Source organism: Henckelia pumila, chromosome 3 (genome assembly GCF_033568475.1).
Source record: "Henckelia pumila isolate YLH828 chromosome 3, ASM3356847v2, whole genome shotgun sequence".
In the NCBI taxonomy this organism is placed as follows: Eukaryota; Viridiplantae; Streptophyta; class Magnoliopsida; order Lamiales; family Gesneriaceae; genus Henckelia; species Henckelia pumila.
In genome coordinates this window covers 4,459,279-4,531,367 of record NC_133122.1, presented here as the reverse complement: position 1 = coordinate 4,531,367, position 72,089 = coordinate 4,459,279, and the positions used below count along the sequence as shown (strand labels likewise).

Below are 72,089 nucleotides of genomic sequence, written 5' to 3'. Positions count from 1 at the left end.
GCAAGCCTCGATGTCTGATAAACTCCAGAGGCGATTTGAGGACACCGTGAATGCTGCTGACATTCACGTTCAACTCAAGGAACTTTTTGGGGCTCAATCGAGGGCTGAAAGGTTCGCTACTGTAAAGGAGCTAATGACGTGTCGCATGCGTGAAGGGACTTCGGTCCGTGATCATGGGGTACGAGTGATTTGGCTCATACAGAAGTTGGTAACCCTTGATTTGGTGTTGGAGCATGAACTCAACGTGGACTTACTACTTCTGTCTCTTCCTTCTTCGTTTGACGGATTTGTGGTGAATTTCAATATGAACAAGATAGAGGCCTCCCTTGAAGAGATGGTCAATATGCTTGTGACATATGAATCCACATTAAAGAAGGATAAACCGGCTTTCTTGGTGGGCTCCTCTTCTTCTGCTAAGAAGGGGTCAAGTACAAAGGGTAAGAAACGTTCTGCCCCACCCAAGAAAATCGAACCCGAGAAGAAGTACAAGACAAAGGCTTCAAACATGGAAAAATCCAAGGATGTTTGCCATTACTGCAAGAAGCCCGGTCATTGGAAGCGTAACTGCAAGGAATATCTAGAGCAGTTGCGAACTGCGAAGGGTATGTTCTATATTGAAATAAATGTTTCACTTAATACTACTTCTTGGGTATTGGATACCGGATGTGGATCTCACATTTGCAATGATTTGCAGGTGATGACAAGAAGTCGCAGGCTTAGAATGGGTGAGACCCACTGAGGCTCGGAAATGGTTCCAGAGTTGAAGCTAAAGCCGTGGGAGATGTTTATTTAATTTTGCAGAATGGTTTTAAGTTACTTTTAAGAGATGTTTTATTTGTTCCGGATTTGATTAAAAACATTATTTCTGTTTCTATGCTTGATAGAGATGGTTATTCTTGCAATTTTGTGAATGGGATTTGCAATATTTACAAGAATGAATGTTTGATTGGAAATGGACAACTTGAAAACGATCTATACAACTTAAAACTAAAAGACGTTCCAATAAATTATGTTGATAAACCGGCAACAACAAACAAAAGGAAAATCGATAGCCAAAACCCAGCAAACCTTTGGCACGCTAGGCTAGGTCATATTTCCTCAAGGAGGATGAACAAGCTAGTGGGAGAGGGCATGTTTGATATGTCTGATATTAACTCTCTACCTACTTGTGAATCCTGCCTAAAAGGAAAAATGACTAAATCTCCTTTTAAGGGGAAACCTGAGCGTAGTCAAAATCTGTTGGATTTGATCCATACAGATGTTTGTAGTCCATTTAGAGTTAGTACTCAATATGGCCACACCTACTTCATTACCTTTACTGATGATTATTCTAGATATGGGTATTTATATTTAATGAAATATAAGTCTGAAGCATTTGAAAAGTTCAAAGAATTCAAGGCTGAAGTAGAAAACAAGCTAGGTAAAAGTATTAAAGCACTTCGATCGGATCGAGGTGGAGAATACTTGAGTACCGAGTTTTTGGACTATCTAAAAGAGAATGGGATTCTCTCTCAGTGGACTCCTCCAATGACACCATAGCTTAATGGTGTATCGGAGCGTCGTAATCGAACTTTGTTGGACATGGTTCGGTCCATGATGAGCTTCACTGAGCTTCCACCTTCGTTTTGGGGCTATGCGCTTGAAACGGCGGTATTGTTGTTGAACAACGTCGACACTAAAGCAGTGGACAAAACACCATACGAGTTATGGAATGGCAAAGCTCCTAAGTATTCGTACTTGAGGATTTGGGGATGTCCTGCTTACGTGAAGCGGACAGTGGGAGATAAGTTGGATAGTCGATCCAGCTTATGTTATTTTGTAGGGTATCCGAAGAATTCAATCGGATATTATTTCTATTATCCTGCTGAAACAAAGGTGTTTGTTTCAAGGAATGCCACCTTCTTGGAGAAGGAGTTCTTATTGGATAAGAAATGCGAGATGATGGAACTCGAAGAAATTCGAGAAGAACCTGAAATACAAAATAACAATCATACACCTCAGGAACCATTGCTGGACACGCCTATACCTAGAAGATCCGAGAGGACTTCTAGACCTCCTATTCGATATGGTCTTCTTCTTGAAGGGGATCAAGATGAACCCAATGTTGGATGTGATCCAAGAAACTTCAAGGAAGCAATTTCTGATGCGGATTCAAATTTATGGCTTGAAGCTATGCAGTCGGAAATAGATTCGATGCATACAAACCAATTTTGGTCTTTAGTAGATTCTCCCGATGGAATTGTTCCAATAGGGTGTAAATGGATCTACAAGAGAAAGCTTGGGCCTGATGGTAAGGTATTGACCTACAAGGCGCGATTGGTGGCGAAAGGTTATACTCAAAGACAAGGAGTTGACTATGATGAAACCTTTTCACCAGTTGCAATGTTCAAGTCCATAAGAATTCTTATTGCCATAGCTGCTTGGTATGACTATGAGATATGGCAAATGGATGTGAAGACTGCTTTTCTTAATGGAGACATTAAGGAAGAAATCTATATGAAGCAGTCTGAGGGGTACACATCCATGGGAAGCGAGCATAAGGTATGCAAGCTTCAGAGATCAATTTATGGTCTAAAACAAGCATCAAGAAGTTGGAACCAGAAATTTGATGAAACAATAAAGGATTTTGGTTTCAACAAGAACCCGGAGGAACCATGCGTGTACAAGAAAGTAGTTAAGGATGCTGTGACATTCTTAGTACTTTATGTTGATGACATCCTACTCATTGGGAATGACGTAGGGATGTTGCAGTCAACAAAGATATGGTTATCAGGTAGATTCTCGATGAAGGATTTGGGTGAGGCATCCTATATTCTAGGGATACAGATCTATAGAGATAGATCTAAGAGAATGATAGGACTCACTCAATCAACCTACATCGACACCATATTGAAACGGTTTTCAATGGATGGGTCCAAGAGAGGACATCTACCCATGTGTCATGGAGTTTCTCTATCCAAGTCTATGTGTCCCAAGACGGATGAAGAGATAGAGAAAATGACACATGTACCATATGCGTCAGCCATAGGTAGTATCATGTATGGGATGATATCTACCAGACCGGATGTAGCATTTGCTCTGAGTGTCACGAGCAGATATCAAGCTAATCCCGGTCAAATGCATTGGAAAACCGTGAAGGACATTCTTAAGTACTTACGAAGGACTAAGAATATGTTCATGGTATATGGAGGAAGATAACTAAAATTGGAAGGCTATACCGACTCTAGCTTCCAAAGTGATGTGGATGACTCGAAGTCAACCTCTGGATTTGTGTTCATGCTCAATGGCGGTGCTGTCTCTTGGAAGAGTTCCAAGCAGGACACCACAGCGGATTCCACCACTGAGGCAGAATACATTGCAGCATCAGCTGCTGCTAAAGAGGCCGTTTGGATGAGGAATTTCGTCCAAGAGTTGGGCGTTATTCCAGAAGTTGTTGGTCCAGTCCCGGTGTACTGTGACAACACGGGTGCCGTTGCTCAGGCAAAGGAACCAAGGTCTCATCAAAGATCCAAACACGTACTGAGGAAATACCACATCATCCGGGAGATTGTGGAAAGAGGAGACATCACTGTCGAAAGAGTGGCCTCTGCAGACAATATCGCTGATCCACTTACTAAGCCCTTGCCAGGACCATTATTTGACAAACATCGCGAAGCAATGGGTCTACGTAGTATGACTAGTTGGCTATAGGGCAAGTGGGAGATTGAAAGAGTGGGTGCCCGGTGAGCCAACTTGTGGCTAAGGGCTTTGATGACTCTTTGTATAAACAATCTTTTGTTTAATATAATTTACACTTTTATTAATGGCAATGACTTTATCTTTCTTCATATTGTTATATTGTGATATAATATTGTTGTTTTGATAAAGACCTTGAATATACTATAGTGTATGTAAGATGTGATAGAACATGGAGATGTCTATCATGAAACACATCTTATAGTCACTGTATATTCTAAATTGTTCCTAGTCGATTGAGTCGTCCGATAATAAGGATAAGGATCGCTCGAGTTTGAGACTAGCATTTGCGATGCGGAGTACCACGTTTCATTGGTAAGGAACATAGAGATGTTCGAAGCATGCAAATGGATATTCATATGATGAATGATCGAACTACCCTATCCGGAATTTCCAAGTGGTTATCACTTATCGAGTGGATATAGTCCGCGGTTTTGGTTGTACACCATTAGTCCTTACTACTTGAAACATCATTGAGACTCTATATGCTAGTACTGTGCTTTGACTCGTTTACCGACTCTATTGGGGTCATCAGGTGTCGGGATTGGGTACAGTTACAACACATATAGGAGTCGATGCTTTGTTGTCAAGGATTCACCACATACTTGCGAGTGTGGATATCCTATGCGATCTGAGGAGATATTAGTGTGACGAATCTCTGGCCAGAGTACATAATATGGTTTAAGAAATGGTTTCTTAGTATCACATGCGATGTCACTATTTGATATTCAAGATGTATTGAATAGTTATCGAATCTCGAACGACTCTCGATATACCAATGGTTGTTGATTCGATCGGGATATATGGATGAAGGGACCGTACTGTACGCTAACCAAAATCTATTGGTTCTTGTAGGCACTATCAGTGATACCTAGGGAATCATGGGGCGATGTTGCTAGGCGCTCTTACCATGATTCGATGGGCAAGTCGGAAATTGTTGTTCCGAGTAACAAGGAGTTGTGAGCCCACGGCTAGCTGTATCCCTGAACCATTGAGGGTCACACAGTGTAATGGATTTTTTAATCCCCGTTGAGATAGTTAAATTTAAAGAGTTAAATTTAATTAACAAAGAAGTTGGAGTTCTTAATTATGAGTAGAGGAGTAAGATTTCCTAAAATGACATAGGGATGGACATTTTTGGAAACCACTGAATTCGGATTCAGAAAAATTTATCTTGACTTTAAAAGGTGCAGAAATGGTTTCTGTGCACATTGGTGAAATCGGTTTATCAATCGGAGTCACGATGAATTTTATATTAATTTCTAAACATGCGGGCTTTGCTTGTCGGGCTTGAACTTATTACTAATGGGCCCTAAGCTGTTAGTGGCCTACATTATAAATAAGTTATTGCAGTACAGAAATTACACACAACAAGGTCACAATTTTCGAAAAAACCCTATTTTCTCTCTGAAGTGGCCGACCCCCTATCCCCTCTGCTCGGTAAAATCCAGTCTGTGAATTTTGAATTGCAGTCTGGTTTAACGGATCAAATTCGTTAATCTCTTCGTAGAAACTTCTGATAGATTTTCTAGTGCAATCTATCAGAGGGATTAAATATCCGTTCGTGGACCTGATTGAAGAACAGTTTGTCCATCAGTTCCAAGGATATACAACAAGAGCAGAGCAATCTGTTGGTGTCCAAAATCTCGATTCGAGATTGAGGTAAAAATTTATAATCGTTATTTAATTTTTACACAGTTTGTCCATCAGTTCCAAGGATATACAACAAGAGCAGAGCAATCTGTTGGTGTCCAAAATCTCGATTCGAGATTGAGGTAAAAATTTATAATCGTTATTTAATTTTTACACACACACAATTTAATCGTAAGGTTGATACCTATTATGGAATCGTTCCATACAAAAAAATTTTAAACTTCCGCTGCACCGGGTATCAATCCTAATTGATCTGATCGCCGCGTTCTCCAACAATTTAGAGAGTAAGCGTTCAGTTTTTTTTATTTCATTGTTGAACGCTTTCTTCTCTCAAAATCTCTCTCGCTCAAACGTTGCATCAAGGCTAGGGTTCTTCAGGATTATCGTGGCTAGATCGTCCTATCGCACAGGTTAATTCCAATCGATCGATTCGGGCAAGTTTCCAAACAAGTTTTTCTATTTTGAAACCCATTCAAGAATATATGTAATGTTTTTAAGGTAAAACCCTAGGTATTGGATTGATGATCGATGCATGTTTTCTTGGAAATAATTTACATGTACATTGCTTGATTGTGATACGTGAAGTATTCCTGATGTATTCGGTTTATGGTTATTGAGTTTTGAATGATTTGAAGGCAAGAAATCAGATTTTTGGGTGAAAGTTTGAAGAAAGGTTTTTGCTTTTTTTAAAAAAAATATTTGAGGTTGTTAGGTGTTTTGGTTCGAAATATTTTAAAGTTTTATGGTATTGGATGGTATTTTGATGAGAAAGTGTTCCAAAACATCGAAGAATGTGAAAAGTGCAGAAAAAGTCAATTTTTCCTAAGTGAAGGCGCGACGGCGCGGCCGCACAACTGTAGCAGCGCGGCCGCGCCTTGGCTACGCATTTCTGCGCACAGGCAAGCGCGCCCGCGCTGCAGAGGCAGAGCGGCCGTGCCGCATGTTCGATTTCCCCACCCATTTTTCTTACGAGTTTTCAGTCCTAAAATCATTTTCTCAGTATTTTATTGTATTTTGAGCATCTTTAAGAATGTTCTTGAAGAAGTTTAAAGTTTTCAAGGTACGAGACGGGCGAAATGCCTCACGTAGATCGACCAAGTTATGTATTGCATGATTATATGATTTTCTCTTGAAAGCTAATTTCTCATGAAATGTTTTGAAGGATTTTAAGCATGTTAACATCACAAGAAATTTTCGTGAGCATGATTTATGATGTTACGAGATCTAGGGAAATGACATGTTATGATATGATATGATGAATGTTATGATGTATGAAAACTATTTTCATGATGTTATGCGTCTTGTGGTGATTATATGGGGTATGCACTTCGGAATAAGCTCCGGAGCGGCTATCCAAACATGGATCATGGGACGGTTATATGGGGTATGCACTTCGGGATGAGCTTTGGAGCGGCTATCCAAAGAATGAAAGTTTACGGGCTTAATGTCATATGCTTGTTGATCAACAGGAACCTACGAATGGCTCATTATGACGGTTACCACAATTCGCATACTTCATCACCCCAAATGTTTTATGTCATGATTGTTTTCAGAAGTATTTACACTACGTTCTATGGGAGTTATGAATAAAGTATTTTCCTTTTTTAAGTATCAAGAAAATCTTTTCTATGCTTTTTTTTGCTGAGTCGTTAGACTCACTATACTTGAATTGTGCAGGTAACGATGACGTTGATGCATTCATTGATGACTATGATCTTGGGCATGAGGAGGAGCATTGAGTCGGTCCAGCGGGCGATGCATGAGTGCGATACACGGAATGAAAAGATGTTTTAAACAATTTAATGTTCTGTTGGGAAACATGTTTTGAATTTTAAGTTTATGGCCACGAGTGGCAACATCTTTTGAGTGTTTATTTCGTTATTTTGGTTCATGGATAGACGACGCTTCCGCAATTAAAATTTTTAATTTTTCTCAAGATTTTAAGTATGAATGTATGTTTGAGTAACGTTCCAAGGGAAGTAGTTTAGTTTTTGGGACGTTACAATAATGCAAAATGAACGTATACCAGAAACCTAACCTAGCTGTACAACTGCCTCCAATCCATGCCTGCGTGCAAGATAATACGATATCACTCTTTGCATTCTAAAAGCCTTAACTAGACTACTAGCTACTTCCAGAAGCTAATCAATGTCTAGACTTATACATGCGTCCGTCGTAACCCGTTGAAGTCGACGGCCCTGAGCCAAGCACAGCTCTGCTATAAGCCCTCTAGCGCCTCGCAGTCTCCCGGTCCTCAAAAAGACGAAAACACTATGAATTAAACACTGTCTTGAAAACCACAACTAAAAATCGCACCAACTATGAAAAATTTGGCCTCTATTTATAGGCCACGATCGGGCATTCCGATCGTAAGTTCGGACGTTCTGGTCGTAAGTTCGGAGCTTTTGATCGCTGTCCACCGTACACAGGTATTTTGATTTGACAACACCAGCTCCCGAAAGGAAACGGACCTTCCAATCGTTTCCGATCGTAAGTTCGGACGTTCCAATCGTAAGTTCGGAGCTTTTGATCGTTGTCCATCGTACACAGGTCCTGTGATTTGACAACACCAGCTGCCGAAAGGAATCGGACCTTCCAATCAGGGGTTCGGAGCTTCCGAATTCTTACCAGTTCAATCACAATTTAGAGATCCCATAATTGGCTGTCGGATGGAGTTCGGAGCTTCCGAACTCAACTTCGGAACTTTCGATCGCATCTTCTGAACTGCAACGCACCATCCGAACTAGTTCGGATCTTCCAAACTCTGGATCGTACCTTCCGAACTGTCAAGAGCCACCAACCTTTAATTCTTGCTTTCGAAGGGTTCGGAATCACCGTTCTATTCTTGGTCCAAGCTGGACATTCCGAACTGCTAGGATAATTAAAATCCTACGGACCATTTTCAGTCGTCGTGAATCTTATTTTCAACTTATTAGTCCCAATCGAGGATTCTTTAATCATATTTTGACCATTTAAACATGTTTAGCTACCTTAATTGCTTAAAATGGAATTCGGGCTACTACAACGCATGTGATAAGTGCATTTTGTGCACTTAATTTGTATATGGTTTTACTTGACTTTTGGAATTTATTAGTAGATATTGCGTGAAATTGTAGTTGTTTTTGTGTTTGTAGGAAGTTATGGACTTCGATGTGTTCAAGTGGAAATAAGCTTAAAAGATGAAAGTTTAAAAGGAAATTCAAGAGTTGGAAAAGGCTGAGTTCGAGCTTGAGGGGCGCCCACCCTATCCCTAGGCGTGCCCGCGCTGTTACTGAAGTACTCAAGAAGAAAATTCGAGCTGAGGGCGCGCCCGCGCTGACCCTAGGCGCGCCCGCGCCGTTGAAGAATGTTCAAAAGTTTGTTTTGCGAATTGAGAGCGCGCCCGCCCTGTTTCCTGCGCGCCCGCGCCGTCGTCTGTTTGGAATATTAGAGTCCGACTGTTTATGGAAACTTTGGAGATATCTTTGGTATTATTTTGGATGATTGTTAGGTCATATTTAGGGTATTTTTCTGAGTCAAAAAATCTATCTATCAGCCGCCAATACACACAATATTTTAGAGAGCACTTTTGTGAGTTTTTGGAGTTGAAGAACTGAAGATTGCTTGGAACGAAGACGAAGAATTTTCGACCGAACACGGAAGAAAGACTATGGCTTTGTTTATTCTTTTTATTTTCTTTTGATTGTTGAATTGTGTTTGAGATATTAAACATTATTTGGTTTTTATTGAATTCGAGCATGAACTAAACTTTTCTAGTCTAGAGGTTGACGTAGCTTGGTTGAGACATATTCATGAATCTTTGATTTTAATAAATTGAATTTCTATAGATTAATTGTGTTTCTAGAATTGAATGTCTTCTTAATTTACTGGCCATAAATTGAGTTGTTATATTTACTTAGAATCGTTGCTCGGGAGAGGGGATTTTGAGTAGGATCAATAGGAACTGCACTGTTAATTGTTTATATAGCTCGGGAGAGTATATAGCTTTAATAAAACCTTTAAGGAACATCGTTTTACACATATCACTACATCTAGATTTTTAATAGGGATATTGAAATTGAATTGTAGTTGATACACTCTATTTGTTGCTCGGGAGAGGGGAATAGAATAATCTAAGTGTTCTTGGTTATTAATCGAAGGAAATTCATAAAATAGATTAATTAGGATTGAATATTGTCGAAATCAAAAACTCTGGACTATTTTTCTCTGATTGATAATTTCTCGAAATTTGTGTGTGTGTGAGCTTGATAATTTCTCATTATTTATTTTATTTATTCTGCAAAATTCTCGAAGTTTGATTTTCTAGATAAAATTAAGACTATTTTAATTACAAGTATTGAATATTTTCATTTTACTCCCTGTGGGATCGACACTCTCTCTTTCATTATACTAAAACTTGACACTCGTACGCTTGCGAGGAAATTTCACAACAAGTTTTTGGCGCCGTTGCCGGGGAGTAATTTTGATTATTTTTTAGTCTTGTTACCAATTAGTCAAAGTTTTAATTTAGAGTTTTCTTTATTTTGATTTAAGTACTAATAAATTGCTAATGTTCTTAATTGCAGTTTATGTGAAGATCTCAAAGTGAGAATTCTTTGCTCTTTGATCCAGAGATTGAACGAACTGCAAGATCTTTGAGAAAAGCTAGGAGAGGAGAACAATTAAACATGGCTGAAGAAGATGTCAATGAATTGCCTTTGGTGCCAATTAGAGATCATTTCAGGCCAACGATACAGGCTCACTATTCTGGAATCGCTAGAGGGACAATAAATGTAAGAGTGGGTGCCCAGTGAGCCAACTGTGTGGCTATGGGCTTTGTTGACTCTTTGTATAAACAATCTTTTGTTTAATATTATTTACACTTTTATGGCAATGACTTTATATTACTTCATATTGTTATATTGTGATATACTATTGTTGTTTTGATAAAGACCTTGAATATACTATAGTGTATGTAAGATGTGGTAGAACATGGAGATGTCTATCATGAAATACATCTTATAGTCACTGTATGTTCTAAAACCGTTCCTAGTCGATTGAGCCGTCCGATAATAAGGATAAGGATCGCTCGAGTTTGAGACTAGCATTTGCGATGCGGAGTACCACGTTTCATTGGTAGGGAACATGGAGATGTTCGAAGCATGCAAATGGATATTCATAGGATGAATAGTCGAACTACCCTATCCGGACTTTCCAAGTGGTTATCACTTATCGAGTGGATAAAGTCCGCGGTTTTGGTTGTACACCATTAGTCCTTACGACTTGAAACATCATGGAGACTCTATATGCTAGTACTGTGCTTTGACTCGTTTACCGACTCTGAGGGGGTCATCAGGTGTCGAGATTGGGTACAGTTACGACACATATAGGAGTCAATGCATTGTTGTCAAGGATTCACCACATACTTGCGAGTGTGGATATCCTATGCGATCTGAGGAGATATTAGTGTGACAAATCTCTGGCCAGAGTACTTGATGTGATTTAAGAAATGGTTTCTTAGTAGCACATGCGATGTCACTAATTTGATCTTCAAGATGCATTGCATAGTCATCGAATCTTGAGCGACTCTCGATATACCAATGGTTGTTGATTCGATCGGGATATATGGATGAAGGGACCGTACTGTACGCTAACCAAAATCTACTGGTTCTTGTAGGCACTATCAGTGATACCTAGGGAATCATGGGGCGATGTTGCTAGGCGCTTTACCATGATTCGTTGGGCAAGTCGGAAAGTGTTGTTCCGAGTCACAAGGAGTTGTGAGCCCACGGCTAGCTGTATCCCTGAACCATTGAGGGTCACACAGTGTAATGGAGTTTTAATCCCCGTTGAGATAGTTAAATTTAAAGAGTTAAATTTAATGAACTAAGGAGTTGGACTTCTTAAATAAGAGTAAGGGAGTAGGATTTCCTAAAATGACATAGGGATGGACATTTTTGGAAACCACTGAATTCGGATTCAGGAAAATTTATTTTGACTTTAAAATGTGCAGAAATGGTTTCTGTGCACATTGGTGAAATCAGTTCATCAATCGGAGTCACGATGAATTTTATATTAATTTCTGAACGAGCGGGCTTTGCTTGTCGGGCCCCAGCATATGATTAATGGGCCCTAAGGTGTTAGTGGCCTGCATTATAAATAAGTTATTTCAGTACAGAAATTACACACAACAGCTCATAATTTTGAGAAGCAAAAATCGAACCCTAGCCTCTCAAAATTTCGGCCGTCCCCTCCCTGTCCTCTGCCCGAGAAAATTCCGGTCTGTGATTTTGAATCGCAGTAAGGAATAGCGAATCAGATTCGTTTATTCTCTTCGCAGAAAACTTCTGATAGATTTTCTAGTGCAATCTATCAGAGGGATTTAAAACCTCATTCGTGGACCTGATTGAAGGAGTTCATCGGTTCCAGGGAGAGACAACAAGAGCAGATAAAATCTGTTGGTGTCCAGTAATCTCGTTGCGAGATTGAAGGTAAAATTTAATTAATTGTTATTTGAATTTTACACACACAATAATTTAATCGTTGAATGGTTGATACCCACACCATGGAATTGTTTCATGATAAAAATTTTAAACTTCCGCTGCACCGGGTATCAATCGTGATTGATCTGACCGCCAGTTTTCCAACAGTGGTATCAGAGCCAGGTTGCTCAGATCAAACGATTAAATTAATCAATTGTACAAAATTTTTGAGTCTCGGTTTTTGAAACAAAATAAATATTTTTAAATAAAAAAAAATTTTTCGGGGCAAAACCCGGGCAGCGATTGGATCGCTGCCCGGTGGGGCAGCAATTGTTGCTGCCCCGGGCGGCGCACGGCGCCGCCCAAGGCGGCGACCGTCGCCGCCCAGGGCGGCGCACGGCGCCGCCCAGGGCAGCGCTGTGCGCTGCCCAGCGCAGCGCTGGGCGCTGCGCAGGGCAGCGCTCGGCGCTGCCCAGGGGCGGCGCTCGGCGCCGCCCAGGGCAGCGCACGGCACTGCCCTAAGGGGGCAGCCGGGCTGCCCCCGGCCCGCGCCCCGGGTGCGGGCCGGCCCGGGAGTGTCCCGGGCGGCCCGCGGGAAAAATTATATTTTTATTAATTTTAATATTTAAAATTTTATTTTTGATCCGGTCAAAAATTGTTTTTGATTAGTTCACGAGATTTCGGATCGAATTGTTCGAGTCCGTAAATTTTAAAATTGATTTTGGATAAATTTGAATTTTTGGAAAATTTTAATATTTTATCCGTAAATTGAATTTTGAAATCAATTATTTTGGTACAATTGATGATAAGATATGATCTTATGATATATTAAGTAAAATATGATTTTATTTGTAAAATTGGATTTTATAGATAAAATATGATTTTATTTGATATAGAGATAAAATATGATTTTATATGTGAAATGAGATTTTATATATAAAATATGATTTTATCTTGTTTAAATTTGAATTGCCACAGCATGTTATCCAATAAATTAATTTTGAATTAAATGTTATTGGATAAGGATGATCGATTGCCATGACCAATTTTGTAGGTGTATGTTAGGAATTTACATTTTGTCTTTATTATTGTTGGTTTTATTAATGGGCCTGGTTTATGGCCCGATATGAATGTCATATGTAATAAAAGTGGGCTTGGTTTATAGCCCGTTCCCACCCCCTAAAAATGTATCCCCTACTTGTCATTGTTATTTATTGTAAATACATTAGATTTAGTGGGAGATCAAGATTTGAAGATGGTGGGCCCAGCAGACAATGAAGACTGAAGAAATGTAAATTGGAAGCATATGTAATAGGATTGCATTTGCATACTGCATATTACCTAGGATTGGACTAAGACCCGTGATTGGCAACCACGGGTCAATTAGAAATGGAATCGATCATCCTATATAATATGTGATATTATGATTGTATGCATGTTTAGACATAAATTGCGTGAATCCGGCAATGCATGCAATAAATTAAATATGATGAGACAAATATTTTTATAATTAAAAATCCCTCATTTTAAATATGATTTAAAATTTATATCAAGATAAATAAAGGAAATTTAAATATTGTTTAAATGTTCCTACCTTCCATCAACGGTCAATGTATGTGATGCTACCCGCGGATACGGTCCGGCTCATATTATTGGGGGGGCCCGTCCGTCGGAAAGCTGTACATTGGATCGACAAATGTTGTAAGTTGGGTGGAACTCCCATGGGATCGGCTCATATTATTGGGGGATCCACATGGCGACCGTCCATCACAACTTAATATTGATGGGTCATCTTGACATGTCACTTTAAACGGCGTCATATTATTGGGCCCTTATTGGACATGAGGTAAACACATGGGGGTTGCTTTGGAAGCAATTGGGCTCTACCTTTTGAGAATTATGGTTGGCTGATATTATTCGGGACCATAAGTTTGTCAATTGGACTCCATGTTCTCACTAAGGAAAAAGTTTCCCGTTTTCACTAGAGGGTGGTGAAATCGTTAAAATAGTGGGAGTGAGATTCATAAAATTAAATTCGCCTATTTTATGTCTTAGTAAATTGTTAAACAATCATTGATATATGTCTGTTTTCCTTTTCAGTATTTCATACAATGAATTCGCGAAATCCTTTATTCTCGATCCTCGAACAAAACAAGCTGACTGGCGCCAACTATACGGAATGGTTCCGGAAGTTGAAGATTGTCTTAACTTCGGAGAAAATGCTCTACGTGTTAGAGAAAGCACCTCCGAAGGAAGCACCAGCTGACATAAGTCCGGAGGAATTGGCCAAACTTGATGCATGGTGTGACCATGACATCAAGACCAAATGCTATATGCAAGCCTCGATGTCTGATGAACTCCAGAGGCGATTTGAGGACACGGTGAATGCTGCTGACATTCACGCGCAACTCAAGGAACTTTTTGGGGCTCAGTCGAGGGCTGAAAGGTTCTCTACTGTTAAGGAGTTGATGACGTGCCGCATGCGTGAAGGGACTTCGGTCCGTGATCATGGGGTACGAGTGATTTGGCTCATACAGAAGTTAGCGACCCTTGATTTGGTGTTGGAGCATGAACTCAATGTGGACTTGCTGCTTCTATCTCTTCCTTCTTCATTTGATGGATTCGTGATAAATTTTAATATGAACAAGATAGAGGCCACCCTTGAAGAGATGGTCAATATGCTCGTTACATATGAATCCACACTTAAGAAGGATAAGCCAGCTTTCTTGGTGGGCTCCTCATCTTCTGCTAAGAAGGGGCCAAGTATGAAGGGCAAGAAACGTTCTGCCCCACCCAAGAAAGTGGAACCCGAGAAGAAGCAAAAGACAAAGGCTTCAAACAATGGAAAATCCAAGGATGTTTGCCATTACTGCAAGAAGCCGGGTCATTGGAAGCGCAACTGCAAGGAGTATCTTGAGCAGTTAGGAACTGCAAAGGGTATGTTCTATATCGAAATAAACATGTCACTTAATACAACTTCTTGGGTATTGGATACCGGATGTGGATCTCACATTTGCAATGATTTGCAGGTGATGACAAGAAGTCGCAGGCTTAGAATGGGTGAGACCCAGCTGAGGCTCGGGAATGGTTCCAGAGTTGAAGCTACGGCCATTGGAGATGTTTGTTTGATTTTGCAGAATGGTTTTAAATTATTGTTGAGAGATGTTTTATTTGTGCCAGATTTAATTAAAAACATTATTTCTATTTCTATGCTTGATAGAGATGGTTATTCTTGTAATTTTGTGAATGGGATTTGCAATATTTACAAGAATGAATGTTTAATTGGAAATGAACAACTTGAAAACGATCTATACAATTTAAAACTAAAAGACGTTCCAGTGAATTGTATTGACAAACCGGCGACAACAAACAAAAGGAAAATCGATAGTCAAAACCCGGCAAACCTTTGGCACGCTAGACTAGGTCATATTTCCTCAAGGAGGATGAACAAGCTAGTGGGAGAGGGCATGTTTGATATGTCTGATATTAACTCTCTACCTACTTGTGAATCCTGCCTAAAAGGAAAAATGACTAAATCTCCTTTTAAGGGGAAACCTGAGCGTAGTCAAAATCTGTTGGATTTGATCCATACAGATGTTTGTGGTCCATTTAGAGTAGGGACTCAACATGGCCACACCTACTTCATTACCTTTACTGATGATTATTCAAGGTATGGGTATTTATATTTAATGAAATATAAGTCTGAAGCATTTGAAAAGTTCAAAGAATTCAGGGCTGAAGTAGAAAACAAGCTAGGTAAAAGTATTAAAGCACTTCGATCGGATCGAGGTGGAGAATACTTGAGTACCGAGTTTTTGGACTATCTGAAAGAGAATGGGATTCTCTCTCAGTGGACTCCTCCTATGACACCACAGCTTAATGGTGTATCGGAGCGTCGTAATCGAACTTTGTTGGACATGGTTCGATCTATGATGAGCTTCACTGAGCTTCCACCTTCGTTTTGGGGCTATGCGCTTGAAACGGCGGTATTGTTGTTGAACAACGTCCACACTAAAGCAGTGGACAAAACACCATACGAGTTATGGAATGGCAAAGCTCCTAAGTATTCGTACTTGAGGATTTGGGGATGTCCTGCTTACGTAAAGCGGACAGTGGGAGATAAGTTGGATAGTCGATCCAGCTTATGTTATTTTGTAGGGTATCCGAAGAATTCAATCGGATATTATTTCTATTATCCTGCTGAAACAAAGGTGTTTGTTTCTAGGAATGCCACCTTCTTGGAGAAGGAATTCTTATTGGATAAGAAAGGCGAGATGATGGAACTCGAAGAAGTTCGAGAAGAACCCGAAATACAAAATAACGATCCTACACCTCAGGAACCATTGCTGGACACGCCTGCACCTAGAAGATCCGAAAGGACTTCTAGACCTCCAGTTCGATATGGTCTTCTTCTTGAAGGGGATCAAGATGAACCCGACATTGGATGTGATCCAAGAAACTTCAAGGAAGCAATTTCTGATGCGGATTCGAATTTATGGCTTGAAGCTATGCAGTCAGAATTGGATTCGATGCATACAAACCAAGTTTGGTCTTTAGTAGATCCTCCCGATGGAATTGTTCCGATAGGGTGTAAATGGATCTACAAAAGAAAGCTTGCGCCTGATGGTAAGGTATTGACCTACAAGGCGCGATTGGTGGCTAAAGGTTATACTCAAAGGCAAGGAGTTGACTATGATGAAACCTTTTCACCAGTTGCAATGTTCAAGTCCATAAGAATCCTGATTGCCATAGCTGCATGGTATGACTATGAGATATGGCAAATGGATGTGAAGACTGCTTTTCTTAATGGAGACATTAAGGAAGAAATCTATATGAAGCAGCCTGAGGGGTTCACATCCATGGGAAGCGAGCATAAGGTATGCAAGCTTCAGAGATCAATTTATGGTCTAAAACAAGCATCAAGAAGTTGGAACCAGAAATTTGATGAAACAATAAAAGATTTTGGTTTCATCAAGAACCCGGAGGAACCGTGCGTGTACAAGAAAGTAGTTAAGGATGCGGTGACATTCTTAGTACTTTATGTTGATGACATCCTACTCATTGGGAATGATGTAGGGATGTTGCAGTCAACAAAGATATGGTTATCAGGTAGATTTTCGATGAAGGATTTGGGTGAGGCATCCTACATTCTTGGGATACAAATCTATAGGGATAGATCTAAGAGAATGATAGGACTCACTCAATCAACCTACATCGATACCATATTGAAACGGTTTTCAATGGATGGGTCCAAGAGAGGACATCTACCCATGTGTCATGGAGTTTCTCTATCCAAGTCTATGTGTCCCAAGACTGATGCAGAGATAGAGAATATGACACATGTACCATATGCGTCAGCTATAGGTAGTATCATGTATGGGATGATATCTACCAGACCGGATGTAGCATTTGCTCTGAGTGTCACGAGCAGATATCAGTCTAATCCTGGTCAGATGCATTGGAAAGCCGTGAAGGACATTCTTAAGTACTTGCGAAGGACTAAGAATATGTTCATGGTTTATGGAGGACGAGAACTCAAACTGGAAGGCTATACCGACTCTAGCTTCCAAAGTGATGTGGATGACTCGAAGTCAACCTCTGGATTTGTGTTCATGCTCAATGGCGGTGCTGTCTCTTGGAAGAGTTCCAAGCAGGACACCACAGCGGATTCCACCACTGAGGCTGAATACATTGCAGCATCAGCTGCTGCTAAAGAGGCCGTTTGGATGAGGAATTTCGTCCAAGAGTTGGGCGTCATTCCTGAATTTGTTGGTCCAGTCCCGGTGTACTACGACAACACGGGTGCCGTTGCTCAAGCAAAGGAACCAAGGTCTCAGCAAAGATCCAAACACATACTGAGGAAATACCACATAATCCGGGAGATTGTGGAAAGAGGAGACATCAGTGTCGAACGAGTGGCCTCTGCAGACAATATCACTGATCCACTTACTAAGCCTTTGCCAGGACCATTGTTTGACAAACATCGCGAAGCAATGGGTCTACGTAGTATGACTAGTTGGCTATAGGGAAAGTGGGAGATTGTAAGAGTGGGTGCCCAGTGAGCCAACTGTGTGGCTATGGGCTTTGTTGACTCTTTGTATAAACAATCTTTTGTTTAATATTATTTACACTTTTATGGCAATGACTTTATATTACTTCATATTGTTATATTGTGATATACTATTGTTGTTTTGATAAAGACCTTGAATATACTATAGTGTATGTAAGATGTGGTAGAACATGGAGATGTCTATCATGAAATACATCTTATAGTCACTGTATGTTCTAAAACCGTTCCTAGTCGATTGAGCCGTCCGATAATAAGGATAAGGATCGCTCGAGTTTGAGACTAGCATTTGCGATGCGGAGTACCACGTTTCATTGGTAGGGAACATGGAGATGTTCGAAGCATGCAAATGGATATTCATAGGATGAATAGTCGAACTACCCTATCCAGACTTTCCAAGTGGTTATCACTTATCGAGTGGATAAAGTCCGCGGTTTTGGTTGTACACCATTAGTCCTTACGACTTGAAACATCATGGAGACTCTATATGCTAGTACTGTGCTTTGACTCGTTTACCGACTCTGAGGGGGTCATCAGGTGTCGAGATTGGGTACAGTTACGACACATATAGGAGTCAATGCATTGTTGTCAAGGATTCACCACATACTTGCGAGTGTGGATATCCTATGCGATCTGAGGAGATATTAGTGTGACAAATCTCTGGCCAGAGTACTTGATGTGATTTAAGAAATGGTTTCTTAGTAGCACATGCGATGTCACTAATTTGATCTTCAAGATGCATTGCATAGTCATCGAATCTTGAGCGACTCTCGATATACCAATGGTTGTTGATTCGATCGGGATATATGGATGAAGGGACCGTACTGTACGCTAACCAAAATCTACTGGTTCTTGTAGGCACTATCAGTGATACCTAGGGAATCATGGGGCGATGTTGCTAGGCGCTTTACCATGATTCGTTGGGCAAGTCGGAAAGTGTTGTTCCGAGTCACAAGGAGTTGTGAGCCCACGGCTAGCTGTATCCCTGAACCATTGAGGGTCACACAGTGTAATGGAGTTTTAATCCCCGTTGAGATAGTTAAATTTAAAGAGTTAAATTTAATGAACTAAGGAGTTGGACTTCTTAAATAAGAGTAAGGGAGTAGGATTTCCTAAAATGACATAGGGATGGACATTTTTGGAAACCACTGAATTCGGATTCAGGAAAATTTATTTTGACTTTAAAATGTGCAGAAATGGTTTCTGTGCACATTGGTGAAATCAGTTCATCAATCGGAGTCACGATGAATTTTATATTAATTTCTGAACGAGCGGGCTTTGCTTGTCGGGCCCCAGCTTATGATTAATGGGCCCTAAGGTGTTAGTGGCCTGCATTATAAATAAGTTATTTCAGTACAGAAATTACACACAACAGCTCATAATTTTGAGAAGCAAAAATCGAACCCTAGCCTCTCAAAATTTCGGCCGTCCCCTCCCTGTCCTCTGCCCGAGAAAATTCCGGTCTGTGATTTTGAATCGCAGTAAGGAATAGCGAATCAGATTCGTTTATTCTCTTCGCAGAAAACTTCTGATAGATTTTCTAGTGCAATCTATCAGAGGGATTTAAAACCTCATTCGTGGACCTGATTGAAGGAGTTCATCGGTTCCAGGGAGAGACAACAAGAGCAGATAAAATCTGTTGGTGTCCAGTAATCTCGTTGCGAGATTGAAGGTAAAATTTAATTAATTGTTATTTGAATTTTACACACACAATAATTTAATCGTTGAATGGTTGATACCCACACCATGGAATTGTTTCATGATAAAAATTTTAAACTTCCGCTGCACCGGGTATCAATCGTGATTGATCTGACCGCCAGTTTTCCAACAATAAATGCCAACAACTTTGAGTTGAAGTCGGCCTTAATCAACATGGTTCAGTAGAACCAATTCAATGGAACTGCCACAGCTGATCCTCACTTACACTTGCGTACTTTTCTAGAGATTACTGATACTGTTAAAATAAATGGTGTTTTTGAGGATACAATACGCTTACGTTTGTTTCCTTTTTCTCTCAGGAACAAGGCACGGAGTTGGCTGCAGTCATTGCCACTAGGATGCATAACAACTTGGGAGGGCATGGCTGTGAAATTCTTAGAGAAATTCTTTCCACCATCCAAGGCAACCCAGCTGAAGATTGAGATCAGTACCTTTCAACAGCATGATTCAGAACAGCTATACGAGGCATGGGAAAGGTACAAAGATTTGTTAAGACGTTGTCCTAATCATAATTTTGCAGATTGGGAAGAAATAGAGTTTTTCTACAATGGACTGAATGCGCCTACAAGAATGTATGTGGACTCTGCTGCTGGAGGTACCATATTTGCCAAGGACCCCATTCAGGCTTATGATATGCTGGAACAGATGACTATCAATAGTTATCAATGGCCATCTGAACGTATGGGAGTCAAGAAAGGAGTGTACAGTGTGGATCCTCTTACATCCATTACTGCACAGTTATCTGCGTTGAGTACACAAGTGGCTTCTCTGAACAAGGTGAATATCGCAGAACCTGTAGGTGTGTCGGTTGCCATAGATGAATCTCATCCACCTGAGGAAGCTCAATATATCAATCCCAGAGACTATGGAAACTATCGAGGTAACCCTCCTCCTAATACTTATCATCCTGGTTTACATAACCATGAAAACTTTTCTTATGCCAACAACAAGAATGTGTTGAAACCCCCTCCGGGATTCAATACAAATCAAGGGGAAGGTAAAGCATCGTTGGAGGATGTGGTGTCTACATTTGTTACTGAATCTAACAAGAGGATGTCGAGGACTGAAACTCAAATGGACATCATGGAGACACACATGTGTAGTTTAAGAGCTATGATGAAATTCATGGAGACACAGATTGGACAGCTTGCAAATGCTTTGAAGGATCAAAACAGAGGACAGTTTCCCAGCAATACTGAAGTGAATCCAAAAGAGCAGTGCAAAGCAGTTGAGTTAAGAAGTGGGAAGAAGTTAGAAGAGAAAGAGCAGAGCAAAGCCAAAGAAAGTGAAGAACCAGTGACTGAAGAAATTGTGGTTGAAGAGCCCAAGAAGTAAGCTGAATCTAAACTGATGTACAAGCCACAACTTCCTTATCCACAGCGGTTTAAGAATAAGGCACTTGATGAGCTGTTTTCCAAGTTTCTAGATATCTTAAAGAAGATACACATCAATATTCCATTTGCAGATGCCTTGGAACAAATGCCTAATTATGCAAAATTCATCAAAGATGTAATATCTAAGAAGAGGAGATTGCAAGACAACGAAGTGGTGAATTTGACAGAAGAATGTAGCGCAATCCTGCAGAAAAAGTTGCCACAAAAGCTGAAGGATCCAGGGAGTTTTACTATCCCTTGTTTTATTGGTGGTTCTAAGGTAAATAGAGCTTTATGTGATTTAGGAGCCAGTATAAATTTAATGCCTTTTTCTGTTTACAGGACTTTGGAGCTTGGAGAAGTCAGGGCGACCACCATCACATTACAGCTGGCTGATCGGAGTATCACATACCCATGGGGTATTGTGGAGGATGTTTTGGTAAAGGTCGATAAGTTCATATTTCCAGCAGACTTTGTGATTTTGGACATGGATGAAGATGAAGAAACTCCCTTGATTTTTGGGAGACCTTTTCTAGCTACTGCACGCGCATTGATCGATGTACACAAGAGAGAACTCACACTTCGAGTTGGTGGTGAAGCGGTGATTTTTAATATTTATCACACCATGAGGGGCCCAAAAGAGGTAAGTACATGTAAGAGCATTGAAATTATTGATTCTCGTAACTCTTTTTCATGTGCAGGAAGTACTGATCCGCTCGAACGATGTTTGGTGGCGGATGAGGTGGTTGATAAGGAAGAGGATTGGGAGTTACATGAACAAAAAGTATTCCTAGACAGCGCTCCGAAAGAAAAAATGGTGAGTTCTAAGGAATCTGAAACATTGGAAAATAGTGCACCAGAGGTATCCCCTGAAACTCATGATCTAAAAGCATTGCCTGCGCACCTATGTTATGAATTCCTTGGTGAAAATTCTACTTGTCCTGTTATTATATCTGCTCATTTGTCTGCTGTAGAAAAAGATAAGTTGTTGAGAGTTCTGAGAAATTTTAAAACCGCTCTAGGATGGTCAATTTTTGACATTAAGGGTATTAGTCCAACAATTTGCATGCATAAAATTTTGATGGAAGAGTCGTATACTCCTTATGTTGATCATCAGAGACGGTTGAATCCCGCCATGAAAGAGGTAGTTAAGAAAGAAGTTTTAAAGCTGTTGAATGCGGGAGTGATTTATGCTATTTCTGACAGTAGTTGGGTCTCTCCTGTTCAAGTGGTGCCTAAGAAGGGTGGGATTACTGTGGTTAAGAACGAGAATAATGAGTTAATCTCCACACGTACAGTAACTGGCTGGCGAGTTTGTATAGATTATAGGAAGTTGAATAAAGCTACTCGTAAAGATCATTTTCCACTTCCATTCATTGATCAAATGCTTGATAGACTTGCTGGTTATTGCTATTACTGTTTCTTAGATGGTTATTCAGGCTATAATAAAATTGCTATAGCACCGGAAGATCAGGAGAAGACTACTTTTACGTGTCCCTATGGCACGTTTGCTTTCAGGAGGATGCCGTTTGGACTGTGTAATGCACCTGCAACTTTTCAACGGTGTATGATGGCGATTTTTGCAGATATGGTGGAGGACGTGATGGAAGTGTTTATGGATGACTTTTCAGTATTTGGTTCCTCTTTTGATCATTGCTTGCATAATCTATCTCTTGTTTTGCAGAGGTGCCAAGAAAAGAATTTAGTTCTTAATTGGGAAAAATGTCACTTTATGGTTCAAGAGGGCATTGTCCTTGGACATAAAGTGTCATCCTATGGATTAGAGGTGGATCGAGCCAAAGTGGTTGCAATTGAGAAGCTTCCACCTCCGAAGAATATCAAGGGCATCAGAAGTTTTTTAGGCCATGCAGGGTTTTATCGGCGTTTCATCAAGGATTTTTCTAAAATCACAAAACCCCTGTGTAATTTACTTGAAAAAGATTCTACATTCATTTTTGATGATGATTGTTTGCAGGCCTTTGAAAAGATCAAGACGGCATTGACCACAGCACCCATCATGATTGTGCCGGATTGGAAGGAGCCCTTTGAGCTTATGTGCGATGCTAGTGACTATGCAGTGGGCGCGGTATTAGGCCAAAGGAGAGATAAGATTTTCAGAGCTATATATTATGCCAGTCGCACCATGGATGCCGCACAGCAAAACTGTAGTGACCCTTACCCGGATCACCTACTAAACAGAACTTAGGCATGCAATTAACTTAATAAAACAGATATCAGAATAAAACTGCGGAAACCAATAACAATATACAATCCCAAGTAAAGGAATATATAATTATCCAATAATATACAACAAAATCGAATAGCTGTATAAACCCAAACAACAGTAATAAAGCCTAGACAAAGCTCCAGCTGGCCAACCACTGACTAGCCCCTCCTGGATCCACCCTCCTCGTCCAATCGCAAACCTGCCCCATGGAATAAGGTGTCCAGAAAATACAGAGTACAAGACGTGAGCATAAAACGCTCAGTGCGAGAGTATGAGTATACATGCATGCAAAGTGAACTCCCTATAGACTCGAGGTCAAGGATTAGATAACAGAGACAGACCGGGCCCTGGTATGTAGCACGCTGTGCCGTCGCTTCAGGAGGTGGCTCCCATACCGAGATAACCGTGGAAACACCGGACCCAAATCGATGGAAGTCCATCCACTAACAGGATAGGGTACAACCCTACTAACAGACATCTCGAAGGAGATACAGCAAGATGCAAATGAATGCAGCATAATATCATGGCATATAAATCATGCGGTCACATAATACATGCATACTCAGTCAGGATATCTCGAACAGTACTTTCGTACCTCAAATACCAGGTAGGCACTACCAGCTCTAAGTCCAAGCCTAAAGTCCGCCTACACAGCGAAATGATACCACTATCATTACAGTGCTCTAAAAGCCTTAACTAAGCTATTGCATACTCCTAAATATTTATAGGAAGCAAAAGCTATACCTTCGTCCGTCGTTAGCCCTTTGATGTCGATGCCTCCAGAACTTGGGCACAACTCCGCTACGACTATCGAACGCCTCGCCGACCTCCGGACCAAGCCTAAGAAGACTAGAACAGCTCGAATATGACTAGAAATAGAGAGGAAATCCGGAATTGGCAAGGAGAAATGAAGTCTCGGCCTTCTATTTATAGACAACGATCGGAGCCTCCGATCCTCGATCGGAACGTCCGAACCTCGATCGGAACGTCCGATCCTGCCATCGGAGCTTCCGAAGATCCTGATCTGCCACGTGTCAAAATATCACTTGTTGACTCCGGATAGGGGTGATCGGAGCCTCCGGTCCTGATCGGAGCTTCCGATCCAGCCACACGTCATGGATGACGTAATATCATCGGTGCCTCCGATCCTCATCGGAGCTTCCGATCCCGATCGGAGCTTCCGATCGTCCCTTCGGAGCTTCCGATCCGTCCAATCCCCAATTTATTTAATTAGAATTAATCCTTTAATTACTCAATTAGGGTTCGGGCTACTACATTCTCCCCCACTTAAGATATTTCGTCCTCGAAATCAGATCTTAAGTACCGAATGCAAATACAAAAATCAGAAAAATTCTTTATTCAAACAAACATTTACAGAGTTTGCAACTGAATACAACTTAAAGAATGAAATCAAAACAACTCAGGATGGTCTTTACGCATCCTGTCCTCAAGCTCCCAAGTAGCTTCCTCAGTGCCTCGGCGCTGCCACTGAACTACAACCAAAGGAATGACTTTGTTCCGTAAAACCTTATCCTTAAAATCAAGGATGCGAAGAGGTTTCTCAACATAAGTCAAATCCTTGTCTACCTGAACCTCAGACCACTGCAGAATATGAGATTCATCCGCCACATACCGTCGCAACAGAGATACGTGAAACACGTCGTGAATACTGGATAGATGCGGTGGCAATGCTAGTCGATAAGCCAAATCGCCAATACTCTCCAAGATCTCAAACGGACCGATAAATCTGGGAGACAACTTGCCCTTAAGGCCAAATCTGAGAATCTTGCGGAAAGGTGACACTCTCAGAAACACTTTCTCCCCGACCTCGAACTGCAAAGGCCTACGCTTGATATTAGCATAGCTGGCCTGACGATCCTGTGCAGTCTTAATCCGTTTCTTGATTTGATCAACAATATCTATCGCCTGCTGGATAAACTCCGGTCCCTCAGCCTGTCTCTCCCCCACTTCTTCCCAGAAGAGTGGAGTACGACAACGTCGCCCATACAACGCCTCAAAAGGTGCCATCCAAATACTAGTGTGATAGCTGTTGTTGTAAGCGAACTCGATCAACGGCAAATGATCCTGCCAGGCTGAACCAAAATCCATGACGCACGCTCTAAGCATATCCTCTAACGTACGGATAGTGCGCTCTGACTGACCATCAGTCTCCGGATGATAGGCTGTACTCAAACTGAGAGTAGTACCCATCGCACGCTGAACACTCCCCCAGAACCTAGAAGTAAACCTGGGGTCCCGATCGCTGACAATGCTCACAGGCACTCCATGAAGTCGAACGATCTCCTGAATGTACATCCGTGCCATGCGATCCACAGAGTACTCTCGGCTATAGGCAATGAAATGTGCTGACTTGGTGAGTCGGTCCACCACAACCCAGATAGCATCACAGTTCCTCGGGGATACCGGCAAATGGGTCACAAAGTCCATAGTGATAAACTCCCATTTCCATTCAGGAATAGGCAGACTGTGAAGCAATCCTCCAGGTCGTCGGTGCTCTGCCTTGACCTGTTGACACACCAAACATCTCGAAACAAACTGATAAACACTGCGTTTCATTCCCTTCCACCAGAAACGAGTACGTAGATCCTTGTACATCTTGTTGCTCCCAGGATGAATACTCAACTTAGTGCGATGTGCCTGAGATAAAATCTCCTCTCGCAACTCTTCATCCTGTTGAATCACAAGCCTACCAGACAAACACAGAAAGCCATCTGACTGATAATGAAATCCAGACAAGCTACCCTCGTTAGCTAGACGAGCTAAACGCTGGGTCTTCGAATCAGACATCTGAGCATCTCGGATCCGCGAGTACAAAGCTGGCTCAGATAATATCGCAAACATCTGGATACTCTGCATACCTTTCTTATGCTTGAAGGTATAACCTGAAGTACAACAGTCACTAATCGCACTAGACATCGAACAAGTCTGAAGTGCGGATAGTCGCGCCTTGCGACTCAAGGCATCAGCGGTGAGATTAGCAGCTCCCGGATGGTACTTAATCTCGCAATCATAGTCCTTAAGCAAGTCCATCCAACGTCTCTGCCTCATGTTCAACTCCGCCTGAGTGAACAAATATTTGAGACTCTTATGGTCGGTGAAGATCTCAAATTTCTCGCCATACAGATAATGACTCCAGATCTTCAAAGCGAACACAATGGCAGCTAACTCCAAATCATGGACTGGGTAGTTGTCCTCGTGAAGCTTCAGCTGTCTAGAAGCGTATGCGATCACATGCCCATTCTGAGTCAGGACACAACCTAACCCCTGAAGAGAAGCATCCGTGTAAACTACATACCCTCCAGATCCTGACGGTAATGCTAACACCGGCGCAGAAGTCAACCGCCGTCGAAGCTCACGGAAATTCTCCTCACACTCGGAGGACCACTCGAAATCCACACCCTTGCGGGTAAGCTGCGTCAACGGTCGAGCTAACTGAGAGAAGTTCAGAATGAAGCGACGATAATACCCTGCTAGACCCAGAAAACTACGGATCTCAGCAACCGTCGTCGGACGTGACCAATTAAGTACCGCTTCAATCTTGCTTGGATCAACAGAAATCCCCTCCCTGGATATGATATGGCCAAGAAAAACCACTCTATCCATCCAGAACTCACACTTGCTCAGCTTGGCGTACAACTGCTCATCTCGAAGAGTCTGTAGTACCAACCGCAAGTGAGAAACATGCTCTTCCGTATTACGCGAATACACCAAGATGTCGTCAATGAAGACCACGACAAACTTGTCCAAATACTCCCTGAAGACACGGTTCATCAAATCCATGAATATAGCCGGCGCATTAGTCAAACCAAATGGCATCACTAGGAACTCGTAATGCCCATAGCGAGTACGGAATGCAGTCTTGGCTACGTCCTGATCACGGACTCTCAACTGATGATACCCAGATCTCAAGTCAATCTTGGAGTAAATAGAAGTACCCTGCAGCTGATCAAACAAGTCATCAATACGAGGCAACGGATACTTGTTCTTCACAGTGACTCGATTCAGCTGCCGATAGTCAATGCACAGCCGCATCGACCCATCCTTCTTCTTCACGAAGAGAACAGGAGCTCCCCAAGGAGATACACTAGGACGAATGTACCCCTTGTCCAAAAGATCCTGTAGCTGATTCTTCAACTCACGCATCTCTGACGGAGCCAGACGATACGGTGCTCTAGAAATAGGCGAAGTACCCGGCATCAACTCTATGCCAAACTCGACTTCCCTAGCAGGAGGAAAACCCGGAATCTCATCAGGAAACACATCTGGAATGCTCTCTATCCCAATACTCTCAGCGGACAAATCAACTGCATAGATAAGGTAGCCTTCCCCGCCAGACTCTAGAGCTCGACAGGCTCTCAAAGCTGATACCAAAGGCATCGGGGGTCGCGCTCCCTCACCATAGAAAAACCAACTCTCACTCCCTTCCGGATGAAAGCGTACTAATCTCTGATAGCAGTCCACTGAAGCTCGATAGGTAGTCAGCACATCTATTCCCAGAATGCAATCAAAGTCGTCCATCGCCAGGACCATGAGATTCGCTAACAGAATGTTCCCTTCGAACTCTAAAGGGCAACCCATCACTAGACGCTTAGCCAAAGCAGATTGGCCCGTCGGAGTAGAAACAGACATCACTACGTCTAGTGCAATGCATGGTAACTTATTCCTCTTAACAAAACGTGCAGAAATGAAGGAATGAGATGCACCAGTGTCAATAAGTACAAGAGCATGTATACCATAAAGCATAAATGTACCTGCGATGACTTTCTCATTCTCCTCCACAGCCTGATCATGTCTCAGGGCAAACACCTGGCCAGAAGCTCGTGGCCTCAAATGAGAACTCCCAGCAGACTGTCCCTGCGACCTCTGCTGAACGGTGGCCTGAGAACCCGATCCTGAACCAGAACCAGAACCGCCTCCCCCAGACAGTGGACAATCCCTCCGGATATGACCAGTCTCTCCACAACGGAAACAAGCTCCAGAAGCTCTGCGGCACTTGTCGGATGGATGGTTCTTCCCACAGTGATCACACTTGTCCTTCTTACCGAAACGGACAACACCTCCCAAACCAGAGGAAGAAGTAGACCCGGACTTCTTGAATGACTGGGCACGGGGACCCAAAGAACTAGCAGGTCTCGACTGAGAGAAAGACCTGTTCCGTCGAATGCTGTCCTCCGCCTGGTGACAACGGCTCACCAAACCCTCGTAGGACATGTCATCACCAACCGCCACACGGTCATGGATCTCAGGGTTAAGGCCCTGAAGGAACAGATTATACTTCATCTCTGAGCTATCAGCAATCTCGGGGCAATAGGATAGCAGATCAAAGAACCTCTGCTGATACTCATCGATAGACATAGTTCCCTGTCGCAGACTCAGTAGCTCGCCTGCCTTCGAATGTCGGAGTGCAGGAGGAAAATACCGCTTTTGGAAACCTGTGCGGAACTCGGCCCAGGTGGCCACTCCTCTCGCCGTAACAAAAGGTGCAAAAGTAAACCTCCACCACCTGCGCGCACGCCCATCCAGAAGATAGCCAAGGGTCTCCACCTTCTGCTCATCAGTGCATTGGAAAGTCTGAAAAGTCGTCTCCATGCGGTCTAACCAGTTCTCCGCATCCTCCGGAGACTCACCTCCAACTAAGGGCTTAGGACCCATAGCTAAGAATCGACGCACAGTGAAATGCTCGTCGTCATGGTGACGATGACGCCGTTCTCGACGAGGCTCCCGGTCGGCATCACCCCAACGCCCACCAACACTGCCATGAGAACTCTGGTCGTCACGATTTGACATCTACAAAAATACCTCAAGATGAGACTAAATCCCAAGAAATCTTTTGCATGCTCTGATACCATAAATGTAGTGACCCTTACCCGGATCACCTACTAAACAGAACTTAGGCATGCAATTAACTTAATAAAACAGATATCAGAATAAAACTGCGGAAACCAATAACAATATACAATCCCAAGTAAAGGAATCTGTAATTATCCAATAATATACAACCAAATCGAATAGCTGTATAAACCCAAACAACAGTAATAAAGCCTAGACGAAGCTCCAGCTGGCCAACCACTGACTAGCCCCTCCTGGATCCACCCTCCTCGTCCAATCGCAAACCTGCCCCATGGAATAGGGTGTCCAGAAAATACAGAGTACGAGACGTGAGCATAAAACGCTCAGTGCGAGAGTATGAGTATACATGCATGCAAAGTGAACTCCCTATAGACTCGAGGTCAAGGATCAGATAACAGAGACAGACCGGGCCCTGGTATGTAGCACGCTGTGCCGTCGCTTCAGGAGGTGGCTCCCATACCGAGATAACCGTGGAAACACCGGACCCAAATCGATGGAAGTCCATCCACTAACAGGATAGGGTACAACCCTACTAACAGACATCTCGAAGGAGATACAGCAAGATGCAAATGAATGCAGCATAATATCATGGCATATAAATCATGCGGTCACATAATACATGCATACTCAGTCAGGATATCAAGAACAGTACTTTCGTACCTCAAATACCAGGTAGGCACTACCAGCTCTAAGTCCAAGCCTAAAGTCCGCCTACACAGCGAAATGATACCACTATCATTACAGTGCTCTAAAAGCCTTAACTAAGCTATTGCATACTCCTAAATATTTATAGGAAGCAAAAGCTATACCTTCGTCCGTCGTTAGCCCTTTGATGTCGATGCCTCCAGAACTTGGGCACAACTCCGCTACGACTATCGAACGCCTCGCCGACCTCCGGACCAAGCCTAAGAAGACTAGAACAGCTCGAATATGACTAGAAATAGAGAGGAAATCCGGAATTGGCAAGGAGAAATGAAGTCTCGGCCTTTTATTTATAGACAACGATCGGAGCCTCCGATCCTCGATCGGAACGTCCGAACCTCGATCGGAACGTCCGATCCTGCCATCGGAGCTTCCGAAGATCCTGATCTACCACGTGTCAAAATATCACTTGTTGACTCCGGATAGGGGTGATCGGAGCCTCCGGTCCTGATCGGAGCTTCCGATCCAGCCACACGTCATGGATGACGTAATATCATCGGTGCCTCCGATCCTCATCGGAGCTTCCGATCCCGATCGGAGCTTCCGATCGTCCCTTCGGAGCTTCCGATCCGTCCAATCCCCAATTTATTTAATTAGCATTAATCCTTTAATTACTCAATTAGGGTTCGGGCTACTACAAAAACTACACTACCACCGAAAAAGAGATGCTTGCAGTAGTTTTTGCTTTTGATAAATTTCGTCCATATTTAATTGGTACTAAAGTAGTTGTTTATGCTGACCATGCAGCAATTCGCAACTTGTTTGCCAAAAAGGATGCCAAGCCACGCTTGATAAGGTGGATTCTACTTTTACAAGAGTTTGATTTTGAGATCAAGGATAAGAAGGGTAGCGAAAATCAAGTTGCTGATCACTTGTCAAGATTGGAGCTAGAAGACGTGAAGGAGGAGGAGAGCATAAAGGAATTGTTTCCGGATGAACAAATCTTTGAGGTAAGTTCCTTTATTCCATGGTTTGCTGATATTGCAAATTTCTTGTCTTGTGGTGCTATGCCTCCAGAGTTGAATAGACATCAAAAGAAGAAGTTTTTCCATGACGTTAAGTTCTACTTATGAGATGATCCCTATGTTTTCAAACGTTGTGCCGATCAAGTGATTCGGAGATGTGTGGCGGGGCAAGAAGCAAATGAAATTTTGGAACAATGCCATTCCTCACCCTATGGAGGACATTTTGGAGCCACCCAAACTGCTGCTAAGGTACTACAATCTGGTTTTTATTGGCCTACATTGTTTAAAGATAGTTATACCTTGGTGAAATCATGTGATAAGTGTCAAAGAACGGGAAATATTTCAAGAAGGCATGAATTACCCCTCACAAATATTTTAGAAGTAGAATTATTTGATGTGTGGGGTATTGATTTTATGGGTCCCTTTTCCCTTTCTTTTGGGTAAACTTATATTTTATTAGCAGTTGATTACGTTTCGAAATGGGTGGAAGCCATTGCCACCTCGACTAATGACGCTCGTGTTGTAGTTAAATTTTTGCAAAAGAATATCTTCACGAGGTTTGGAACTCCACGAGCAATAATCAGTGATGAAGGTACGCATTTCTGCAATAAGATTTTTAATACCTTGCTCACTAAGTATGGTGTCAGGCATAAGGTGGCGTGTGCATACCATCCTCAAACCAATGGCCAGGCGGAGATCTCTAACCGGGAAATCAAACAAATCTTGGAGAAAACGGTTAAGACAAATCGGAAAGATTGGGCAATCAAGCTAGATGACGCCATTTGGGCCTACCGCACTGCATTCAAAACACCCATTGGGATGTCTCCCTATAGGCTGGTTTTTGGTAAGGCATGTCATTTACCGTTGGAATTGGAGCACAAGGCATTTTGGGCTATCAAGAAGCTAAACATGGATCCTGAAGCATCCGGAGAGTTGCGGAAACTACAGTTTAATGAATTGGATGAATTCCGAAGTAAAGCATATGAGAATGCCAAGATCTACAAAGAGCAAACAAAGAAGTGGCATGATAAAATCATTGTGCATAGGGAATTCGAAAAGGGTCAGAGAGTTTTGCTATTTAACTCTCGGCTGAAATTATTTCCAGGGAAGTTGAAACCGCGATGGTCAGGGCCGTTTCTCATAGAGACAGTTTATCCACATGGTGCCATTAAATTGCGGTGTACAGATGGAAGAACTTTCAAGGTTAATGGGCAGAGAGTCAAGCTCTACTTTGTCAATGAAGTACTACCCGCATCCAGTGCATTGCTTGATGATCCCAACTAAAGACTGGTGCACGTCGGGCTGATGACTTTAAACCAAGCGCTTTTTGGGAGGCAACCCAAATTTTTTAGTTTTTGTCTTTGTTTTCTCGTTTTATTTTTTTTTTTTTGTTTTTTTTTTTTCGTTTTTACTTTTAATTTTGTTGTTTTGGAAGTAATTTGGTTTTTTCTATGATTTTTGCAGGATTTTGGATACCAATCTCGAACCGAAGGGGCGCCCGCTCTATTAATTAGCGCGCCCGCGCCGCTCTAGCATGACAATGGTGAAATTTTTCGAGCTCAAGGCGCGCCCGCCCCTCCTTCGGCACGCCCGCGCCGTCCCTGTACCAAATTTGTGCCAAATTTTTTGAGATGAAGGCATGCCCGCCCTTACCACTCGCGCGCCCGCCCCGCCCCTGATATTACAAAACTCACAAATCGAGATGAAGGCGCGCCCACCCTTACCATACGCGCGCCCGCCCCGACACCGATTTCTTCCATATAACCTACTCTTTTCTTTCCTTTCTCCCAAATCTTTTCCCTAATTTCTTGTCCACCTTCTTCCTCACGATTTTTTCCCCTCTTCTATTGTTCTAATCGGCTCGTCTATCTATTCATCTCCACCCCCACAATCTAATTTCTTTCATCATCTATTTGACGCGGGACGGTCGAACCACTTTTATCCAGGGCACGCCTCATTTAATTTTTGGAGGATTGTACATTGGGGAAGCATTTGATTATCTACTCTTTTCGGACTCATATGGAGTAAGTCGTTCTTTTGGTACTTCTAAAAGTGTTTTGGGTGGTGAGTATTTCGAAATTCTACTCGTGCGATTCGTGGGTCTTGAAGTCTTAATTGATTAATCCATCTTTGAAGTGTGAATTCTATTGGATTGTTGCGGAAGCGATTGTTGTTGTGTGTGGATTATGGATTAGATTTAAGTTTGGGGAAGTTGTGATTGTGGTAAATTGGTTAATTGTTGCATGACTTGCGGTGCACATTAAGTGTTTGATTCATGGCACCAAAGAAGAAACAAAAATCTGTTGCATCCTCTTCTCATGCTAATCCGGAACCTGAGCCGCAGCGTTTCTGGAATGAGAGCGCCGAACAGCATTATCAAAATTGTCTAGGCAAAACGATATTACCAAAGCGTGGGTTTGATACGACATCGGGATTTGGGAACGATGAGTTTTTTAGTACAATTGGTAGGGCTCTGAATGGGCGTCAATGGTTAAATTTTGTTAAGCCACCTCAGGATGCATTCGTCCCAGTCGTTCGTGAATTTTATGCGAACTTGAAAGTAAAGCACATGCAGTTGAAAGTGCTTGTCCGAGGCCAGCTGGTGCCTTTTGATGCTCACACTATTAACACCCTGTACAACCTTCCGCCAGTATTTCACGATGAGTATGCGGAGTACCGAGCGAATGAAGTGGATTACGCGGTGATTCTGAGCCGTATTTGTGTTCCGGGCGCGGAATGGCGCATGGGCCGTGATCGTCAGCCTTCTAAGTTGAAGAAGACCGAGCTAATTCCTGATGCTAAGCTGTGGTATAACTTTGTGTGTCTCGTCTTAAACCGACTGACCACGAGCATGAGGTGACACGAGAACGAGCGATTCTTGTTTATTGTATTTTTGAGGGCAAAGCAATCGACTTGGGACAGATTTGTCAAGCAACTATTCAGGGTGTGGCGGCAGGTAAGACGACTGGCGGGTTTGCATTGCCCGCACTTATCATTGATCTTTGTGAAGCGGCTGGAGTTGAGTGGGGCCAGAATGAAGAATTGTTGAAAGCTACTGCTCCTATTTCTTGTCATACTCCTTTTCGTCTGATACCGGCTTCTGAGCACCGAACTCGCGCTGAGAGGCGAGATTTTAATGAGAGAGCAGCTGCACGAAGCGGCCCTGCACCCCGACCTCAGGTTCCCCCTGTTGCGCCCGATCGTGTTGCTCTTCTGACTTTTATTATTTTTGTTTAGTTGCTTTTGCTTTTGTTTTGTTTTTATTTTAGTTGTTTGGTTCTTAGGAGTTGTGTTGTGTTGGTGTGTGGCTGAATTTGAGAAATTTATGTAGTTGTGTTTTTTTTTGGTGAATGATGTTGAGAAATCATAATGAAATGGATTGATGGTCAATGATGTTAATTTTTGTTTTGTAACTGAAGACCATGACTACCTGCCTAGCTGACAAAATTTTGAAATAAACGAAACCAAGTGAACAATTGAACTCCTATATATTCTGTGATTTTGCTTGAATCTGAATCTTGAGACAGACAAAGATAAAAATGATTGAGGCATTATTTGGATTTTTTGGGCCTTGAATTTTATTGAATCAATTTATCCTTAGTTGCCCATTTCAGCTTACACGTATATTAGTACTTAGAGGTACGAGAATTCTGAAACTACTTGTGAAAATCATCGTTTACTGCTGATGATTATTCCTTTCTGCACTGATTGAGATTTGTATGATTTAATTGTGGATTAAGACTTGTCTAGAACTAGTTTGGACACCCCTCGAGGCGAAATACGGGCAAAACTGTGATTAGGAATGATTTAGGCGATTTTTCTGAATTCATTTGAGCCTTTCAAGCTACCTATTATATATGTTATCCCTAGTACCTTGTTTGAGCTTTATTGAAAATCGAATGGCATGCGTGTAAACGTGTGATGAAACCCCCATTCGTCATTATTTCAAGGTCCTACATTGACTACCTGAATAGCTTATATACTATTTCCTACCTTTAAGGGAGTAATTTGAATGCTAAATTATTATATGCTCCTAGTTTTTATTTGTGAAAAATGGAATGGTGTGGTGAATGAATGGAAATGAGGAAGGTAGTAGAAAAGAAAAAAAGAGTTGAAAAAGTTGTGAAAAGAAAATTTGTGAAAAAATTAAAAAATCAATGAAGTGAAATAAGTGTGAAGTTGTGAATGAAAAGGAGTTGACATTAGAGTTTGAGCATAAATGTGAATTACTTCTTATTTGAATTCTTTTCCTTCATTTGTATCCATGAGCCAGGCCTTGCATTATAAGCTTATTAAGTCCTATTGACCGAGTCACAGTTGCCCAATATACTAGTGGAGAGGGGTTGCGAGAATTTAGCCTATGAACTGTTGATTGAAACTTTAATGATTATGAATTCTTGATCGAAACACGCACACACTACGTTCTTTGAATTAAACCAATTGAGTGTGGTTGTGATGATATATCCGTGAATTTGATACTGCTCTACCATGGAAGTCCTCATGATTTGTGAATGTTTGAATTGAGTTAAGAGAAGAGTATTTTGAAACATGAGTTGCGGAGTTTATGAGTTTATGAGGTTGAATTACTTTTCTGGCTAACTTATTTTTCAAGTGTTAGTAGGACAGATATGATTGGATTTAAATTGTTTTGGAATTCCATACTGAGGTCATTAATCCATAGTCATTCTTGATGGTTGTTGTTCTTGCAATTGAGTGGAGTTTGTGTTAGTTTTGCTCGAGACGAACAAAAGTTCAAGTTCGGGGAAATTTGATAAGTGCATTTTGTGCACTTAATTTGTATATGGTTTTACTTGACTTTTGAAATTTATTGGTAGATATTGCGTGAAATTGTTGTTGTTTTAGTGTTTGTAGAAAGTTATGGACTTCGATGTGTTCAAGTGGAAATAAGCTTAAAAGATGAAAGTTTACAAGGAAATTAAAGAGTTGGAAAAGTCTGAGTTCGAGCTTGAGGGGCGCCCGCCCTATCCCTAGGCGCGCCCGCGCTGTTACTGAAGAACTCAAGAAGAAAAGTTGAACTGAAGGCGCGCCCGCGCTGACCCTAGGCGCGCCCGCGCCGTTGAAGAATGTTCAAAAGTTTGTTTTGCGAATTGAGAGCGCACCCGCCCTGTTTCCTGCGCGCCCGCGCCGTCGTCTGTTTGGAATATTAGAGTCCGACTGTTTATGGAAACTTTGGGGATATCTTTGGTATTATTTTCGACGATTGTTAGGTCATATTTAGGGTATTTTTCTGAGTCAAAAAATCTATCTATCAGCCGCCAATACACACAATATTTTAGAGAGCATTTTTGTGAGTTTTTGGAGTTGAAGAACTGAAGATTGCTTGGACCGAAGACGAAGACTTTTCGACCGGACACGGAAGAAAGACTACGGCTTTGTTTCTTCTTTTTATTTTCTTTTGATTGTTGAATTATGTTTGAGATATTAAACATTATTTGGTTTTTATTGAATTCGAGCATGAACTAAACTTTTCTAGTCTAGAGGTTGACGTAGCTTGGTTGAGACATATTCATGAATCTTTGATTTTAATAAATTGAATTTCTATAGATTAATTATGTTTCTAGAATTGAATGTCTTCTTAATTTACTGGCCATAAATTGAGTTGTTATATTTACTTAGAATCGTTGCTCGGGAGAGGAAATTTTGAATAGGATCAATAGGAACTACATTGTTAATTGTTTATATAGCTCGGGAGAGTATATAGCTTTAATAGAACCTTTAAGGAACATCATTTTACACATATCACTACATCTAGATTTTTAATAGGGATATTGAAATCGAATTGTAGTTGATACACTCTATTTGTAGCTCGGGAGAGGGGAATAGAATAATCTAAGTGTTCTTGGTTATTAATCGAAGGAAATTCATAAAATAGATTAATTAGGATTGAATATTGTCGAGACCAAGTGAAATCAAAACCTCTGGACTATTTTTCTCTGATTGATAATTCCTCGAAATTTGTGTGTGTGTGAGCTTGATAATTTCTCATTATTTATTTTATTTATTCTGCAAAATTCTCGAAGTTTGATTTTCTAGATAAAATTAAGACTATTTTAATTACAAGTATTGAATATTTTCATTTTACTCCATGTGGGATCGACACTCTCTCTTTCATTATACTAAAACTTGACACTCGTACGCTTGCGAGAAAATTTCACAACAGCATGTCCTAACTCTTTGGACGTTCTGGTATCTTCATCTGCTTCTAAACTCCTACGCTTGGTCCGAACGCTTCGGACCTTCCGGACTACCCGATTCAACTTTGTACTTTAGACCATTTTTGGACATTTTGGAATCGATTTATTGGTCTGCTTGATCAAATTAAAATATGTTCATGTTTTACTAATCTAAACCTGATTCACCAATTTTGTCACTTAAATCGGATATGGGGTAACTAAATGATTGGACTAAAAAATCAATTTTTTTAAATAGTAAATAAAATACATTTTTAAAAATAAACTAGATGATTTGACTTAATATTTAAAATATATGATTTTTTTACTGTGTTAAAATTACATTATTAGAAATTTTTAATAAGATATGAAAAAATAAATAGATTTATATTTATCGAATAAACAAAAAATTTACCGTATATTTAATACTCATTTGTTATTTTTAACTTTTAATAATATATAAAATTTAAATGTATAAATGTTTCTAGTATTATAGGGACAAAAGGCTAAGGTGGGTGTATTCAAAGTGGGAGATTTAATTACTTTCATAGAGTCTGATGGAGTTTAAAAGTCAAAAGGTATTCAATCTAGACTTTTATAAACTCTACAAAAATCCAGAGGTATCCAAAATAGACTTCCGTGGAGTTTTTAAAAGTCACGTGGTATTCAACATTGACTTTTAAAAACTTCATAAAAGTCTAGAGGTATTCATATTTTCAATGGATTTTTAATGACTCCATGAAAGTCATTAAAGTACAAACATAAAAACATAATGTACAATGCTAAAATGTCAAGATTTGTCTTTTATTCATCCTCAAGATTTGAATGGACTTCTAATTATTTATTTCTTCTCTCTCCTCTTTCAAATAATATCTCTACATATTTCTATAGAGTAAAAATTAGTACATGAACTATTGGTTAAATGTCAAATTGGTACACGAACTTTAGTTAATGGCTTAATTGGTACATTTCCACCTGATTTTGACCAAATTATGATGAAGAAAAGGGTATAATAGTCTTTTGATGATACAAATTAATTAAATATTAATATTATTTTAGTTTCAAAACCTGCTTCATCATTTTTGTCCGTAATAAAAATCGAAAACGACTTTTAATTTTTTTTATTAGTCATGTTCACTTATAAAATTATTGTGTTTAAATAAACTTTCAATTTTTTTATAACGTGAAAGCTCGCAACCGCTATCTTTTCGTGCGCATCGGTAAATTCTCGAACTAACGCAATTCAATTTTTTATTCGTTGATTAAATAACTGTGGCACGTTATAACAAAGTTTAATTGGTGTTTCGATGAGTTTTTCTTATAAATATGATTTGAAAATTAAAATTAATTTTTAGCAAAACTTACGTAATATTTTTATTAAAATATATATTCAATAAATTTTTACATAGTTAAAATATTAAAAAATATTTTATTACAATCACTATTTATTTAATAATTTTTTTAAAAATATTATCGAGAAAATTATGTATACAAAAATCAGAATTTTAGCTAAAAAAATATTTATTTATTTTCTATGGTATCAATTTATTTATTTATAATTATTTAGATATTGTATGTTTCAATATACTTTATCTAATCTTTCTCGTTGAATATATAATCTATCTAATATAATAAATATTATGTACTAACAAAAATTTTAATCAAATCAATTTTTACGTGTAAAATATAATATACAAACATATCTAATTAAAATCTAAAATAAAATATGCATTTTTTTGTAATAAAAGGCAAATTGGACATTTTACATAAATGTCACCGAAAATTGACCGGAATCCGACGAACATGTATTAATTAAGTCATTAACAAAAGTTCGTGTACAAATTTGACATTTAACCAATAGTTCGTGTACCAAATTAAATTTTACTCTATTTCTATATTTTCTATTTCAAATCACATTTCTATAAACACATTTTCTCTTCAAAAAAGCCGATTTAAAAATATTTATAAATTTTTTATTAATTAATTTTTATAATTTGAAATTCAAAAATTTTAAAAAGCGCCAAAAATTTCAATTTTTTAAATTTTTCAGGTTGGAATTTTGGAATTAATTTTTTATTTTAATACATAAATTATACAAATAATTTTAATATTAATGACATTAAAAGATACTACAGAAAACTAAATATATTATGATGGGTAAATATTTTATTTTCGTCATCATATTATAATTTTAAAACTTTTGTATTTGTTTGTAGATATTTGACTATCGATATTTTCAACGTCAATCAAGTTATAAAATCTATTAAATCTATTAAACATATGTCTATGAAAGTCTGTCAAAACTCTGCACAAATCCATAGAATTCTGTTTACAATTCTATGACATTCTATAAAAGTCAATAAAAATCTGTCAAGTCCACAAAAATCTGTCATTTTAAAAAGTCACTGAAAGTCATTAAAAATCTGAATTGAATACACCCCTATAAAGCTTTTAACGTGCAAGTTTATATTAGATTTCCCCACCCCGCGCCACTCCGACCACTATCACAACCGACCGGACGGACGCAGCAGACGCAAAATAAAAGCGTTCAAGTTTAGATTAGATTTCCCCACCCCGCGCCACTCCGGCCACTATCACAACCAACGGGACGGAAGCAGCAAACGCAAAATTCCATCGAATGTAAATTTCATTTCTTTCGTTCCTTTTGTATTCAAATTGTAGGTTTCTATTTCAGATTAGAAGTGGATTAGTTTGATTTTGTAATTTGTTCCTGTTCACTTGAATGCGTAGTAATTTAATGTGTTCTGTGTTTTCTTGAAAGTTTTCATGAATCTGAATGATTTTGATTTTGCCTAGTAATTTGATAAATCTGTTGCAGATTTGAAGTAGACAAATATGATTTTGTAATGTGTTCCTGCGTAGTAATTTAGTGTGTTCGAGTTTTCTTGAATGGGTATGATTTTGTAAATTAATTGTGTTAATGTTTCTTGAATCTGTTGGATTTTGATTGTTTAGTTCATTCAAATTTTCGTGTTCTGTTTTTTCAAGTTGGAAATGTGGATATGAATGCTGAGTTTTTGGATCTTTTAATGTGATTTGAGATTGTTTCACTTCTATTTTGAGTTTTAGCGTGTAATTTGATTTTTTCTTTTAACTGTTGCAGATGCACCGCTTTCAGGTTGTACCGGCTTTTGTCTCTTTTTTGTGCTACTGCACCGCCTTTGATTACTTTACCACAATGCCCAGTTCACTCAAGCTGTTGAAGAACGACAACAGCTCTGAAATAGACGCTAACAAGAGAAGGTTTTTTTTTTTTGCTGGTTGTTTTATCTGGCTATTCTGGATGGGAGTAATTTGGGGATTTGGAGCCGCAGAGATTCGTCTGAGACGGGTTAGACATCGGTTTCTGGGGAGACTAGGACTAATGCTTATGAGGGCTCCGGGACTTACCTTATTCCCTGCCTTGGCAGTGGAGTGGGGTTCTTATTTTGTTACTGGTGGAGGGATGTATTGTCTGATATACATGTCGATTTCTGTGTTTCTAGTCCAACTTATGTTCTTAGAAACGGATGATGCTGGTCTCATAGATACGCTGGAGGCAACTGACCTTCCGTTGCTTCCACATGCCAACTTTTGGAAAGTACTTTGGGTCTCCTGTCTCTACTATCTGAGACAGATAGTCCTCTTTGCAGCGGAAGAAATTGTGATTTGGTGGCAGCCTGCCAGAATTTTTCCACGAATTCGGCTGAAGGCCAATACAGAAGTCAAGCTGCATAATTTGAATCAAACTCTGGTGCGTCTGGTCAACCAGAGCAAGAAGTTTGTGAACTCGTGTGAGGACGTAAAGGAATATTTATAGGCAGCAGTTGGTGAAGGTTTTGTTGCTGAGGGGATAGCTGCTACTTTTGATGAAGACCTCCGTCAGTTGGATGATATTTCGAAAGCTGCTGAAGTGTTTCTTAACCAATAAATTCACTTAGAATTTGAAGTAGAACTTACGATAAATACATTTGCACCATAATGTTGTTGACTACATTCAAATTTTTTGTCAATAACCGAAATTTTACTCTGATAGTTTGAACCGATTTACTTTTTTTCACCACGTCTTCTTTTTTAAAGTTATTTTGTTCATTTGTGTGTGAAACATTTGGAAATTAAAGAAAAAAATGAAGGGTAATTGGGAAATAAAATATATTATTACCAATAGATAGAATATCATCAAGGGAGAGAGGAAAAAATTGTTTATTACCACCAGAAAACCATTCTTTTTTTAAAAAATAATAATAAATAAAAAATACAAGTGATTTTTTTTTTTGAACTTTTAATAATTCACACTAAAAGATAATGACTTACTTTTATTTGACTAATCGAATATTAAAATTTAAATAAAAAAAATTCAAAACATATAACAGAATATCGAAAAGTATAAAAATTCAAATTTTAATCATTACAAAGGAATATTAATTTGACTAATCGAATATTAAAATATAAAAAACTATAACTGTTATAAATTTATTATTATTGTAGATGATTATCTTATTAAAGATATGTGATCAAGATAAATATGTCAAAGATAATATTTGTAAAGATTTGTATCTTGTAATATTTTCCTATAAATAGGGTGATTGAGTTCAATAATAATTGCACCTGAGTATTGACTCATATGAATTCTCTCATCTCATAATTCTCTCTACTAATCTCTCTATTTCTATTATGATTTATAACACGTTATCAGCACGATGTTGTAACCAATTGAGAATGAAAATAATTCTCGTTTTATTGATGCTATTGAAATAGCACAACGTGTTGTCAATACTCAATTTTATGAGAGATATTCATTGGTGCTCTAGAAGTTGCACAATGATAATAATAGATATATTGGTGCCCATGAAATATCATGAATATATTGTGGCTCTACAGTAGCACAACATGATTTTATATTGAGAATTTGAAGAAATTCATGATCATGATATAATATATTGTGAATTTTGAGAGATTTGTGATTACAATTTGATATATCGAAAGAGATTCATGATTATGATATAATATAATGAGAATATCAATAGATTCATGATAAATATGTGATATATGATTTTGTATATCGAGAAACTGAAGAAATCATGATTGATATCTGATAAGATATCCAATTTCTATAAATATGATTGAAGAAATAGATCTCGTGCCATATTGATAAAAAAAATATATATATACAGGATTGTATCAATATTGAAATATTGATAAAAAGATGCAAGATTTGATAATATTCATGAAAAATATTAATATAAGATCCAAGATTTAGAAATATTCTTGAAGAATATTAATTTAAAGGGTCTTTGGTTGAATGATTTTTTTGATGATCTTATAAATAAAAAAATTTATCGAAATTTATTAAAGAATATCGATATGTGATCTAAAATTGTCAATATCCATAAGAGAATGTTATAAACTATATGAGATATATACCAAAAGATATTGACTTGATATCGATTCAAATAATATATTTGTTGTAAATGTTCTAGAAGAAGCATGATATATTATTTATCACACTTTTTATGAAAAGTGACTTGATATTCAATGATGAACTGCATATGCTATGTGCGGTAGTAAGACCGCGATGTCATCAACCGAGAAAGAAAATAAATGTTAAACGCAATTAATTGAAATCATCATCTATATTAGAAAACGACGACAATGAATTGATGGTAGCATATGCACGATGATGAAAATGAATTGATTAATTAATGACTAATTTCAAGTTGTTTTATTTATTTATTTATTATTAAACTAATTTATTTTTGGTAAATTTAGTTTTTATTTTTGTTTAAATTAAATTGTAAAAAAACTCTAGCATGTGTTTTGTTTTGATTCACATATGATGACATAAAATAATATACAAATTTTGTGAATCTATTCTATTGGTCAATATATTGCATGAGATATTGATTATGCAATTTGGTGATTTGAAAATTTTTATATTTTTTATATTTTATGGATATATTGGGTTGTTAAATCTTTATTCCATAAAATTTTATTATGGATTTTAAATTCCTCAATTTTGATTGTGGATATAAATTTTGAATTTTTTCAAAATCATTTGATTAAGCTATCACTTTTTAAATGAATGATAAAGTATTTTTATCACATGTTATTATCTTAAATGTAGGAACATAAATTTAATATGATATGATATTTGTGATAGATTGAATGTCGTTGTTGAAGGTAAAAGATCTACTTGGTGCCTACAAAAATTTGAAAAGGTACATCCGATTTCTCAATTTTAATTCTTTAAATATGATATCTTATTTATAGTATTTTGTTCAAAGAAAGACAATTATGAAATTTGTCTAATTAATTTGGTCCATTCTTTTAAGTGAATGTGACAGTGCCAATGGACACAGTTGATACACTGTTGTTGATTATTTCTTCAAAGAATAATATGTTATCTCATATGAAAAGAGATATGAATCATGAATGACACAAAATTTTGAGATATACGTCATACCTTAAAAATAACTTTACTTAATTTAATATACATATACACAATAAATACAAAAAAAGTACACACATGCAATTAAATACTTAAAATTAACTACTAAATATTCATTTATAAAAATTTCATAATAAAAGTTCTAAATATTAATTCTACACCAAAATCCATGCAAACATTAAAATAAATAATTAAATCTAACATCCATGCATATACTAAAAATCTTAAGTACTAAAACATGTGCGAAAATAAGTGTTCTAAATCTCAACGTAAAAATAATCATAGAGCAATGGTCACGGGTTCTAGCCGCCTGGATACTCATACGCTCTCGCCGCCAGTCGGGAACACATTATCCTCATTGACATTTTTCTCACCTGCATCATTTAAATCTAGTGAGCCTAGTGGCTCAGCACGTTCTATTATATAACAAAATGAAACCACATACAAGCACACATCATATAAAAATACGTGCCTAATAATTATACGTGCATGATCTTAAAATAATATGCGTAGCTCAATGGTGCCAGGATTGAGGGAACATTGCATTTAAGACCTGGAGGTGCATATTCGAATTCTGGGGAGGGCAAAAACTAGCCACCAAGGGGGAGAAGATCATGAGTGCAATAATGGCTGGGCCAGCCCAGTCCATTACAGGCGCCCTTTTTTGTAATGGACTGGGCTGGCCCAGTCATTCTTGCACTCATGATCTTCTCCCCCCTGGTGGGGAGTTTTTGCCCTCCCCAGGATTCGAACATGCACCTCCAGGTCTTAAATGCAATGTTCCCTCAATCCTGGTACCATTCGAACATGCACCTCCAGGTCTTAAATGCAATGTTCCCTCAATCCAGGTCGGGTCTGGTAAGTTGTGGGTCGGGTCAGGTTGGTTTGGGTCAGGGTTTGGTGGGCCGGGCTCGGGTATTTTAATTTTTAAGTAATTAAAAGATTAAGTGTGTTTTGGGCCAAATTAAATGTTTAGAAAATTATTTGGGCCTCCAAATAATTTTATTTGGGCCTTAAATAATTTATTTAAGTTAGCCCAATGATTTTTATGGGCTTGGGAGCCCATAAAAATTTTTGGGTCAGTCTTATAATTTATGGGCTTAAGTCTAAGGGACTAGCAGTCTCGATCATCCCATGAAAAATAACTAAGTCTGGAATATATATTTAATTGATTTTATGCATGAAGTTATTTTAAGTATAAGTATATATATTATGAAAATAATCAAATATATATTACGGACACAATTTTTAGAGCATGCATACATGAAATGAACAGTTTATTATTTATGATTATGGTTGAGCAAAATAAAATATTTTATGATGGAAATTGAAGTGGTGTGACAATTATGTTTAAGAGGTAGTTTACTAGTTTACTACCGCTCAAGAGGTGACAAGTCACCGCCACGTACGTTGGTTCAAGAGGCTGATCAGTCGACCCATGTTAAGCTCACACCTACTGATACGACCATACACTGTTTAGAAAATTATGTGCTCAACGATGTTAAGTATTATAATATGATATCAATGCTAAGATCATGATAATGTTCAGGCAGAGGTTTATGATTATATTTTTAAGCATGCACATTCATGTATATTTATGTATTAGTATAAAAATGTTTTCATGATTTTTAACCCTTGTTATGTATTAGATTAGACATGTTGGGCTTCTAGGCTCACTACACTTACATGATGCACGCAGGTGAGTACGATGAGCCCTATGTAGCTCCTACCGGCGTTAAGGACGTATGAGCAGCTGACAATGGACCCCGTGACCGTTACTTCAACGTCTTTATTTTATGCTCTAAATATTTTATCAGGATGCAAAAACATGTTTCAATTATTTATATTTTTCAGTGGTTGGGAATAATGTTTTATTTGGGAATATCTTTACATGCATGAATTTTGACTTTTTAGTTTAGACATTATTTTAATATTGCATGTTTCAAGATTTTTATGGGATATTTATTTATTATTCCTTCAAGTTATTTAGAAAGTTTTTAATTAAACGTTTATTTTAAATGTTTATACATATATGTATGGGCATATGTGTATAGTTTAAAAAACAAAAAAAAAGTTTTTCCGCATCTTTACGAGTTAGGGTCATTTCACTAAAATGTCACGCCCCGAGATCGAGTCGTGCCACCGGCGTTGTTCAAATTCACACAAATTATGGAACAACATGAAACGACCCTGACTCGTAAAAATGCAGAAAAAATATATATATATTTTTATTTACTAACTAATAAAATATACATTGTGGGGACCCGAGTGCTAATCTCTCATTTCAATAATAGTTAATTCAGGATTCATAAATAATAGTCAATCATCAAAGACTAAATAAAAAGAAATAATAAAATAAAAAATAATAATTTTTTTAAAAAAATTTCAACACCTCGCTCGATCGGGTAAAATCACCCGATCGAGCGAGCCCTTAAGCCCTGCTCTCGGTTTGGAAAAACTTTTGGTCTCGCTCGATCGGGTGATCTTGTTCGATCGAGCGAGCCAATAAATCCTGTTCTCTGATTTGCAAAAATTATGGCCACGCTCGATCGGTGATATTCACCCGATCGAGCGGGCTTGTTTTACAGAAAATCTGCAGATTCTTTTGCTGTCAAGAACCGATTTCAACATCACTTGATCATCTCAAATCAATCTCAAACATGATTTATCCATGATCAAAACCTCAGCATCATGTTCAACCTTTCATCTAGCAAATTAATACTAACATGAATCCTAAACATGAAGTAAATTACTAGCATAAGATCATATCAAAGCTCCTGAGATAAACTCAAGCTAGTTCTTATGTTATGCAAGGAAGATTATGGCACAATATCATCATATTTCATCAAAACAACTTCCATACATTCATACACCACAAGTCTTGGCAAAAGTAGCTATAACATGATCATTTTATTCTACATAAACAAGTAGTAAAACTCCTAAACATAGGTTCAATTTTATCATACACATGATCATGTTCTTGAAGCTAACATAACTAGACAACTAAACTCGGATCTCCACTCTAATCTCTCATTCTTCATGCTTCATGCTCGCCTTTGCCCTGTTCCTGTCCCGCCTATTGCCAAGACACATACAACACAACAATAGCCGGATAACACCGATGAGAAACATATTTCTCAGTAAAAACAACATATAATCAAGACAATATATATATCAAGTTCATGACATATAAATGTTGAAATGCATGATTCAAAACAGGATTCTCTTAGGTAATCTCTCATTTCATCTATTGGGATCCCGAGAAGAAGATATTGTAACTGAACCACCGACACTCCCGATCGAGGTGGGGCTACATATCTTACTTCTCTAGACTTTGAAGCCACCATACATGTCAATCCAACGCTAGGCTACATCAACCACCCAGGCCATACATGTATAGTTCTTCAAAACGTCTATTCGAACGCTTCAGTTCATTTTAAAATCAAAGGATAGGCTCAAGATGAATGCCAAGTTATATCACATACATTCATTAAATAAACACATTGGCAATCGAGTTCATACTCATATAATCAAGTCATAAAGCATAACAAGTATGTGGTTTGGTTTGGGAACTCAAGACAAACCTATCTCGAGTGTTCATCCCGTCAAACAAATGTCGACTTTTACCTTTCGTTTGCGAGGTTTCAAGGTGTCTTCAAAGCTATCCAAATCCAAACAACAACACAACCAAATCTGTATCAAAATCTTCCCTCAAGTTCAATCCAATTCTATTGTCAAAATAGGCTCCAAACCTTGCTTCAACTCGTTCCCGGTTTGACGTTGACGTTCTTGAACTCAAAATACTTCAACCACAATCTGAAATGAAGTATATAACATCCAACAACATAAATACATATTCTCATAATTTCACGACATATAAACTTGAAGCTGCCAATAAGTACCTATGCTCATAGATTTGTTATGATGCACCTCAATATTCGCGATGGAGCCATCCGCCACTTCTCTCCCCATCGACCTTCATTTCGGGTGTGTAGACAAATGAAACCTGACCCACACAAAGGTCTAATGTAAGATTGGAAACTTGGTTGGAAGCTGTGACAACTGCCTAATGAAATCTATAATTCTGTATCCTAAAAACAGGCTTCAATCTCCACTGTTCAGAGATGGAACAGATGTTCGGTAAAAGGTTGGGCAATTAGAGAGCCCTTTCCCCTTAAAACGGTAAGGTAACCAACAGAAGAGCCAATACACTTGCCGAATTAACATTCCCAACACATCCTCCACAATTGGATTAAGATATGGTCGAAAAGAGTGATAAAGGACAGCATTAAAAACGAAGAATTTTTCATTACACTTTCAATGTTTCATTTCAAGTTAAATCACGACCAAAATTTTAAAATATTTTGAAGATAGCTAAATAGATCCCAAGTTCTTTCTGATATTTTACACTGTTTTTTTCTTACATGGAATTCAAGATTGAAGAATAGCATTAACAAAAATCAGTAAAGATATGTCGATCACTTGAAACATTTCTCAGACGAAATGTTCAAATCAAATACACAAGCAAAGATGAGACAGAAGACTTACTTGAGCCTGCTCCGAAATTATGGGCATCATGTCACATCATTGCCACTGATAACTTTCAAACGATCATATGCACTTTGAATTTTGTACTTTTCCTCTAACGTCAAGTTTGTTTTTTCCGATGACTGTAGAAATGGAATACGGCAGTGGTTATGGTACCAAAATAGCTAATGCATAATTTGTGCACAACACTAAAATACAACATTGCTGATGTCATTTGATAAAAGCCTCTCAGCTTGTTGACCAGAAGTGTTCATTCTAGTTTTATGTTAAAAGCAAAGTTTCCAAAGGTAAAAGGAAGCTAATGCATACCAGTAAAGTTAGCAGATTCTGTAACACAGTTTGTATTTGCATGTTGCATGACAACAGAATTTGCCTCATCTTGCCATCTTTGTACATATGACGGAGTACAGAGGTAATGGCACATACCCTCGTCGAACGGTTGATGGAGGAATGAAAAAGTTGAGTACTAAACACTGAGCTAACCTCAGAAACCCAAGAAGCCATGACATCTAGAACAAGATTTGCAAGTTGTTTACTATTATGAAACATATAAAAGGAAGGTATCATATAATATTGTCTTTGTTTCACAATTATGGCAGAAGTCGCCTTCTGGTCATCATCCGCAAAAATCTGCATCAGCAAGAATGACAGAAAACAAATTTTAAAAAACAAAACTAGATTCTTACGATAGATATTGATAAAAAATAAGGCAAGTTTTTTTTTAGCCCAACTATGGTCAACTATTCTTTTTTTATTTTTCTTTTCTGTTTAGGCGTGTGAATGTGCTTACATTTCAGTTTTCTCAAGCCAAAATTGTTTTTCTTCTTTTTGCAGTTGTGCAGATAATATACCCAATACAAAAAAGGACCGGTATATCATAGAGATTAATATATTCAGATACAATCCTTAACCAAATGTGGAATTTTCTATCCTAGTCAAGATTGAATTGAAATGAGAGAGATGTGTCAAGATGTCCACAAGGCTACAAAACACCAACTGACAAAACTGTGGAAACAATATGCGACAGAGTGACAGAGAGAAAGCAGGTACTGAGCTTTAGTCGAAGTCCAATACACTAATAAAAAATTGAATTCTCCAATCAAACAAAACACGATCCTAAAGGGTAACCACCGGTGTTGGAACTTTTGCATTTCACCTCTACACTACCATTGAAATCAACCCATCACCATACACCATGTCTAAATCGTCTTAGTGACCTGGCATTAGATTTTGACAAGGACTTGGTGGCATCAACCAGAATGATCTTGTATTCAATAGAGAATTGTTTTGGGAACTCTTACAATCTTATCTTGTTGATTAATTGGGTACTGGTACAACATTTCAGGTAAGATAGCAAGAACGTACACACAACGCACACACACACATTTATATCAAACAAATTACAGGAAAATTACTCACAAGAGAGATATCAATCAAGTATTGCGGAAGGACATGGCTAATCTTGGTGATGCTCAGTTCAGAAAGTCTCGTCGGTTTGGAATCAAGGGAGACGAGCAACCGGAGAAAAGCGCACTTGTTGTCCATCGATATTTCACCACACTGAAGCATAGTTAATTGAATTAAAGTTTGATGAACGACAATGATATTTAAATGACAAATTCGATGTACATCAACAAGAGAGAGGTGATTAAGATCTTTCACAAGCAGTAAACCACCTTTATTAATATGTCCAAAAAAATTCACCAACAAAAAAAAATTGTATTTTAGTGGATGATTATAGAACATACAATTTGATCAACGATTATCTTCTCCAGCATCTGGAAAACAAGATAATCATCACCAATCTGTGCCAAATATTTGCAGACAATACTAGTGACAGAATTAAACGTCTTGCGGTTTGACTTCCCGTCATACTTCACAGCAGGACAATCTTTTTCTGCATAACAATCAAAACCAATCAGTAATAAGTGCAAGGGATAAATCTAAAGTAACTACAACACAAAAATAAAGTAAAAGCAAACAAAAAAACGAAAAAACACAATTATATACTGCAAGAAAAGGTTCGAAAGAAGTTGCAGATAACCTTTTTTTTCTTGTTTTTAGAAGAGAGGATATACATGAGTATGGTCTTTGGTATGCAGAAATCATTTGCGAAACTGCCAAAAGCTTTACCGGAAAGCAGGAAAGGAAATAAAAGCCTGTTTTATCCAATCTAGCATTACCTCTGGTTGTCAGCACAAAAGCAGTATCCGATGATGACAGCCAAATGCACATCTATTTCTACTTTCTCCAAATGAGTTTATTACAAGAAACTTGTCCCACCAACATCTCAACCCCTTTCCCATAAAGTATAGCACAAGATTAACAAGTACATTGGCTAACAACAAGCATGCAAGGCCACAAACCTTAACTTAAAATCAAAACTGCTTATTCAAATAAGCCAAAAATTTAAAAAACCGATGGAAATGATACAACCACAAGTAAGAAGCAACTGAGATCAATAAAAAAATTACCCGGATAAACTTGGAACCTTGAAAGCAAAGTTAGATGGAAACTTGTATATTCTGCAATCTGGATCTGTCCATCTCTGAAGGCACAGTCCAGAACTTCTAAAATGCGGAGAAGTGTATATGGCTCAAGAGCATCATCTGCAGTAGTGTGACATGAAACTCCATGAATAAGTTTTTATTTAACAGATAACACTTTCTCATTCTACAAAATAACATATACTGCATTTTTCTTCTTATTTTTTTTCCTTTCAACGGATTTACTATTTCATCTTTTCTTAACAGCATAACCTATCTAAAGTTTTGTTAGTGTTCCTTCTGAAACAAAAAAAAAGTAAAAAAAAAATTATCTAATAAATGCAAACAAGGGATTGCATGACATCAGCAACTAAATCACAATATGAAATTAGATCATGAACAGAACAGAGCTCAAGAAATCTATATATACATAAACCATAAATTTATATGTCGGAATCCAAAAGTTTCAAGATAGAAGATGTTCGTAGATCACAGCATTTGTAAGTTAAAGAGCTCACAATAGTAATTTAAAGAGATCGATCCATGAAAATGGTCATAAAGAAAACACAAAAATTAGCTGAATTTTAACCGCAAACTATAAAGATCTTAGGCTGGCTCATTAACACTCACACAAGCAACAAGAAACTAGTGACTGCAGAAGCAGAGAGTCGATGAAAGAGAAAAACCGAAGGCAACAAATGGCAAGTTCTTTAATTTCTGCACGGAGCCTGACAAATGGACCATAGCATATGTCTGCAAAACAAGAATCACATTTGATGTGGAAAGCTCAAATTAAGAAGAAAAGAACAACCAACAGTCCTCACCTTTGTCAACTTCTCTGCAGTAAAAACCTAAAAGACCATACTGAATATTGTCAATTTCCCGAGAGATAGGAGAGTTCACTGGAGCTTTTTGTCCGAGGCCAAGTTGAAGGCGCAAGACAGTCTGCAGAAAACAACAATCAATCAAGGATTTTGCAATGCCAATGTATCTTTCTGGCAGGAAACTCTTGAAGATAATTTTGACATGGTGATCGCACAATTACCTTTGAACATAAAGGGTTTTTGTCACCCAATAAAATTAGCAATGATGGAAGATCCCTTATCCAGGACATTAGATATTCCAAAAATGTAGGATCAGCTGCATCTGGGTACAGCCAGCTCTCTTCCTGCTGCACAAAAGAATTAGGCAAAAATTATAGAGAACAATACAAATAGAAATCTAATCTGTGCGTGAGGTCTACCACCGTATCAGAATAAGTTAAGCAAAATAATTCATTCATGTGTAGTAGGAATGTTGTTTATATGCGTAACACACTTCTAATTGGTATCAGAATAAGTTAAGCAAAATAATTCATAAATATGCAGTAGAAAATAAGACACTAATTCAGACTAAAGTCACTAATAAATTTAGATTTGTGTCAAATCCAATCATCAAGAATGGAACACGGATCATTGATAGTGTTTGCCCCCATCTCCCAAATTTATCTCTATTAGATCATTGATAATGTAAAACGATATACGTCAGCAGATTCCCTATACATCACCAGGCGAAAGTTCGTAAAAGTTTCAACATAGACACAACAAATGTCACAGAAACATGGTCGACTAGCAATAATAAAACAGAAGAATACGGACAAATTTAGAAAGCAGCTAAACATAATGTTTTTAACATTCTCCGTCACAAAAATATAGCAGGATTACATATAGCTGCACAACTTCTAGAAGATGACAATTTTCGAGATTGAAAATAAGATGTGAACTTTTACCAGCATATGAGTTCAAAAAGATAACACAATAACTGAGGACAGTGTAAAACATTTCCTATTCACACATTGTGCAAATAATACTTGGCTAATGCTTATTCATGATATAGTAAATGATTGGTAGATACATTGCAAGTAAATATCCGATCTTGTGTCACTTTGATCCAGGAGCATTAACTACAAGTCATCAATCATCATCAATAATGCCCAAATAAGTTACTACTATCCAGAAGCTTTGCATGTCACTATCATGCTTAGATATTAAAACTCAACGCCAGAACACAAATGATTGTCCACTTCAGCTTCAAAGGTTGCATGTTATGCTTAATCCACTATGTCCATAGTACAAGTTTAGTCTATTATTTTTAAACTAGAGATAAAACAGAAAAAGAGAACAGCCAGGATAATTCGTAAAAATTTGATGACAAAAAGAGCCTCCAACCTTAACGCAATTTCTCCACCAAAATTACTAATTTAAAGTTGTGTCCATGAACATCTCAGGATATAAAATAAAAAAATTCAAACATTGATGGTCCTACTAGTTAAGGATATGATTTCCAAGTAGTACATGGATTACAAGTTACAACTATCTGGAAAGCTTAGTAATACCAGGAAAATAGCCAAAAGTAACCAACATTTTATTAGACCTATGTTACAAATAATACTAGATACAAATGTAAACGGCACTAAAATTGCTTGCGGAAGAAACAGATTCAAGATACATCACACTAAAAAGTGCTAAATTGAACTTAATATTCACTCAGGAAATCTGAAAGTCACTTTAGCATTTCCAATTACCTCTTTGCATCCAGGGAAAATTACTGACTTAAAAAGTTGATACAGGTTTTCACGAACCAACTTGTCGTGATCACCAATGCTTTTCTCGATAACAGCAAGTTTATGCAGCTTCAGCTCAGCTGGTTGTGTGAGCAAAATATTCTTTATTCCTAGTAATGCATCTAAAGAAAAAGATAAACACTCCCCATTACTATTTATCGTACAACAATGAGAAGCAAGACATCATACAGGACACGACGCATCCTTATCAATTGCCAAAAGCATATTATTAAATCAACAGTTTACTCAATTCAATTAACCAACTTAGCAAGCAATGTTAAGATACTGAGAGAACGAAGAAAAACCAAAGCAATGCATCATTGCGATAGCCTTGCATGAGGTCCTTCAGTCCTCCTGATCATTCAAGAAATCATCCCTCTGTTGAGACTAGAGGGCATAGACCATAAAACCCTCCCTCTCTAGGAATCAAGTAAAAGGTTCAGTAAGATCAAATATGCTGCACCTGAAACCTAACTGCTCTATACATGCATCCATCTTCATTTATAAGACACTCACACACAACACTAAATATTTCAAAATTTATAAGCCAATCAAACTAACAAGTTCCAAATGTTAGGGTTCACTCAGTAAATTAAAAAAAAAAAAGCCAATATAAGTACCTATTCCGTAAAAACACAGCAACAAAGGTCGAACTAGTAGAGCCTAATAAAACTTACTTTTTCAAAAGAATTAGACAAAAGTTTGAAATTTTCCTGCTACCCTACTACCCTCAGGGCCCCTGGAGTAGAACCAGGTCAACCACGGGCTATTTTGTAAACAACGTTTGTACTCATGAAGTGGCAAACCACAATTAGTTCAGCGATTTCAGACATCCTGCTTGCATAAACTAAACATAGGGAATCTATACTAAATTAACATCCAAATCATAGTCATGATAGCTGGCACGGCATTATACAACAAAGGAACCAAGTACCATCGACCAACTACATTTGACATCATTTTGATAAGCTTGGCCCAATATCTCTAGTTTTTATAGGCAAAGCAATCAATATTTTATAGCTTTAACATTCTTCACGCCAATAAATTTAACCATTAATTCCACTGCATTACTAACAAAAATAAATCACAGATTCAGACAATAAAGACCCACCTTTTCGGACTTTGGAATTGTGATGGCTTGTCTGTTGGAGAAGCTCTTTCAGTGTCAACCCCTTCTTACTGACTGCTAAACCGGTCTTGTCGGATGCTATACTTTGCTCAGGAAGAACAATGGCTTTCGATTTTATTTCAGTATTTGTAGCATTATTCGGTGGCGGCAATTTCCTACCAATTTTTCGTTTGATTTTCTGCAATAATATCACTAGTATCAGAATTCAACCACCACAACGCTCCAAAACAGAGTTTTTGCGGCTTCTTCGACTGAGTTTTCGGTTTCACCATTTTTTCCGAGCGTCTTCTTCCCGACTTCTACAGAGAATTTCGAAGGTATTCCGAAATCTGCTGATTGCGAGTAGTAGGTCAAGCATGAACTGTGTTTGACTTAAAGCCCATTCAGTGTAAGTGCCGCTGAATTGAAGCCCATATAAGCGGGCCTAAAATAATGGGCTGTTTTAGCAGATGATTGCTTAAAAGAAATGGACCGACCCAAGAACTTAATTAAATGAATACGGTTAGCAGGCTTAGAAAATTTTAGTTTTTTCCATTAATCTTTGGGAAGTAAGGGAAAAAATGGTATGACAACTAGATCGATATTCGAGGCTCCATTGGGACAAGTGTTTTTAAAAAAGAAAATTAGTGTTTTATAAGTGAAAAAAATAAAATATGTTTTTTGACAAAATTTTAGTAAATTTTTTTTTAAAAAATGATCTTCGAGTATAGTTTCGAATAACAATTGTGATGCGTTTTTTCAATGTTTTATGATTGAATCTAATTATGAAAATCAAAACATATTACATTTAACTGTAAAAATATTTTTTTATAGAATAGTTGTTCAAACACATTTTTTATTTCTAAAATAACTTTCAATACATTTTTATAAAATTTTGTGAAAAATACTTTATGAAAATATCTTATAAATACTTGTTCAAACAAAGACCAAATGTATTTCACGTGTTCGTGTTTGTGTATATGACAGTCGACATACTTGCCTGAGTAGCTTGTTTAAAATTTTCAAATATGGCATCGAATAATAGATTGAATTGGTCATATAATATCTTACATGAATGCCATTTCACATGAATATATTGTACAACTGTCTCTTTTTCCCAATGAAATCATTTTTCATTAACAATGCATCAATCATGAGTTATGATTTTACTTTTACATAAAAATCTATAGAATGTGTCCCAAAAAAATATTTTTTTGTTATACAAATTCCGACTAGCCTGTAGCAGCAAATTCCGACTAGGACAAGCCAATTCACGAGCCACTCTTTTTGTGGTTCTTTGATAGCGATTCAAAACAGCTCCACATGTTCTTGAGCATAGATGCCGGATACAATAAGCAATTAGGTCATCCATGGAAAAAGAAGTGTAGTTACGACTCCCGCCATGAATTGTGTTGAGATGTTTTACATCACTTTGATAAAGTTCTTTTGAGTTCAATATATAGATAAGAGCAACCCCTTGAGCTAATTTTTGTGGTTAAATGAGGTTCAAGTTCATTTATTAACATGATATCAGAATCCAGGCCTACAGTTATGTGTTGAATCGCTCATAGTTGGGTTGCTTATAGTACTAGCCAATTCATGAGCCCCTTATTTTTTGGTTCTTTGGTAGCGATTCAAATCAGTTCCACGTGTAGCATAGATGTCGGATACAATAAGCAATTAGGTAATCTATGGAGAAAGAAGTATAATTACGACTCTTGTCATGAATTGTGTTGAGATGTTTCATATCGGTTTGATAAAGTTTTTGGGAGTTCAAAATATAGACAAGAACAACCTCCTTTTTTGAGCTAGCTTTTGAGGTTAAATTAAGTCCAAGTTCATTTTTTAACATGATATCAGAGTTCGGCCTATTATTATATGTTGTACTTCTCATAGTTAGATTGTTTATAGTTACATCATCATATATCTCCACGCTCCAATCGTTTCATGCAATCTTGGGGGTGTGTTGAGATGTCCAACATCGTTGGAAAGGTTCATGAGATTTCAACATATAGACTAAGACAATCATCATCTTGAATTAGTTTTTGGGGTGGATTTATATCCCAGCCCGATTTCTTTAACAAATTGCAGTCGATTGCATACTATTCAATAATCCACCTAGTCCATACATAGTGTATTGCTTGCAAACTTCTCCTTTGACAGCTACAAGCTCCGCTATGCAATTTTAGTACCTCTTGGTATGTAATATGTGATTAATGACGGTGCCTATTTCATGATAAATAAACACAATATAGTATTACTTAAATCATAAATGAAGATTAACATATAAATGAGCAATTAATGATGCATGCCAGCTTTCTCAAACAGTAACTTGATATTAATCACAATTATTGGTATTGGTGAATGAATGTATCGATCAGATATACATGAAATTGACATTTCACGTTTCATAATCAAAACATGATGTTGACTTACACATTTAATTGCATCCCCATTTCTTATCTGTTCTTGGCTCTTCCTATACGTTCTATTAATGCTTCGCTGTATTATCATCATCTTCTCCTTAATTATAATTTCTTACGAAGTTGTGAATACTCTATTATATTACTAGCTATGATTTGCAAGGTATTAAAATTATCAATTAGGGGTCAGGACATAAATGAATTTAATTCTTCGTGAGTTATTCGAAACTCGATTCGATAAAAACTTTGTCAGCTCGTTTAGTGAGACTCGTTAAGATAAACAAACCAAACTTAAGCTATACAATATTCAGCTCCTTAACAGATTCGTTAGTAGGCTCATGAGTCACCTCTTATATTAAAAAAATAATAATTCTGATATTTGATTTATAAATTTTACACTTTTTTATGACAAATATATATATATAAATCTATTAAAAGTATTTATCAGAATAAAATTACAAATATAAATATAAATTTATTTTTAAAGAATATTTACAATTATAATTTATATTTTTAACTTCACTTGAGTTCGATAAAAACTAGAATAAGTTCGTGAGTCATTAATATATTCATTAAATAAAACTGAGCTCGACTTAATCATAAATAAATCAAACTCAAATATTCAAAACTTCGATTCAACTTGATTTCACCATTTACCAATGAATTGTTGAATAGAAACAATTGTACTTACAAGAATAGAGACATAAATATTATATATATATATATATATGTGTGTGTGTGTGTGTGTGTGTGTATATGACTGGATTATTGTTGTCCATAGTTGAGATTATTTTTTCCGAGTCTCCCACAAATATTTTTATTTTTGTAGTATTCCATGAGTAATTGGACCACTTTAAAAAAGTAATAATAATGACTATAATTTTTGTGAGAGAAAAATCCGTGAGGCGAGAAACAAGGCCATGTGTTGGAATAATTGGATCTAATGACATAGGGGTGGGATTGGTTGGTTGAATATTCATCAACTTCGGAAAGAGGATACATGCATAAGCGAATGATTGAGACCCACGCCAATTTTATAGTTATTGGGACACTTGGGTCTACACTCTCATGCACGAAAGTTACCTCTTGGACCATTATTAACAAATCTCCATTTATTATATATATATATATATATATATATATATTTCTAAGTTTTTAGTAATGTAAAAGAAATGGTAAGAAGGGAGACCATTGTATTCTAGGTTATTAAAAATGTAGTGAAATGACTCTTAAATGTGTATGAAACATTTGTGGCTTCAATTTAAACATTTTATAACAACAGCAATTATGTTAAACAAACATCGTCATGAAAATTGACGGAAGAATTGTTTGGCTACATCTACAACCCCAAAAAATGGAATCAAAAGCAATCCTACAACTCCAATAATCGACTCCCTCACACAACATAGAACATGTTATCTACATATTTGCCAAAACATCAAAACAAATATACACGTCAAACAGAGTTGAGATCGGGGCCGGGGTTTTGTGGGGGGAAAGACGGTGCGACGAATGGACTTGGGGCCGGCGAAGTGAAATAGAGGAAGGTAAGACCCGAAGACTGCATGGATTTTGAATAGTCGAGATTTGTAACTTCATAAACTTGTACACGAAATTTCAAAAACATTTCAACACAAATAGCCATCAACTCATCGTGCCTCTCGCTGGATCCGCCCCTATGCACATTCTACCGCCCATCAGATGAAGTGAACGACTCGGCAAATCCGGCAGGCCTGGCCGGAATACTCCCCTTACTATCCTCAAGGTCCATATAACTAGAACATTTCCCTTCCGCCTCTTGCCAATCTTTCACCATTTGGTTAAGCGGGAGGCTATAATCAATACCACAATATTCCACCGTATCATCGTCTATTGGCTTCCATTTCTCGACCAGAGATGCCAAGACATTGACAGCATCCCCCATATCGGGTCGTTGGCCAGGCTCCCACGCGGTGCAGTGTCCGGCAAGCTCCGACACGCTTAAGATGCTATCAAATGTTTCATCTTTTAGGTCTAGTGTTTGATCAATGGCTGTCGTTAACTTTTCTTTATTTGATTTAACTTGCCAGAACCATCCAACCAAGTATTGGCTTTCCTCAGGTCTTTCCTCGTCGATGGCCATCATTCCGGTTAATAGTTCCATTAACACGACACCAAAGCTGAATACATCAGCTTTTGTGGTGATTTTACCTGTCACTGAAATGAAGTGGAAGAGTTACTATGTAAATTATCATGTTTGGAGTAAATGTAAATGGTTAAGAAACCATCAAAATTTGAGTTTAATAGAGAGCACCATAAAATCAGCAATATGGTTACCTGCATATTCAGGAGCTAGGTATCCAAAAGTTCCGGCTAGCCGTGTCACCACAGATTTTTTGCCATCAGGGGCTAGTTTGACAAGCCCAAAATCCGATACTTTAGCTCGAAAATCGTCACCAAGTAAGATATTAGAAGATTTGAGGTCGCGGTGTATAAAACTTTGATGAGCAAGAGTATGAAGGTACTCCATTGCCCGAGTGACATCCAGGGCAATATTTAGCCTTCTCTTCCAAGAAAGAGGCTCTGATTGAAATTCCTTCCAGTGAAAAAGATGCTTGCTGAGGGCACCTTGATGCATGTACTCGTAAACAAGAATCCTTTCGTTTCCTTGGACTGAATATCCCAAACGAGATACTAAATGCCGGTGACGAACTTTGGAAAGAACAGCGATTTCGAATTGAAATTCGTCTACTGCCTTGCTGCTAATCACTGCACCTTCCATCCTTTGCACGGCTATTTTAGTCCCATCATCCAATTCTCCCTTGTAAACTACACCAAAACCACCATGACCAAGTTCATTTTCGGGAGCGAAATTCTTGGTCACATTTCGAAGAACTTGAACCGATATGACAAGATTTTGTAAGAGTGGGTGCCCAGTGAGCCAACTGTGTGGCTATGGGCTTTGTTGACTCTTTGTATAAACAATCTTTTGTTTAATATTATTTACGCTTTTATGGCAATGACTTTATATTACTTCATATTGTTATATTGTGATATACTATTGTTGTTTTGATAAAGACCTTGAATATACTATAGTGTATGTAAGATGTGGTAGAACATGGAGATGTCTATCATGAAATACATCTTATAGTCACTGTATATTCTAAAACCGTTCCTAGTCGATTGAGCCGTCCGATAATAAGGATAAGGATCGCTCGAGTTTGAGACTAGCATTTGCGATGCGGAGTACCACGTTTCATTGGTAGGGAACATGGAGATGTTCGAAGCATGCAAATGGATATTCATAGGATGAATAGTCGAACTACCCTATCCGGACTTTCCAAGTGGTTATCACTTATCGAGTGGATAAAGTCCGCGGTTTTGGTTGTACACCATTAGTCCTTACGACTTGAAACATCATGGAGACTCTATATGCTAGTACTGTGCTTTGACTCGTTTACCGACTCTGAGGGGGTCATCAGGTGTCGAGATTGGGTACAGTTACGACACATATAGGAGTCAATGCATTGTTGTCAAGGATTCACCACATACTTGCGAGTGTGGATATCCTATGCGATCTGAGGAGATATTAGTGTGACAAATCTCTGGCCAGAGTACTTGATGTGATTTAAGAAATGGTTTCTTAGTAGCACATGCGATGTCACTAATTTGATCTTCAAGATGTATTGCATAGTTATCGAATCTTGAGCGACTCTCGATATACCAATGGTTGTTGATTCGATCGGGATATATGGATGAAGGGACCGTACTGTACGTTAACCAAAATCTACTGGTTCTTGTAGGCACTATCAGTGATACCTAGGGAATCATGGGGCGATGTTGCTAGGCGCTTTACCATGATTCGTTGGGCAAGTCGGAAAGTGTTGTTCCGAGTCACAAGGAGTTGTGAGCCCACGGCTAGCTGTATCCCTGAACCATTGAGGGTCACACAGTGTAATGGAGTTTTAATCCCCGTTGAGATAGTTAAATTTAAAGAGTTAAATTTAATGAACTAAGGAGTTGGACTTCTTAAATAAGAGTAAGGGAGTAGGATTTCCTAAAATGACATAGGGATGGACATTTTTGGAAACCACTGAATTCGGATTCAGGAAAATTTATTTTGACTTTAAAACGTGCAGAAATGGTTTCTGTGCACATTGGTGAAATCGTTTCAGCAATCGGAGTCACGATGAATTTTATATTAATTTCTGAACGAGCGGGCTTTGCTTGTCGGGCCCCAGCTTATGACTAATGGGCCCTAAGGTGTTAGTGGCCTGCATTATAAATAAGTTATTTCAGTACAGAAATTACACAACAACAGGTCATTATTTTGAGAGCAATTTTCGAAAACCCTACCCTCTCTCTCAAACATATTTCGGCCGCCCCCCCCCTTCACTCTGCCCGAGAAATTCCGGTCTGTGATTTTGAATTGCAGTCAGGAATAACGAATCAAATTCGTGTATTCTCTTCGCAGAAAACTTCTGATAGATTTTCTAGTGCAATCTATCAGAGGGATTAAACCTCTGTTCGTGGACCTGATTGAAGGCGTTCATCGGTTCCAGGGAGAGACAACAAGAGCAGAATTGTTCTGTTGGTGTCCATTAATCTCGTTGCGAGATTTGAGGTAAAATTTATTTAATTGTTATTTAAATTTTACACACACGTAATTCAATCGATGTATGGTTGATACCCACACCATGGAAACGTTCCATGAAAAATTTTTAAACTTCCGCTGCACCGGGTATCAATCGTAATTGGTCTGGGAACTCGCCAGTTTTCCAACAGTGGTATCAGAGCCAGGTTGCTCAGATCAATCGATTGAATTAATCAATTGTACAAAATTTTTGAGTCTCGGTTTTTGAAACAAAATAAATATTTTTTAATAAAAATTTTTTTTTCCGGGGGGCGAAACCCGGGCAGCGATTGGATCGCTGCCCGGAGGGGGCAGCGATGGTCGCTGCCCCCAGGGGCGGCGCACGGCGCCGCCCAAAGGGGGCGCACGGCGCCGCCCAGGGCGGCGACAGTCGCCGCCCAGGGCGGCGCACGGCGCTGCCCAGGGCGGCGCACAGCGCCGCCCAGGGGCGGCGCCCAGGGCGACGCACGGCGCCGCCCAGCGGCGGCGCCAGGCGCCGCCAGGGCAGCAAACGTTGCTGCCCTAAGGGGGCAGCCGGGCTGCCCCGGCCCGCGCCCCGGGTGCGGGCCGGCCCGGGAGTGTCCCGGGCGGCCCGCGGGAAAAATTATATTTTTATTAATTTTAATATTTAAAATTTTATTTTTGGTCCGATCAAAAATTGTTTTTGATTGGTTCACGAGATTTCGGATCGAATTGTTCGAGTCCGTAAATTTTAAAATTGATTTTGGATAAATTTGAATTTTTGGAAAATTTTAATATTTTATCCGTAAATTGAATTTTGAAATCAATTATTTTGGTACAATTGATGATAAGATATGATCTTATGATATATTAGATAAAATATGATTTTATTTGTAAAATTGGATTTTATAGATAAAATATGATTTTATTTGATATGGAGATAAAATATGATTTTATATGTGAAATGTGATTTTATATATAAAATATGATTTTATCTTGTTTAAATTTGAATTGCCACAGCATGTTATCCAATAAATTAATTTTGAATTAAATGTTATTGGATAAGGATGATCGATTGCCATGACCAATTTTGTAGGTGTATGTTAGGAATTTACATTTTGTCTTTATTGTTGTTGGTTTTATTAATGGGCCTGGTTTATGGCCCGATATGAATGTCATATGTAATAAAAGTGGGCTTGGTTTATAGCCCGTTCCCACCCCCTAAAAATGTATCCCCTACTTGTCATTGTTATTTATTGTAAATACATTAGATTTAGTGGGAGATCAAGATTTGAAGATGGTGGGCCCAGCAGACAATGAAGACTGAAGAAATGTAAATTGGAAGCATATGTAATAGGATTGCATTTGCATACTGCATATTACCTAGGATTGGACTAAGACCCGTGATTGGCAACCACGGGTCAATTAGAAATGGAATCGATCATCCTATATAATATGTGATATTATGATTGTATGCATGTTTAGACATAAATTGCGTGAATCCGGCAATGCATGCAATAAATTAAATATGATGAGACAAATATTTTTATAAATAAAATCCCTCATTTTAAATATGATTTAAAATTTATATCAAGATAAATAAAGGAAATTTAAATATTGTTTAAATGTTCCCACCTTCCATCAACGGTCAATGTATGTGATGCTACCCGCGGATACGGTCCGGCTCATATTATTGGGGGGGCCCGTCCGTCGGAAAGCTATACATTGGATCGACAAATGTTGTAAGTTGGGTGGAACTCCCATGGGATCGGCTCATATTATTGGGGGATCCACATGGCGACCGTCTATCACAACTTAATATTGATGGGTCATCTTGACATGTCACTTTAAACGGCGTCATATTATTGGGCCCTTATTGGACATGAGGTAAACACATGGGGGTTGCTTTGGAAGCAATTGGGCTCTACCTTTTGAGAATTATGGTTGGCTGATATTATTCGGGACCATAAGTTTGTCAATTGGACTCCATGTTCTCACTAAGGAAAAAGTTTCCCGTTTTCACTAGAGGGTGGTGAAATCGTTAAAATAGTGGGAGTGAGATTCATAAAATTAAATTCGCCTATTTTATGTCTTAGTAAATTGTTAAACAATCATTGATATATGTCTGTTTTTCCTTTTCAGTATTTCATACAATGAATTCGCGAAATCCTTTATTCTCGATCCTCGAACAAAACAAGCTGACTGGCGCCAACTATACGGAATGGTTCCGGAAGTTGAAGATTGTCTTAACTTCGGAGAAAATGCTCTACGTGTTAGAGAAAGCACCTCCGAAGGAAGCACCAGCTGACATAAGTCCGGAGGAATTGGCCAAACTTGATGCATGGTGTGACCATGACATCAAGACCAAATGCTATATGCAAGCCTCGATGTCTGATGAACTCCAGAGGCGATTTGAGGACACGGTGAATGCTGCTGACATTCACACGCAACTCAAGGAACTTTTTGGGGCTCAGTCGAGGGCTGAAAGGTTCTCTACTGTTAAGGAGTTGATGACGTGCCGCATGCGTGAAGGGACTTCGGTCCGTGATCATGGGGTACGAGTGATTTGGCTCATACAGAAGTTAGCGACCCTTGATTTGGTGTTGGAGCATGAACTCAATGTGGACTTGCTGCTTCTATCTCTTCCTTCTTCATTTGATGGATTCGTGATAAATTTTAATATGAACAAGATAGAGGCCACCCTTGAAGAGATGGTCAATATGCTCGTTACATATGAATCCACACTTAAGAAGGATAAGCCAGCTTTCTTGGTGGGCTCCTCATCTTCTGCTAAGAAGGGGCCAAGTATGAAGGGCAAGAAACGTTCTGCCCCACCCAAGAAAGTGGAACCCGAGAAGAAGCAAAAGACAAAGGCTTCAAACGATGGAAAATCCAAGGATGTTTGCCATTACTGCAAGAAGCCGGGTCATTGGAAGCGCAACTGCAAGGAGTATCTTGAGCAGTTGGGAACTGCAAAGGGTATGTTCTATATCGAAATAAACATGTCACTTAATACAACTTCTTGGGTATTGGATACCGGATGTGGATCTCACATTTGCAATGATTTGCAGGTGATGACAAGAAGTCGCAGGCTTAGAATGGGTGAGACCCAGCTGAGGCTCGGGAATGGTTCCAGAGTTGAAGCTACGGCCATTGGAGATGTTTGTTTGATTTTGCATAATGGTTTTAAATTATTGTTGAGAGATGTTTTATTTGTGCCAGATTTAATTAAAAACATTATTTCTATTTCTATGCTTGATAGAGATGGTTATTCTTGTAATTTTGTGAATGGGATTTGCAATATCTACAAGAATGAATGTTTAATTGGAAATGGACAACTTGAAAACGATCTATATAATTTAAAACTAAAAGACGTTCCAGTGAATTGTATTGACAAACCGGCGACAACAAACAAAAGGAAAATCGATAGTCAAAACCCGGCAAACCTTTGGCACGCTAGACTAGGTCATATTTCCTCAAGGAGGATGAACAAGCTAGTGGGAGAGGGCATGTTTGATATGTCTGATATTAACTCTCTACCTACTTGTGAATCCTGCCTAAAAGGGAAAATGACTAAATCTCCTTTTAAGGGGAAGCCTGAGCGTAGTCAAAATCTGTTGGATTTGATCCATACAGATGTTTGTGGTCCATTTAGAGTAGGGACTCAACATGGCCACACCTACTTCATTACCTTTACCGATGATTATTCAAGGTATGGGTATTTATATTTAATGAAATATAAGTCTGAAGCATTTGAAAAGTTCAAAGAATTCAAGGCTGAAGTAGAAAACAAGCTAGGTAAAAGTATTAAAGCACTTCGATCGGATCGAGGTGGAGAATACTTGAGTACCGAGTTTTTGGACTATCTGAAAGAGAATGGGATTCTCTCTCAGTGGACTCCTCCTATGACACCACAGCTTAATGGTGTATCGGAGCGTCGTAATCGAACTTTGTTGGACATGGTTCGATCTATGATGAGCTTCACTGAGCTTCCACCTTCGTTTTGGGGCTATGCGCTTGAAACGGCGGTATTGTTGTTGAACAACGTCCACACTAAAGCAGTGGACAAAACACCATACGAGTTATGGAATGGCAAAGCTCCTAAGTATTCGTACTTGAGGATTTGGGGATGTCCTGCTTACGTGAAGCGGACAGTGGGAGATAAGTTGGATAGTCGATCCAGCTTGTGTTATTTTGTGGGGTATCCGAAGAATTCAATCGGATATTATTTCTATTATCCTGCTGAAACAAAGGTGTTTGTTTCACGGAATGCCACCTTCTTGGAGAAGGAGTTCTTATTGGATAAGAAAGGCGAGATGATGGAACTCGAAGAAGTTCGAGAAGAACCCGAAATACAAAATAACGATCCCACACCTCAGGAACCATTGCTGGACACGCCTGCACCTAGAAGATCCGAGAGGACTTCTAGACCTCCAGTTCGATATGGTCTTCTTCTTGAAGAGGGTCAAGATGAACCCGACATTGGATGTGATCCAAGAAGCTTCAAGGAAGCAATTTCTGATGCGGATTCGAATTTATGGCTTGAAGCTATGCAGTCTGAATTGGATTCGATGCATACTAACCAAGTCTGGTCTTTAGTGGATCCTCCCGATGGAATTGTTCCAATAGGGTGTAAATGGATCTACAAAAGAAAGCTTGGGCCTGATGGTAAGGTATTGACCTACAAGGCGCGATTGGTGGCGAAAGGTTATACTCAAAGGCAAGGAGTTGACTATGATGAAACCTTTTCACCAGTTGCTATGTTCAAGTCCATAAGAATCCTTATTGCCATAGCTGCATGGTATGACTATGAGATATGGCAAATGGATGTGAAGACTGCTTTTCTTAATGGAGACATTAAGGAAGAAATCTATATGAAGCAGCCTGAGGGGTACACATCCATGGGAAGCGAACATAAGGTATGCAAGCTTCAAAGATCAATTTATGGTCTAAAACAAGCATCAAGAAGTTGGAACCAGAAATTTGATGAAACAATTAAAGATTTTGGTTTCATCAAGAACCCGGAGGAACCTTGCGTGTACAAGAAAGTATTTAAGGATGCGGTGACATTCTTAGTACTTTATGTTGATGACATCCTACTCATTGGGAATGATGTAGGGATGTTGCAGTCAACAAAGATATGGTTATCAGGTAGATTTTCGATGAAGGATTTGGGTGAGGCATCCTACATTCTTGGGATACAGATCTATAGGGATAGATCTAAGAGAATGATAGGACTCACTCAATCAACCTACATCGATACCATATTGAAACGGTTTTCAATGGATGGGTCCAAGAGAGGACATCTACCCATGTGTCATGGAGTTTCTCTATCCAAGTCTATGTGTCCCAAGACTGATGCAGAGATAGAGAATATGACACATGTACCATATGCGTCAGCTATAGGTAGTATCATGTATGGGATGATATCTACCAGACCGGATGTAGCATTTGCTCTGAGTGTCACGAGCAGATATCAGTCTAATCCTGGTCAGATGCATTGGAAAGCCGTGAAGGACATTCTTAAGTACTTGCGAAGGACTAAGAATATGTTCATGGTTTATGGAGGACGAGAACTCAAACTGGAAGGCTATACCGACTCTAGCTTCCAAAGTGATGTGGATGACTCGAAGTCAACCTCTGGATTTGTGTTCATGCTCAATGGTGGTGCTGTCTCTTGGAAGAGTTCCAAGCAGGACACCACAGCGGATTCCACCACTGAGGCTGAATACATTGCAGCATCAGCTGCTGCTAAAGAGGCCGTTTGGATGAGGAATTTCGTCCAAGAGTTGGGCGTCATTCCTGAATTTGTTGGTCCAGTCCCGGTGTACTGCGACAACACGGGTGCCGTTGCTCAAGCAAAGGAACCAAGGTCTCATCAAAGATCCAAACACGTACTGAGGAAATACCACATAATCCGGGAGATTGTGGAAAGAGGAGACATCAGTGTCGAACGAGTGGCCTCTGCAGACAATATCGCTGATCCACTTACTAAGCCTTTGCCAGGACCATTGTTTGACAAACATCGCGAAGCAATGGGTCTACGTAGTATGACTAGTTGGCTATAGGGCAAGTGGGAGATTGTAAGAGTGGGTGCCCAGTGAGCCAACTGTGTGGCTATGGGCTTTGTTGACTCTTTGTATAAACAATCTTTTGTTTAATATTATTTACGCTTTTATGGCAATGACTTTATATTACTTCATATTGTTATATTGTGATATACTATTGTTGTTTTGATAAAGACCTTGAATATACTATAGTGTATGTAAGATGTGGTAGAACATGGAGATGTCTATCATGAAATACATCTTATAGTCACTGTATATTCTAAAACCGTTCCTAGTCGATTGAGCCGTCCGATAATAAGGATAAGGATCGCTCGAATTTGAGACTAGCATTTGCGATGCGGAGTACCACGTTTCATTGGTAGGGAACATGGAGATGTTCGAAGCATGCAAATGGATATTCATAGGATGAATAGTCGAACTACCCTATCCGGACTTTCCAAGTGGTTATCACTTATCGAGTGGATAAAGTCCGCGGTTTTGGTTGTACACCATTAGTCCTTACGACTTGAAACATCATGGAGACTCTATATGCTAGTACTGTGCTTTGACTCGTTTACCGACTCTGAGGGGGTCATCAGGTGTCGAGATTGGGTACAGTTACGACACATATAGGAGTCAATGCATTGTTGTCAAGGATTCACCACATACTTGCGAGTGTGGATATCCTATGCGATCTGAGGAGATATTAGTGTGACAAATCTCTGGCCAGAGTACTTGATGTGATTTAAGAAATGGTTTCTTAGTAGCACATGCGATGTCACTAATTTGATCTTCAAGATGTATTGCATAGTTATCGAATCTTGAGCGACTCTCGATATACCAATGGTTGTTGATTCGATCGGGATATATGGATGAAGGGACCGTACTGTACGTTAACCAAAATCTACTGGTTCTTGTAGGCACTATCAGTGATACCTAGGGAATCATGGGGCGATGTTGCTAGGCGCTTTACCATGATTCGTTGGGCAAGTCGGAAAGTGTTGTTCCGAGTCACAAGGAGTTGTGAGCCCACGGCTAGCTGTATCCCTGAACCATTGAGGGTCACACAGTGTAATGGAGTTTTAATCCCCGTTGAGATAGTTAAATTTAAAGAGTTAAATTTAATGAACTAAGGAGTTGGACTTCTTAAATAAGAGTAAGGGAGTAGGATTTTCTAAAATGACATAGGGATGGACATTTTTGGAAACCACTGAATTCGGATTCAGGAAAATTTATTTTGACTTTAAAACGTGCAGAAATGGTTTCTGTGCACATTGGTGAAATCGTTTCAGCAATCGGAGTCACGATGAATTTTATATTAATTTCTGAACGAGCGGGCTTTGCTTGTCGGGCCCCAGCTTATGACTAATGGGCCCTAAGGTGTTAGTGGCCTGCATTATAAATAAGTTATTTCAGTACAGAAATTACACAACAACAGGTCATTATTTTGAGAGCAATTTTCGAAAACCCTACCCTCTCTCTCAAACATATTTCGGCCGCCCCCCCCCTTCACTCTGCCCGAGAAATTCCGGTCTGTGATTTTGAATTGCAGTCAGGAATAACGAATCAAATTCGTGTATTCTCTTCGCAGAAAACTTCTGATAGATTTTCTAGTGCAATCTATCAGAGGGATTAAACCTCTGTTCGTGGACCTGATTGAAGGCGTTCATCGGTTCCAGGGAGAGACAACAAGAGCAGAATTGTTCTGTTGGTGTCCATTAATCTCGTTGCGAGATTTGAGGTAAAATTTATTTAATTGTTATTTAAATTTTACACACACGTAATTCAATCGATGTATGGTTGATACCCACACCATGGAAACGTTCCATGAAAAATTTTTAAACTTCCGCTGCACCGGGTATCAATCGTAATTGGTCTGGGAACTCGCCAGTTTTCCAACAGATTTCCGGCCTCAACCACATGGGACTCACTACTGTTTATGCTTGCAGAGCCACTTGTAGCTAAAGAAGACATGCTTCTATTTGTGTTATCAGCAACAACAATTTTTACCGTGTTTTCTGAATCAGATGGCTCTCTTGGGTGAACCACAAGGGAGGAGCTTGGAGCAGGGTCCCTGGTTTTTTTGTTCTTGCAGATATAAATAGACAATGGCACGACCAAGCAAACAAGAATCGCAAAACTAGAAACAGGTGCAACAATGGCGAATATCTTAGGATTCATGGAACGATTCCCTTCTATATATGTTGAACTAGAAGAATTAAATGTGGAACCAAATGTTGGTGAAAATGGGACAGGTGAGGGTCGTGAACTTGGAGAAACAGAGTTATTACCTTGTGAAGGTGATTCAGGATTCGAGTTTAATAGAGAGTTTCCGCTTAGGAAAAGCTTTACATTGTCACTAAAATTAGGAACAGGAGGGGAGAGGTTGTTTTCACTCAAATTCAACAAAATTAAAGATTTCAAACCAGTCCAATTTGTTGGGATCGGACCAGATAGATTGTTGGACTGCAGTGATATACGGGTAAGCGAATCAAGCTCTGCAAGTGAAGGGCTTAAAGTACCATAAAGATTAGAGCTTTGCAAGTTTATGATATCCACATTTCTATTAACATCACAAGTCACTCCAAACCAAGATGCACATGGATCATTGCCAGACCATGATTGGACGAGCTTGGAGGGGTAATTTACCCCATCAAGAAAATCTAAGAGCGCCATAACTTCTGGTGTGCAGAGAGTTCCAGGATTTGGAAGACAAAATGGATTTGATGAATAAGTATAATTAACGGCTTTGAATTTTGGTATAGGACCCATGAAATGATTGTTGTTCAAATCTAGATGGACTAACGCCATATTTGCTAATCCGACAGGAATTAAACCAACAAGATCGTTTCTATTGAGATTAAGATCTTGCAAAGATGCTAAATCACCGATATTTTCAGGGATTTTACCTGAAAAATGGTTTCCATGGAGCCAGAGACTAGTGAGTGAGACCATGCTTGAAACCACATCAATTGGACCAGTCATGCCATCTGTTTGCCCATTTAACCATAGAATTGTCAAAAGAGATCCCCGAAAACTGTCCGGGATGGTACTTGAAATTCGATTCAAAGACAGTTTCAAGAACTCTAAATACGACATATTTCCCAAGAACTCAGGCAAAGGACCAGCCAAATTGCAGTTCATAAGAGTGAGATTCTTCAACTGGGCTGAATCTTGCAAGTTAGAAGGCAAAAACCAGCCCTTGGTGGCATTCAAAGGGATGTTATCCAATGCCAAAACCTCCAAATTCACAAGCCCTTTAAAGAAATCTGATGGGATTGTGTCAAAATTGTTGTAATCCAAATAAGCATATCTCAATTCAGACAACCCACTGAAAGAGGGCAAACTCCCACTAAACTGGTTCTGCTGAAGGCCTAAATTCTGCAGCATAGACAACTGGTTGAAATTTTTAGGTAAAGGGCCTTTCAAACCCAACCCTCTGACCTGAATCTGCGTAACCCTGCCACCAGAACAAAACACATGACTCCAGCTCGGAGGACCACAAGGGTCGTCGCCATTGATAGGCCAGTTCAAAAGCTCTGCATTTTCCAAACCTTTTCTGAACTCATTCAAAATAGCTAAATAATTAGGGTCCGTAACACTACAAACAACCAAAAACCCAAAGAGAAAAAGCACTGCAACGATCCTAATCTTGGCTTTAACCTCCATTACAGACGCTTGAAGCAAAAAAGCTACTGTACAGGCATTGCTCGCAGTTTCTCAAGAACCTAATCCGAAATCTTGTGAGAAAAAGAGTGGAGGAGAAAATGGGACATGGGTTAGAAAAATCCAAAAGCATGAAGGGGGGATCATGGGAGTGAGAATGATGATGAACACTTCGCAGGTAACCAAGAATTATCGACAAAATATATTTTAAACTATAAATTTGGAAATAGGGAAAATTAGTTCGTTGTTAAGGCTTGGAGAGGAAGCGAAGTGGATCTTTGATGAGATTGGCTCAATTTCTACATGAAGAAATTAAAAACGTAAATCAAGGAAGAAAATTATCGATGGATGCATGCGATATCCAAACATTTGATCTAATATAATAATATAATAATAGTCGTAAAAGAGCCAAGTATATTTTTTTCAAGTTTTCCAATATTGTTACAACTTACATCATATAAAAGACACATATTCAGCTCTAAAAAATACGGTTGAGTACTTGTAAAATAATAAAAACTTTAATTTATTTATCAATACGATCTCAAACGAGTTTGTCATCTAAAATGTGTTTTTGATCTATTACATGTTTACTCAGAGCGCATCGAAAAGTAATGTATATCGCACATTAATTGTTGATGAAAACAATTTATATATCTAAAAACTATATATTCATTTTGTTTGATTTGCCAAGACAGGGAATTGCTGATTTTTCTTCAATATCTGCTGAAACAAAGAAGCAGATAAAGAGCATGTACTCCTTGACCAACAAGCCAATCCGTGATCAGGACGTAGCCAAGAATGCATTCCGTACTCGCTATGGGCATTACGAGTTCCTAGTGATGCCATTTGGTTTGACTAATGCGCCGGCTATGTTCATGGATCTGATGAACCGTGTCTTCAGGGAGTATTTGGACAAGTTTGTCGTGGTCTTCATTGACGACATCTTGGTATATTCGCGTAATACAAAAGAGCATGTTTCTCACTTGCGGTTGGTACTGCAGACACTTCGAGATGAGTAGTTGTACGCCAAGCTGAGCAAGTGTGAGTTCTGGATTGATCGAGTGGTCTTTCTTGGCCATATCATATCCAGGGAGGGGATTTCTGTTGATCCAAGCAAGATTGAAGCGGTACTTAATTGGTCGCGTCCGACGACAGTTGCTGAGATCCGTAGTTTTCTGGGTCTAGCAGGGTATTATCGTCGCTTCATTCTGAACTTCTCTCAAC

The 72,089-nt window shown here is 38.7% G+C and overlaps 2 protein-coding genes and 1 non-coding gene across 6 annotated transcripts; all 3 read right to left on the bottom strand.

Annotated features, from left to right (window-relative positions):
• Positions 1 to 20,044: 20,044 nt before the first annotated feature.
• LOC140894213 (small nucleolar RNA R71) lies at positions 20,045 to 20,150 on the bottom strand. Its single transcript, XR_012153758.1, has one exon. It is a non-coding gene; the product is annotated as a small nucleolar RNA R71 (small nucleolar RNA).
• Positions 20,151 to 46,251: 26,101 nt separating this feature from the next.
• LOC140891998 (uncharacterized) lies at positions 46,252 to 54,502 on the bottom strand. Of its 4 annotated transcripts, XM_073300721.1 has the most exons (14): positions 54,160 to 54,502; positions 53,010 to 53,170; positions 51,492 to 51,617; positions 51,271 to 51,391; positions 51,077 to 51,199; positions 50,435 to 50,569; positions 49,709 to 49,857; positions 49,380 to 49,520; positions 48,270 to 48,590; positions 47,961 to 48,082; positions 47,315 to 47,418; positions 47,165 to 47,228; positions 47,040 to 47,073; positions 46,252 to 46,488 (listed from the first exon to the last, which is right to left on the bottom strand). In XM_073300721.1, the coding sequence occupies exons 3-10, from the start codon at positions 51,558 to 51,560 to the stop codon at positions 47,987 to 47,989; spliced, it is 1,155 nt and encodes a 384-aa protein (XP_073156822.1). In that variant the 5' UTR covers positions 51,561 to 51,617; positions 53,010 to 53,170; positions 54,160 to 54,502; the 3' UTR covers positions 46,252 to 46,488; positions 47,040 to 47,073; positions 47,165 to 47,228; positions 47,315 to 47,418; positions 47,961 to 47,986. The 4 variants fall into 4 exon arrangements, with proteins under 4 accessions (XP_073156822.1, XP_073156820.1, XP_073156821.1 ...); XM_073300719.1 differs by having other exon boundaries at positions 47,040 to 47,228; XM_073300720.1 differs by having other exon boundaries at positions 47,040 to 47,228; positions 51,492 to 51,614.
• A 3,588-nt stretch (positions 54,503 to 58,090) lies between these two features.
• LOC140888010 (receptor protein kinase TMK1-like) lies at positions 58,091 to 70,868 on the bottom strand. Its single transcript, XM_073295680.1, has 4 exons — positions 69,470 to 70,868; positions 69,106 to 69,394; positions 58,896 to 59,476; positions 58,091 to 58,775 (listed from the first exon to the last, which is right to left on the bottom strand). The coding sequence occupies exons 1-4, from the start codon at positions 70,866 to 70,868 to the stop codon at positions 58,267 to 58,269; spliced, it is 2,778 nt and encodes a 925-aa protein (XP_073151781.1). The 3' UTR covers positions 58,091 to 58,266.
• Positions 70,869 to 72,089: the final 1,221 nt, after the last annotated feature.

Coding starts and splice junctions, on each gene's coding strand:
- LOC140891998 (XM_073300719.1), bottom strand. CDS start 51,560: ATGTCCTGGATAAGGGATCTTCCATCATTGCTAATTTTATTGGGTGAC. Junction 49,521..49,708: donor AGATAATCGTTGATCAAATT/GTATGTTCTATA, acceptor ACTATGCTTCAG/TGTGGTGAAATATCGATGGA. Junction 48,591..49,379: donor ACTTGATTGATATCTCTCTT/GTGAGTAATTTT, acceptor TTGCTGATGCAG/ATTTTTGCGGATGATGACCA.
- LOC140888010 (XM_073295680.1), bottom strand. CDS start 70,868: ATGGAGGTTAAAGCCAAGATTAGGATCGTTGCAGTGCTTTTTCTCTTT. Junction 59,477..69,105: donor TCCCATGTGGTTGAGGCCGG/AAATCTGTTGGA, acceptor CCCACTCTTACA/AAATCTTGTCATATCGGTTC. Junction 58,776..58,895: donor CCTAGCTCCTGAATATGCAG/GTAACCATATTG, acceptor ACTTCATTTCAG/TGACAGGTAAAATCACCACA.